Here is a 61,055-nt window from a genome sequence, read left to right on the forward strand (position 1 = left end):
GGAGAGTGAGGCTCGTCAGCATCTATGACATTAACACATATTAAATGCACTTATATATTTTATATATTAGAATATATATATATATATATATATATATATATATATATATATAATTATATATATAATTATATATATATATATATATATATATATATATATATATATATATATATATATATTATAAATATATATATATATATATATATATGTTTTTTGCATTACAATACATATATTGTTTGTATTGCTACTGTATCATTATTAGTTATTTATTTTGTATTATCATTTATCTCTAAAGGCAGAGTATCCGGCAGCCAGACATATAGGACAGACTAACATTGGGAACAAACATCTTTATGTTCTGTGCCAGTCTTAAGTTTTTGTAAAATATACAGAGCAGCACAGGAAGGCTATTATTTATCAGATTGCCATACTCTTCCTTTCGACTGAACATGTGATCTACTAAATTTAAATCTTACTTGTAATCAAAGTTGCTTTTGTGAGGTCAGAGTAAATGCAGTGTCATGGCGATGTCAGTGCAACGTTGATAGAACTACTATTTCACTTGGTAGAAAACAAAAAAAAAACGTACCTGTAAAGTTCTACCAAGGACAGACCTTAAAGTTTGTGATAAAATGTAAATATATGATTATATTTGTGTGTTAAAAGTTATCTGCATCATTAGCCTGGGGGGAGGGAAAGGCATGTATTTCTAATAACATGTGTGAAGATGTTGTAGAAGCAGCCGTGAGGAATGTTCCTCCCACCCTGGGGACCAGATGGGTAGAACATTCACCAAGGTTTTTATCTCTAAAGATAATACCAAAGAGTCGTAAAAGACAAGTGCCTTGATGTGAAGCTGACCAATGAGAAATGTGACCCGCCTCCTTTTTATGTGTGATTTTAATAAAATGACTTGTAAGAGGGAGGAACGCTGAGAGTGATTTTGGAAAGTCGTTCAGGTTGCTTACAACATCTTGACTCGGCTAAGCCTTCCTCTCCCTTGCAAGCCACGCAAAAGACTGACGTTTCTGTGTCGTTTAATATTCTAAGTTGAATTATGTTCTCTGACTGTTAAGTAATAGCATTGATTCATGTGTAATTTCTTGACAAAGTTCTACATGAATATTTAATCTTCCAGCAGATGGTTGTTTAGATGAGATTTTTTTTCTCTAACTAACGCATAATCAGTAAAAATCCTCCTACTCATAACAACACAGAGTAGGTGCATAAACTACTCCAGATGTGTCAGGAGTGTACGCAGTGCACTGAGGGTGGTGTGAGAGCATTTGAATGACTTTGGAATTCTTGTAGGACCCCAACACCCGACTCGCATGAGGTGAAAACATGGTGTTGGGAATGGGTCAAACTTAGTGTAATTTCATTTCAATATAGTGAAAAAGAAGGAAGAAAAATACAACTTTAACCTGCAGAAATATAAGCGCGCTACACTTCAACTGTAAATGAATGAGAAGCGCTCTATAATGTTGATGCTTTACAAATTCTAGATACTGAAAATCATTTTCTTGTGATCCAGAAGCTGACCTATATACATACAGTATGTGAGCCCCACTTCATGACTCATCTCACCACCCCAGCCATCAATCTGTATTTTAAAGGTGGTGGAGAATGACCAGGCCAAGATCCTTTTGAACTTCCAGATGGAATATTCACATTCTCCATTTTCTCGTTGTAATCTTCATCAAATATCTTTGATTGTTCCGGAGTAAAGATGACTTCACCTGTAACAAAACACTTGAGTTAAATGTGCATGTTTCTATTCAAACCTGCATGGACACACTTCACCATCAGTGGGTGTCATTGTTCATACTAAAGTTGTGGCAAACCCCAGAATTAGGTAAGAAAAGCTCAACAGTAATACTCATTAATAAGTCACATTGGTTTTGTTAAAGCTGTTATTAAAAATCACATTAGCTCTGTGATGTTTAAAACAACAAAGGTGAACTGCTTAATGGGGAAATTTCAATGTTGCAACACAGATTAGGCACAGAAGTATAATTATAAAAACAGATCACTTAGAAATAACTCTCATAATCTTAATAATTACTTATTTACAGCTGTTATATGGACAGAAAATATTGCATCAGGGATGTTTGACATTATGACACAGTATTGCATATGAGTATAACAGTGGTAACAGTGTTTGTTATAAAGTCTGACAGCAGCAGGAAGGAAAGACCTGTGAAACCTCCTTCACACAGCGAGGGTGGATCAGTCTGTCACTGAAGCTGCTCTCCAGAGTGGACAGAGTGTCCTGCAGGGGGTGAGACTCATGGTCCAGCATAGATGTGAGTTTAGCCAGGACCCTTCTGTCCCCCACCTCCTGCACATGCACATTCATATATCATGATGTGGGTCTCTACTCCCTGGTCACTCGTGCCCTTCACTTTAGTGCGCCCCCATTCATTATAAAAGTCCTGTTACTTTGTTCCAATGTTTGTCCAGTTAAAATGTGTTGTAAACTATTTATATTCACAGTTCAATTAGGCTCACCTCACATTCTCACGGAGCCCGCCACACCAACTGCAGGACACCACATTTATACAATACATTTATAAAGTAAAACAAGTCAGAGAAGACAAGACAAGACAGCAGATCAATCCCAGGGCCGCAGCGCCAAGGATCTTCCATTAACCTATATCACAAAGTATTATTACTACAACAGCAACCCCCTTAAGCCAATATAAGTGTGTAATTACGTGTCATACCTGTGAACGATGAGGAGCTCAACCCTCAGCATAAACCCGGTAATGCAAAAGATGTCACTGTCAGGGAAGAGAGCTAGAGGGAGCTCTTTTATAGTTAGGCAAGCACTGCTAATCATAGCTTTTGTTTTGATAGCTTAAGTTTTCATTGGTCCTGACCTCAGCTGCTGTATCAACAGTGAACACATGTTTGAAATAAGTGTTGATCTATGAAAGTGACACATTTTGGGCAAACTTGGAAATTATTTTGCAAGCTATTAAATCAAGATTTGGAGAACATGATTTCTTGTTTAGGTCCAGTATAAAAAGGTGTGTCCAAAACCTGCTATTGACTGACTTGGTCTTGTCACTGTGGGAGTTATTGTGAATGTTCAAGATATATTGTTTGACAGGAATTACACATAAAACAGTTATGCTCAAGACTTTACTTTTCTCAGGTGTAAGTTTATTATGGTATATTATTTTTTTCTTTTTTCTTTTTTTTCTTTTTCTGTTCTAATTTATGTCAAATGGTTATATCTTAGTTAACAGTTACAAAATGACTTTAGCTAATTGGGCACATTCACAATGAAGTAATGATGAACTAATAGATTACTACATAATTAATGCGTCCATTGAGTGAATAATAATAAACAAATGCTTAAATGCTGATCTCGTTTCCCAGTACGGCTCCAGTTGCTACAATGTTAACCATGAGGCCTGAGACTTTGTAGTTTTTCTTTCACTTCTTCCATCAAAAATAGGTAATTCAACATTTACAGCCTTTGGTATTACATTAGCAGTGTAAACGGTATAACTTTATATTGTATGTCTCTGTTAAACAGAAAAACATGTACAAAGCAATGCTGTGAGTCCACAAAGGTATTGCTCAACGTAGAGACTAGCATTTGTGGATTATTTAGCTAAAATTTGACCTTTGCACAGAATGAATGCACTTTATTTTTGTACATCCCACTGCTCTGTATTTTAAGAGCATTGTTCTATTGTTACAGTTTTCACCATCTATAAGTACACTGAAAACCAAACATCCTTCATGGTCTTAGATCAGGGGTGTCAAACATACGGCCGCATCCGGCCCGCCAAACGTTTTAATCCGGCCCGCCGAAAATTTCTAATTTATATTTATAAAAAAAAAAGTGTGGTTACATCCTTAACTTTCGTTTTTATCGCTAAAACTACACGTCCCACAATGCCGCTGGTGGCCGCTCCTTCCCCTGTGCTAAAAGTGGAGCTAATGTGGAGCTAACAACAAGAAAACTAACTTCTGTGATGATGCTCTGTGAGAAAAACATCCAAACCTCTACAAACCTGGACCTAGACCAGCAGTCGCAGGTAAAAACACAGGTCAGAGTGTAATAAAGTATGAACATGACTGTGTCCACACTAATGTGACTGTGAACACAAACACAATGCACTCTTTTGAGTCACTAGATGAATCATTTGTCACTGAGATCAGCTTAAACTATGAAAATAGTGAGCTCATATTGAGTTTGAGCAGAAACATGTCTGTGATATCAACATTTCATATCAGAAATCACATCAAAAGTCCATGTTCCTGTTCCTGCTGCTGCATGAATATGGACTCAGTCTTTCACCTGCTGCACATTTGTGCAACAGTCTCCACAACTATTACTAGGCTGTAAAAAAGCTATTTATTTCTTATTTTTTTTATTGTTTTATTTTGTACATAATATTTTTCCCACGATTCGACAAAAGAGTTTGGTTTGATGGAACACTGTGGCTCATGCACTTATTCTATATTTTCAAGGCCTGAGGGGAAACTTAACCTCCTTATTTAAACGCTCCGACGTGTGTTTGTATTTTGTGGTGTGTCAGTTCAGGTGTACAGATAACTACGCTTGCTCAGACCTCTGCTCTGAGGTGTAAAGTGCGCAAACGCACGTCTTACTTCTCTCAGCACTTCTCCCTCGGCAGTGAACATTGCAGTGAAGAGCCGCGTGGGGGATGGGGCGGCTACCAGCGGCATTGTGGGATATGTAGTTTTAGCGATTATTTTTTATTTTTTTTTATAAATATAAATTAGAAATGTTCGGCGGGCCGGATTAAAACATTTGGCGGGCTGGATTCTGCCCGCGGGCCATATGTTTGACACCCCTGATTTAGAGGGAAAACAAGTTAACATGCTACACTCTTTTACCTTTTATTCAAAGAAAAGTAAAGAGCTCCAGATTGTGTGTAGACTGACTTGAACCAATTGACTAACCAACAGCGATGGACCACATATGATTCAGATTCTTACATATGAATTTGCCCATAAACCTTTACACCTTTTCATTTCAACAGCAATGCCCGATTGCCCAGATGAGAGTTGTAAAGTCAGCAGGGCAAACACCACAGCGCCTCTTGCTGGTTAATCAGGCTAAGAGCAGACTTGTGGCTACTTTCACTTCCCTTTTTCACATTATTATGTTACAGTATAATTCCCTAAAAGATTAAACAATCCATCACTGGGAAGTACTCAATGTTGTTACTAAAGTAAAAGTAAGATACGGAAAGTGTACGAAGCACATGCAAGGCAAAAGTATTTCATGAAGATTTTGAGACTTGTGAACATGAGATTTACATTTATGTTGACTTAAAGACAGGACTCAAAACTTTCAGCAAAATGTCATTGTGAAATAATCCCTGAATCCACGTTTAGATACAGACACAACATGTAGTGCAGTAGAAAGTACAGACACCTGCTTTCAAATACAGTAATGTAAAAGAAAATATTATCCACAGTAAATTATAGCTATCTAAACATTTGACTTACGTACTTTTCCTTACTTACACCACTGCTCCAAACACATACGTAGATCTCTTATAAAAAGGTAAACAAGCACTGGCCCATGTGCTTCGTCACGTCGTAATCCCTATTATTGGATCATAAATCACAAATGCATCAAGAAGAAGTCTGTACTAAATCTGAATATGCCACTGTATGCAAGGGTTTATGACATGTTTATGACAACATAGATACATAGACACATCTACTGTGAAATAGCAATATATAGCAGCAATAAAGATTTAAGTTTGTTGAAATTGTATTCCATTGAGATTCTATAGCATTAGTACATTCATGATGGGAATAGGTGAATAATACACGCCCAGGCCATTTATCATTGGATTGAGTGGTGTGATCCCTCATTCGCCCAGGAGTGTTCCATTGTAGACAAATATTCTGTTGTAGTCACTGTTGTTAGAAAAACAAAACGTTTCGACTCTGAACTGAGTAGAATAAATATCTGAGTTCTCAGACTTGATCTGCAGATTGAGAATGACACTTGGATGGTTTTCTGAATCTTTTTCTACAATTATTGGATTGAATTATCATTACACGAATGAAACACCTACTTTAGCTCAGGAAAGTTGGTGCATAAACTACTCCAGATGTGTCAGGAGTGTACGCAGTGCACTGAGGGTGGTGTGAGAGCATTTGAATGACTTTGGAATTCTTGTAGGACCCCAACACCCGACTCGCATGAGGTGAAAACATGGCGTTGGGAATGGGTCAAATGTAGTGTAATTTCATTTCAATATAGTGAAAAAGAAGGAAGAAAATACAACTTTAACCTGCAGAAATATAAGCGCGCTACACTTCAACTGTAAATGAATGAGAAGCGCTCTATAATGTTGATGCTTTACAAATTCTTGATACTGAAAATCATTTTCTTGTGATCCAGAAGCTGACCTATATACATACAGTATGTGAGCCCCACTTCATGACTCATCTCACCACCCCAGCCATCAATCTGTATTTTAAAGGTGGTGGAGAATGACCAGGCCAAGATCCTTTTGAACTTCCAGATGGAATATTCACATTCTCCATTTTCTCGTTGTAATCTTCATCAAATATCTTTGATTGTTCCGGAGTAAAGATGACTTCACCTGTAACAAAACACTTGAGTTAAATGTGCATGTTTCTATTCAAACCTGCATGGACACACTTCACCATCAGTGGGTGTCATTGTTCATACTAAAGTTGTGGCAAACCCCAGAATTAGGAAAGAAAAGCTCAACAGTAATACTCATTAATAAGTCACATTGGTTTTGTTAAAGCTGTTATTAAAAATCACATTAGCTCTGTGATGTTTAAAACAACAAAGGTGAACTGCTTAATGGGGAAATTTCAATGTTGCAACACAGATTAGGCACAGAAGTATAATTATAAAAACAGATCACTTAGAAATAACTCTCATAATCTTAATAATTACTTATTCAAATCTCTCTCAGTGTCATTTCAGAAATACAAAATATGAAGTACTCATTCCACATGAAAAGGAGAAACACGTATGTTGTGAAAGCACAGGTGAACATTTCAAAACTATCACTTCTACATTAGTTTACGCCACAGTCTTTGTTTAATACTAACATGTCTATAATAATGGGGAAAAGATAGTACAACATTGGTCTATAATACAAGACATTTAAAGTAATCAGAATCAGAAAGGGTTTATTGTTATTGTCAATGAACAGAATTCACAAACTTGTCTTGGTGATTCGGTGCAACATAAAAGAATGAACAATGAATAAGTCAAAAGAGAAACAATTTAAATCTACTATGGTACAGTAAAAAAAACAATAATTCTAATTGTAGAACAAATTTAATCGGAAACAACCACTGTAATATAAAACAGTACTTAAATCTGAGTCAACAAAAGTATCACAATATTCTTACTAGAACATATTGGATTAATTTTATTATTAATTTGTTTTATAAGCATGTGTTGTAGGCCTATTATACAGCCTAAGTGCAGAGTCCCTGTGCCAGAATCCAGCTCAGCGCAGCTTTCCCATTGTAAGCTGATCGCTAATAATTGTTAAGCAACGGTTTATAGTTTGTTTTGCCACATCAAACATCATCATAATACACCATAAATATGTTGATATCATTCTAGGCAATGTGGGTGGGTCTTGAACTTGAACTTTAACTACTCAATAGATACAAATAGAAAAGGTTCCAGAGGTTGTCTTAATTTTTAAAACAATGTCCAGACTATTGCCTTTGAAACCTTTTCTATCACACTTAAAGGCGATTATAAGTGTTTTGACATTTCATTTTGAGTGGCATGGTGTATACTGCATGGCTTTATAGCGGCGTGACATGACTTGAGAAATAGGAAGAGTCCACTTTTCAAGCTCAGAGGCCGTGTTAAAAAACAGGAAACACAAGATTGATTATGTCTGCTAGTATGCTTCACTTTAATAGAGCTGACATTTACTTTCTCCAATAATTCATGGGAAGTGATGCGTAGGAACCCAGGGGACATTTTATATATTGACACATTATACAACTCTGAACGTGGTGGGCTCAAACTTGACACGATGGGAAAATATATAAGTAGCTTTTTTGCAATATTATATTTCTTCAAAGAATGCACTGAGGTTACAAATTATATCAAGACAAATGATGGCTTAAATATTTGCATTCCGTAGAAATGATCAAACTGCTACTGTAATTTAGTGTTGATATAAAGGTTTGAATGTATACTTGCGTGAAAGTAGAATTGAACCAATAAAAGAAATGTTGCTGGTAAATTAATGTCTAATTAGCAGCAGAATAAGGTTATGCAGAATAAGACATTATAACTGCAGATTAAGTATTATTAAGCAACTAATTTACTACTTACTATTATGTTAATTAGCATTTAGTTAGACGTTAATATGTGTATCCTAAAATAAAGTGTTACCATAAAAGAATATTTGAAAGCAAATGGGAATCTTTGAATGAATTAGTCATTGCTCCACACCTCCAATAACAGATATCTCTCCCATGCAGGGACGGGTTAAACTACCCATTTAGCTACCCATCACGTAGCTGGCAATATTTATTAATAATTTTATAATTGTACTTTCTAGATCAAGTTAAGGCAGGTTTAGTCATATAATACACAAAGTCATTCAAGGTGCTTTACAGAACATGAAAATATCCGCAAAATGGAAAGAATTAATGGAAGAGATAACAATGATACTATGAGAGAAACTGATGGGGAATTTGGAAATGGTATACCTAATTACTTTCGACGTCTTTTTGAACTGGCAATGTCTCTGGTAACTTGCAAAGACTAATACAAGGAAAGTCTACGTGTGAATAAAGCCTGAAAATTGCCAGTACCACTGCTCGTTTCTTTGGCATGGTTTCCCATGGTTACGCTATGAACCTAAGAGGACAGAGAGACAAATGCCAGGTTAAGTGTGAACAGAGCAAACCTGGCAATGTTCTGGGATTAAAGCGTGTGTGAACGGGTGTCAGAGAGTGTTGACATGGCAGTTTACTGGGAAGTACTGCATGTGTGAATGGGGCTGAGTAATTCTATAAAGTCCCATTCTCACATAATTCCCAGTAAATTGCCAGCGCAGAGGACAGATGGAGTTTTAATAATTGGATTCTGTTCAAATTTGAAAACGTGTGCAGAAGAAAGAAACGAAAAGAAAAATTGGAAATAGGTCTTAAACTTATAAACTAATCCAAACATATTTGTACAGATCTTTAATACAGGTATAACAGTTTTTTCCCCCCTCCAGAATAAAATTGGATATTTTGTTGTTAATGGCGAAAATTGGTACTTGATATTGGTACTAAAATGGTTTGCCGTATGGTAACCGTGTCCATAGAAATTGTAATTAATAGTGCAGCTTAAGTGTTTGCTAGTGCAAAAACAGTGTTAGCAAAGACCAGAAAGGCTAAGGGTAACACGAGTAGAGATAGCTGCAGAAGAGTTCCTGATTCTGTAAATATAATCTGCAAATCTGTCGCTGCCAAACTACACAAACACAAAGGCTGTTCTGCTCTCAGGTTGATGATTTACTCCCCTAAAGCTTAATGTGGTCATTAGTCTTTGTTGTCGGAGTGAGCGCTCTTTCCCATGACTTAGGTTCATGTACCCGTGCAGCCAAAGGTGGTTAATAGTAGCTGACTGAAAATCTATTGCGTTTTTTTATGATGTGGTGATATTAGTAAGGGTAATGGGGGTATCTCATCTTCAGGTCAGCAAATCGAAAGATAAAATAATAAAACTACTTTCGGATCACGTCATGTTGCACACACCCTCTTTCCGCTCGAGTTGCTGGTCCCTCCAGCTTTTGGCCTACTTTCAAAATGTCACATTATTAAGTAAATCTATACAGATGATGCAGCGGTTAATGCTTAACAGTGTGATTTGTCTTGCTTGATAGGCATCCCACCTGTCTGGCCAGGCCCTGTGAGACATACTGCACAGGTATTGACTAGCACAAACTCTGAGTGATAACACTGTTTCTGCAGTAATTATAATTTTTATAATGGTTAAGATTCTTGGTTGGGACAACAGAATATCTTTTGTATATTCGTCCAAAGCCATGATGAGTTAATCAGGAATAAGAAAAGAGTCAATGTAGGATTTTTGTTGTTGCAAGAATATTTTCATGAGCATTATAGGATCTCTGATGGTCTACATGTCTCTCCATGGCCCAGCACCAAAGTACTCTGAGGACCTCAGGGACCGGCCTCCTGCTGGTGCCCAGAGTCAGGACTAAACATGGACCAGCCTCCTGCTGGTGCCAGAGTCAGGACTAAACATGGACCAGCCTCCTGCTGGTGCCAGAGTCAGGACTAAACATGGGCCGGCCTCCTGCTGGTGCCAGAGTCAGGACTAAACATGGACCGGCCTCCTGCTGGTGCCAGAGTCAGGACTAAACATGAACCGGCCTCCTGCTGGTGCCAGAGTCAGGACTAAACAGGGACCGGCCTCCTGCTGGTGCCAGAGTCAGGACTAAACATGAACCGGCCTCCTGCTGGTGCCAGAGTCAGGACTAAACATGGGCCGGCCTCCTGCTGGTGCCAGAGTCAGGACTAAACATGGACCGGCCTCCTGCTGGTGCCAGAGTCAGGACTAAACAGGGACCAGCCTCCTGCTGGTGCCAGAGTCAGGACTAAACATGAACCGGCCTCCTGCTGGTGCAGAGTCAGGACTAATCATGGGCCGGCCCCCTGCTGGTGCCAGAGTCAGGACTAAACATGGACCGGCCTCCTGCTGGTGCCAGAGTCAGGACTAAACATGGACCGGCCTCCTGCTGGTGCCAGAGTCAGGACTAAACATGAACCGGCCTCCTGCTGGTGCCAGAGTCAGGACTAAACATGGGCCGGCCTCCTGCTGGTGCCAGAGTCAGGACTAAACATGGACCGGCCTCCTGCTGGTGCCAGAGTCAGGACTAAACATGGACCGGCCTCCTGCTGGTGCCAGAGTCAGGACTAAACAGGGACCAGCCTCCTGCTGGTGCCAGAGTCAGGACTAAACATGAACCGGCCTCCTGCTGGTGCCAGAGTCAGGACTAAACATGGACCGGCCTCCTGCTGGTGCCAGAGTCAGGACTAAACATGGACCGGCCTCCTGCTGGTGCCAGAGTCAGGACTAAACATGGACTGGCCTCCTGCTTGTGCCAGAGTCAGGACTAAACATGGACCGGCCTCCTGCTGGTGCCAGAGTCAGGACTAAACATGGACCGGCCTCCTGCTGGTGCCAGAGTCAGGACTAAACATGAACCGGCCTCCTGCTGGTGCCAGAGTCAGGACTAATCATGGGCCGGCCTCCTGCTGGTGCCAGAGTCAGGACTAAACATGGACCGGCCTCCTGCTGGTGCCAGAGTCAGGACTAAACATGGACCGGCCTCCTGCTGGTGCCAGAGTCAGGACTAAACATGAACCGGCCTCCTGCTGGTGCCAGAGTCAGGACTAAACATGGACCGGCCTCCTGCTGGTGCCAGAGTCAGGACTAAACATGAACCGGCCTCCTGCTGGTGCCAGAGTCAGGACTAAACAGGGACCGGCCTCCTGCTGGTGCCAGAGTCAGGACTAAACATGAACCGGCCTCCTGCTGGTGCCAGAGTCAGGACTAAACATGGACCGGCCTCCTGCTGGTGCCAGAGTCAGGACTAAACATGGACCGGCCTCCTGCTGGTGCCAGAGTCAGGACTAAACAGGGACCAGCCTCCTGCTGGTGCCAGAGTCAGGACTAAACATGAACCGGCCTCCTGCTGGTGCAGAGTCAGGACTAATCATGGGCCGGCCTCCTGCTGGTGCCAGAGTCAGGACTAAACATGGACCGGCCTCCTGCTGGTGCCAGAGTCAGGACTAAACATGAACCGGCCTCCTGCTGGTGCCAGAGTCAGGACTAAACATGAACCGGCCTCCTGCTGGTGCCAGAGTCAGGACTAAACATGGGCCGGCCTCCTGCTGGTGCCAGAGTCAGGACTAAACATGGACCGGCCTCCTGCTGGTGCCAGAGTCAGGACTAAACATGGACCGGCCTCCTGCTGGTGCCAGAGTCAGGACTAAACAGGGACCAGCCTCCTGCTGGTGCCAGAGTCAGGACTAAACATGAACCGGCCTCCTGCTGGTGCCAGAGTCAGGACTAAACATGGACCGGCCTCCTGCTGGTGCCAGAGTCAGGACTAAACATGGACCGGCCTCCTGCTGGTGCCAGAGTCAGGACTAAACATGGACTGGCCTCCTGCTTGTGCCAGAGTCAGGACTAAACATGGACCGGCCTCCTGCTGGTGCCAGAGTCAGGACTAAACAGGGACCAGCCTCCTGCTGGTGCCAGAGTCAGGACTAAACATGAACCGGCCTCCTGCTGGTGCCAGAGTCAGGACTAAACATGGGGAATCTGCGTTTCAGTTTTATGCAGCTAAAATCTGGAACAGTCTTCCTGGCTTCTACTCTGACGATGTTCAAAACTGAGCTCAAAACAATTCTGTTTAACTGTGCATATTTTCCTGTTATGTAAAGCACATAAAACTACTTTGTGTACAAATGTTTCTCTACAAATAATCTTGCCTTGCCTTAAAATAACTGCATCAATTGCAGTCTTAACCTTGAGCTGGCCTGTCACTCCATGTTAAACTATTTTTAGCGACTTGTGAAATAAATGTATTTAATTAAATTCAAATTGAATCCAAAGACTACTTCAACAGTCTGATCACATGGGCAGGTGCAGACGGGATCCAATCTCTAACTGTGATTCGGCGAGACACTTGATAATGAATCTACACTGTTCGAAAAGAAATCATTGACATGTTACTTTTCACTCATCTTATATCTATATCTTTCATCAGATGAAGGTTGAAACCCTGCCATCAATTTCCTCTGTGTAAAAGATTGTATCTAATGAGCCTATTAGGAAACTCATTTGGCAGATCTGTGGTATTATTGCAGCGGGCACATGCTTGGTGCCACTCATAAGGGAAATGAATTGATTTGCTGTGGTGGCCCAATTAGCTTCGGAACCAGAAAGTTCGGTCATTGGAAAAAGTTCAAAAGTCTTCCTCCTGCTCCTGATGTGCCTGGGGTTGGCTTTTTATTCTTTTGGAGCTTTCATCATTATGACGCCTTTACCATGACTGACCTATGGCTTCAGACAGGATGTGGGTTTGCATAATAGAACAAGGGTCTGTCAGACAAGTGGCCGTGTGTCTATTCATGTGTCCGTCAGCATGACTCAAGCTGAACTCACTTAGTTTATACCGTGCCTCTAAAGATAATGTATTCAACCAGACCTCTGAGTAAAGGCAAGGCTGACGTAATAACTAATATCTTTGAGTTACATCTTGTATGAATTGTGCTCTACAAATACATGTTGATTGAAAAGTTTGATTGAACTTCGGGCTCAATAAAATCTACTGTAAACTTTATCACAAATAAACTTTAATGTTTATTTATTTTATTTTGATGGCTCACTTTGTCCAGAACTGACTTAAGAAGGTTGAACTTATCACACAATTCCTGTAATTTCCTTATTTTCTTCCAAATAATTAAGCACATATTTTGCTCTTGTTGATGCAACCCTAGACATTTAACCAGGTAATGAAAATAAACTAAACTGACTTGTGGCCATCCGTGTCAGAATTAGGATGATAATAATAATAAGCAAACATTATGTAAAGTACCTGAGTACACTTTGAGAGTAATTAAACGTTAACAATTTGCTTACATACTATTTTATGTATAAGTTTGTATTTCTTATATATTGACGATTGGCGATATTGACAATATCTCGTATATCCTGACTATTATATTCAGACGATATTATGTCCACGCAACATAATGTGTCCAAAAGTGTCTTTAAACAGATTAGTTGATGTATAATGATCAAACAAACATGAAATGTCTGTCAAATTAATCGCAAAAGTCCAGAAATATCACCTCATACCTTTAAGTGACAGTTTACAACGTAATCTTTCATTTCATTTGTATTTTTAATCAGCTTTTTGTAGCATTTTCAATATTTATTGTCATTTATTGCCACAAATCGACAGAGCTCTGGAATTGCGAGTCAAATCCACCCCACATTTCTCTCTATAACTCTTTAACGTGTCTGACCACGTGTGATGTGCAATGTGGGATCAATAAATCAGACAGGAAGGCCCCGCCATAAAACGTCATTAGACGGGTGGATTTATGAATAGCTCAACTGCCCTGTAAACAATTGTCTCTAATCGTTAACCCATGAGAAAAAACGTAGCTCTTGCTTGAATCGCACCAGGTCACGTGCAGGCAGGTGTGTCGGGCTGAACGCTTTATAAGGGCGATGGAGGAGAGGGAGAGCATACACCCTCGGATCAGAAGCTGCAAAGAACATCCGGAACAAGAGAAAGACTCACGACAAACACCATGAAGACTACTCTGGTTGCTGTTGTTTTCCTCGTACTGGCGCTCGGCTGGACCTCTGAAGCTGTGGAAGTGGAGGTAAACCTGAATTCTGCTTACTTTAGATGGTGATTGCGATCAGGACATGAATGGTTAGTGCTTGGAGGTCGGATATCGGGATATTTGGACGGACGAATTCGCTTTTTAACTCTGGCTACGCTGACTTTTAAATTACTTGCTCTGGTGCCAAAACTCAAAACCATTTAAGACAGTGTAGCGTAAGCCCACAAACTCTCTTTACGCTTTTATTTGTTTAATTATATTCTATAACAACAATTAAAAAAAGAAAGTTAACTGCGATTGGTACACTGACTAATCCGGTTTTAGAGTCTCATTTAGCCAAGAAAAGGTTGTGAAAGGAAGAGCATCGGCTATCAAACTAAAATAGAAAGAACGCGAATTTGCAAGTATTTGTCAACCACTGTACCCCACTTTTTGTCTTCTTTTAATTCAATCTGGACATTCACTGTGTCTTCCAGGAGGGCGGCCTATCCTTCTCACTGGAGGCCGTGAGGAGACTGCAGGAGCTGACAGACAGCAACATGCTGGTCGTGAAGCAGAACCCACGCCTCAGGTCCAGCGCTATGTCTCTGTGTGCGGACCCCATGCTGCCCCAGGAGCTCCTGCCCCTGTGCAGACAGAGGGGGGCGTCTGCGTCCCTGGCCAGGCTGGGTAAGACCAAAGCATTGACAAAAACAATACCTGTGTTAGATGGTAGTAATTGTGAGTGTTGTTTACAAGATTAAAACAATGATTGTATTATATGTATTAGTGAGACGTAATGAGAAGTAATCGTTTTAATGTTAGTGGTGGAGATTGTACCCAAAAAATATATATTAAAAATGATATAAACGAGCTTTAACTTTAGAAAGCGATGTAGGGAGTGCTCTCTGGCTCACCAAGTAACAGACCAGTAAATCAGGTGCTCTTCCAATCCACGAAAGCGGGTTGACTACACGCTTCATCTGGGCAGTGGTACAGGCTTACATAGGTCACATGATCCATTCCATACTTATAATTTAACATTTTAGACACATCTTGAATATAATGCAACAATAGGACATATTACGCTTCAGAGAAATAACAGCATGCAATACTGTCGGTGTAATCCCTCATTCGTCCAGGCGTGTTCCATAGTAGAAAAAGCTTCAGTTGTAGTCATCTGGACTCAGTTTGAAAAAAAAAATAGACGTTTCGACTCTCATCCAAGAGTCATTGTCAATAACAGAATTTAGGTCGAGAACTCGATATTAATACTGTTCTGTGGTAAGACCCGCCCATTGGGAGGAGCCTTCCTGAAGTAGAAAGAGTTGTTTGTTTCAACAGAAACTCCCCCTTGTATCTACCGAGCTAGCCTATTCAGAATCTTAATGGGCTATTAGAAACCTCTTTGTCTTTGTGAGACCCTGGCTCAACCACCCTGAGTACCTGATTAGCATCTGAATGTCCTTTACCTTTCCAGGGGTTCAGAATCCCATTATAAATAACAGGAAGATGAAACCTAAGCCCTCCATTTCTGTTTAAAGAAGGTCTTTCTTTTTTAACAAAAACAGCTTCCTTGACTCCTCTTTCAAAGCATCTTTTCTCCCTGCTTAAAACCTTCACCTCACTGTCTTCAAACGAGTGATTAGAGGCTTCAAGATGGAGATGCACGGCGCTCTGAGGTCCTGAACTAGTATTTCTTCTGTGCTGATAAAGCCTCTTGTGTAGAGGCTGTTTCGTCTCACCTATGTACCGTTCTTTACAGCTTTCTTCACTGCATTGGATCGAATAAACTACATTGCTCTGTTTTTCAGTCGGCAACTTGTCCTTAGTGTGAACCAGTTTTTGTCTTAAAGTGTTTCCTGGTTTAAAATAAACAGGGACTTTGTGTTGTCTAAAAATTCTCTGCAGTTTTTCCGACAGGCCAGAGACATAAGGGATAGAAACACCCTTCCTTCTCTGTTCAGTTTCCCTTTTGTCCTGCTTCTTGGTTCTCTTCACTCTGTTGAGAGCCCAAGCGGGGTAACCACAGGCTGAGAGGGCATTTCGGACATGTTTTTCCTCTTTCTTCTTGCCCTCTGAGCTGGTGGGCACACCTTGAGCTCTGTGTTGTAAGGTTCTGATCACCCCCAGCTTGTGCTGTAGTGGGTGGTTGGAACCAAAGAGCAGATACTGGTCCGTGTGTGTAGGTTTCCTATATACTTCTATTTGGAGTTTCCCGTCCTCTCCTCTGATCGTGGAACAATCAAGAAAGGCCAAGCGATTCTCCTTAGCGTCTTCTCTTGTAAACCTAATATGTGGGTCCACAGCATTGATGTGATCAGAGAAGGTTTCCAGCTCTTGTTTCTTGATTGTTACAAAAGTATCATCGACATAGCGGAGCCACAGTTTTGGAGCTATGCCTGAGAATGAGGACAGTGCCTTCTTCTCAAAATGCTCCATGTACAGGTTGGCCACTATGGGAGAGACGGGCGAGCCCATGGCACAGCCATGAATCTGTCTGTAAAATTGTCCCCGGAATTGAAAGTAAGTGGTGTTCAGACAGATGTCCAACAGTTTACATATGTGTTCAGGTGTCAGTTTGGTCCTTTCCTGTAGGGTGGTGTCTTCCTGCAGTCTGATCCTCACTGCTGCTACTGCATCAGTGGTCGGGATGCAGGTGAACAGGGACACCACATCATATGAAACCATGAGGTCATCTGGGTCCAGTTGGAGATGTTTCACTTTATCCACAAAGTTGTGCGTGTTTTCCACATGATGTTCCGAATTCCCCACAAGCGGAGCCAATATAGTTGTTAAATGCTTGGCCACATTGTAAGTGATGGAATCTGTGCTGCACACTATGGGTCTGAGTGGAACCTCCTTTTTGTGTATTTTTGGAAGGCCATAAATGCAAGGCATGGCTTCACCAGGATACAGTCTGTAATACAGAGGCCGGTCTATCGCTTCCTCTTTTTCCAGCCTTTGTAAACAGTCTATCACTTTCTTCTTGTAGCCACTGGTCGGATCTCTTTTCAAGCGCTCGTATGTGGTCGTGTCCTCGAGGAGGGTGTGGACTTTGGCTTCGTAATCAGCTGCGTTGAGAATCACAGTGCAACGTCCCTTGTCTGCTGGGAGGATGTTGATGCTATGATCTTTTTCCAGTGCTGAAAGTGCTTTCCTCTCTTCAGCTGTGATATTTGAAGGCGGTGGTTTGGCACTCTTCAGGGTCGCTGTGACACGTAACCTCAGGTCTGTAGCCTCCGATTCAGTCATTTTGTTGTTCCTAATTGCAGTTTCAGTGGCTGTGATGTAGTCCTCTGTAGGGATGTGTTTAGAGGTGACAGAAAAGTTGAGCCCTTTAGAGAGCACCTCCTTTTCTGCCTGTGTCAGAACACGATCTGATAGGTTCTTAATCCAATTGTTTTTGCTGGTCGCTAATTTGTCTGTCTCAGTCCTAATGTCTAGCTCGACCTCACCTGCATTCTTTTTGTTCAAAAGAATGTTGAACTTCTTGATTTGGCGTTCTTTGCTCTTCCTGTGCTGTGCTTCTTGTGCTGTCTATGTAAAATCCAGCACTCTTTTGAAAGCTTCTTCAGGGAGTATGCTGGTTAATTTCTCCTGTAAAGTTCCTGTTCTGCCTTTCAATTTATCAATTCTGACGTTGTTTTCCTGGATCCTTTCACTGAGCATCTGCATAAGGCTCCTTCTCCAAACAGACAAATTAGCGACCAGCAAAAACAATTGGATTAAGAACCTATCAGATCGTGTTCTGACACAGGCAGAAAAGGAGGTGCTCTCTAAAGGGCTCAACTTTTCTGTCACCTCTAAACACATCCCTACAGAGGACTACATCACAGCCACTGAAACTGCAATTAGGAACAACAAAATGACTGAATCGGAGGCTACAGACCTGAGGTTACGTGTCACAGCGACCCTGAAGAGTGCCAAACCACCGCCTTCAAATATCACAGCTGAAGAGAGGAAAGCACTTTCAGCACTGGAAAAAGATCATAGCATCAACATCCTCCCAGCAGACAAGGGACGTTGCACTGTGATTCTCAACGCAGCTGATTACGAAGCCAAAGTCCACACCCTCCTCGAGGACACGACCACATACGAGCGCTTGAAAAGAGATCCGACCAGTGGCTACAAGAAGAAAGTGATAGACTGTTTACAAAGGCTGGAAAAAGAGGAAGCGATAGACCGGCCTCTGTATTACAGACTGTATCCTGGTGAAGCCATGCCTTGCATTTATGGCCTTCCAAAAATACACAAAAAGGAGGTTCCACTCAGACCCATAGTGTGCAGCACAGATTCCATCACCTACAATGTGGCCAAGCATTTAACAACTATATTGGCTCCGCTTGTGGGGAATTCGGAACATCATGTGGAAAACACGCACAACTTTGTGGATAAAGTGAAACATCTCCAACTGGACCCAGATGACCTCATGGTTTCATATGATGTTGTGTCCCTGTTCACCTGCATCCCGACCACTGATGCAGTAGCAGCAGTGAGGATCAGACTGCAGGAAGACATCACCCTACAGGAAAGGACCAAACTGACACCTGAACACATATGTAAACTGTTGGACATCTGTCTGAACACCACTTACTTTCAATTCCGGGGACAATTTTACAGACAGATTCATGGCTGTGCCATGGGCTCGCCCGTCTCTCCCATAGTGGCCAACCTGTACATGGAGCATTTTGAGAAGAAGGCACTGTCCTCATTCTCAGGCATAGCTCCAAAACTGTGGCTCCGCTATGTCGATGATACTTTTGTAACAATCAAGAAACAAGAGCTGGAAACCTTCTCTGATCACATCAATGCGGTGGACCCACATATTAGGTTTACAAGAGAAGACGCTAAGGAGAATCGCTTGGCCTTTCTTGATTGTTCCACGATCAGAGGAGAGGACGGGAAACTCCAAATAGAAGTATATAGGAAACCTACACACACGGACCAGTATCTGCTCTTTGGTTCCAACCACCCACTACAGCACAAGCTGGGGGTGATCAGAACCTTACAACACAGAGCTCAAGGTGTGCCCACCAGCTCAGAGGGCAAGAAGAAAGAGGAAAAACATGTCCGTAATGCCCTCTCAGCCTGTGGTTACCCTGCTTGGGCTCTCAACAGAGTGAAGAGAACCAAGAAGCAGGACAAAAGGGAAACTGAACAGAGAAGGAAGGGTGTTTCTATCCCTTATGTGTCTGGCCTGTCGGAAAAACTGCAGAGAATTTTTAGACAACACAAAGTCCCTGTTTATTTTAAACCAGGAAACACTTTAAGACAAAAACTGGTTCACACTAAGGACAAGTTGCCGACTGAAAAACAGAGCAATGTAGTTTATTCGATCCAATGCAGTGAAGAAAGCTGTAAAGAACGGTACATAGGTGAGACAAAACAGCCTCTACACAAGAGGCTCTATCAGCACAGAAGAAATACAAGTTCAGGACCACAGAGTGCCGTGCATCTCCATCTTGAAGCCTCTAATCACTCGTTTGAAGACAGTGAGGTGAAGGTTTTAAGCAGGGAGAAAAGATGCTTTGAAAGAGGAGTCAAGGAAGCTGTTTTTGTTAAAAAAGAAAGACCTTCTTTAAACAGAAATGGAGGGCTTAGGTTTCATCTTCCTGTTATTTATAATGGGATTCTGAACCCCTGGAAAGGTAAAGGACATTCAGATGCTAATCAGGTACTCAGGGTGGTTGAGCCAGGGTTTCACAAAGACAAAGAGGTTTCTAATAGCCCATTAAGATTCTGAATAGGCTAGCTCGGTAGATACAAGGGGGAGTTTCTGTTGAAACAAACAACTCTTTCTACTTCAGGAAGGCTCCTCCCAATGGGCGGGTCTTACCACAGAACAGTATTAATATCGAGTTCTCGACCTAAATTCTGTTATTGACAATGACTCTTGGATGAGAGTCGAAACGTCTATTTTTTTTTTCAAACTGAGTCCAGATGACTACAACTGAAGCTTTTTCTACTAAGCATGCAATACTGTGAAATACTGACACACACATTTAGATAGGTGGAGCCGCCTTTTAGAGAGGAACAAAAACACTTTGGACTCAGTGTAAGCAGTGTAATCTATTGTGTCATAGAAAGGGAGATAGATCAAGTTGTTTACAAAGGCTTGTGGTAGTAGTAGTAGTAGTAGTAGTAGTAGTAGTAGTAGTAGTAGTAGTAGTAGTAGTAGTAGTAGTAGTAGCTTGTGGTAGTTTGTAGATCCAATCGGCTTCCACCACTTCCACCTCTCATATCCAGATGGAGGGCTTCAATGACCAGTGCCTTGAGAAAGTTTTTATTTCTATGTCCTTTTTCTTTGTGGTAATAGTATATTTTGTTCCTAATCATTGTAATTCTCTCTACTTTAGCCATGGTTCCCTTGGACGTGTGCGAGATCTGTGCCTTCGCTGCCTGCACCGGCTGCTAAAAACATCTACAAGAAGCTAAAACATTCAAAAATGCTTTCTTTTTACCCTATAATGATGCCACACATTTCAGAACATTTCAAGTACAGCGTGATCAGTTAATTACCCATAAAATACAGTACGTTACATGAAATTCAAATGCAGTAGTTTGGCATGTCTTGCACTGTTACTTTTGTTCAACATTTATATACTGTTTCGAAAATAATAGCCTACTATTTGTTACATTTCTGTTGCCCAAGACTATATTTAATGTCTTTGTTATCTTCTTTTGTATCTTTGTATTATTCTTTAAATAAAAAGCCGTCTTTCCAATAATGTGTCATTCTCTGATCTACTTGAAGAGGACAGAGTTCACATAAGAGCCTTGTCTTCACATCCATTACAGGAAAAGTAATAGAGAAACCAAGAGTGGATGCTTTGAAAAAGATGCTTCAATAATGGCCATTCACGATTGTGTGACGCTGTACCAACCAGACATCATCAATGATGTCAAAGAGTATAGAAAGAACATACATTGTTTATTATTTTTTGAATTTTTTTATTTTAAAATACCGTATTTTCCGGACTATATAAGTGGCACCTTTTTTCATAGTTTTGCGACTTATACTCCAGAGCAACTTATATGTTATATTATTTGTTATTTTCACACTGGCTTCTGCATTTCACATGTTGATTATTTTCACACTGACAACCGCAAGAGGGCGCTCTAGGCTCTAAGCAACGCAGAAGAAGAATCTGCACTTCCTCTACCTCTGGAGTTTGCTGATTTGTTTAGAAGTGACACCGAGGGAAAATGATTCAATGGATTTAGTGATTTGGGGTAATACTGATGCTTTGGTAAACTTGTTAGCATGATCTTTATGCTATAGTTATCTGAATAACTGTTAATATGTTACGTTAACATACCAGACACTTGAACGACAGTTCGTTGTCTGTGCGTCATGTATCTGAAGGTGTTACATTAGCATACATACACCATGTTCTCTAATCTGTTATTATTTTAAATTGCATTTCAAGATTAAAGCTCTGTTCCCCCAAAATGTGACTTATACTCAAATGCGAGTATGTTTTTTTCTTCTTTGTAATGCCTTTTTTGGCTGGTGTGACTATACTCCGGAGCGATTTATAGTCCGGAAAATACGGTAGTTTGGATAAAGGTCAGGATGATCAAAAAAAGATTCCTGATCAGCAAATTATTTGTTGCAGTCCTAGTATATAGAAGCAACATCTATAGTAGATTATTCTCTGTCCATCTCTCTTTTTCTTTTTTACTCCAACAACTTATGTTATACAAACCAACCCCATAGAAAGCAACATAGTGATAACATGTACCTGTCTTTTTCTTGTAAAAGAGTATATTCCATTATTTCTCCATAAAATATATTGTGAAAGCAAAACAGAATAAAAATACAGTATAAAAATGTTTTTGAATGCGAACACAGAAGAAAGAGTCTGACGTCTCCCTGCTACATTTTTCGAGGAGGGCGGATTGTGCTATGCTTCACTCGGCCGAAAAAGTTAATTCATGTAAGTAATAATAGAAGTGATAAAAGTCAAGATTATCAACAATCGTGATTATACAACTCACAATATAATTGTAACAAGTAAAAACATGTCATAATTAGAGAAAAGACCCAAAAAGTCAGGCAACCAAATGGCTGGTTTTGTACAAGAAGTAACAAAAAAACTAGGGGATGACCCAGAACAAATTGACCCAGGTTGAAAATAAAGCAACACCATTTTTTGGAGTATGACTCGGTTATTTGTAGCTACTTAGAACTCATCTGCTCTGGGACTCCCTGCTGCACTCATACTGTAGCTGTAACATCGTGAACCTCTGACAGATTGAAATAGAAATGTGATTGTGTAGTATAACTGCAATGGTATTAGATTTTTTTGAAAATTACCAATTACTGGACAGGTGCAGTACAGGTGCATTTAGGAGCTTGATCACAGCACTAAACGTCCATTTTTTGTGTCATTCTACATAAACAATTTATTAAAAGTACACCATTATCACTACTTAAATATATAAGACACTTTATGCTGTAATCCAAAGTGTTCTGCGATATGACATGAAAAATCATATATTTAAAAGACACAAAAAACAGGATTCATACAGGTCAAAAAATAATTATGTCTATGTTAGTAAAATTTTGAATGTGCGCCAGTTTGGTAACATGCAGTAAAATACAAAAACCCACAATAGATGTCAGCCTTTATAAGGCGGGCTTTTTAGACACAAACAATCATTTCCCCCGTGCAGTGTCTCCATGTCCTTCTGTTTGATGTCCTGCACATGGCTCAGGTCCTGGACACTGGGCTGGACACTGACCGCACTCACCACAGAAGGCGAGGGAGTCTTGGACCAGTTCCACCAATAAACTTCTGCCTCTTCACCCTTCTAAACTTTGTACAAAGTCCATATTTGTAAGTCATATACGTTTTTTGTGTGCATAGGTTTTACATCAGAGCACTGCGGAGCTTGTGGAGCTGCAGTGCCTCACCGATGGGATTTATGTGTAAAATGACGTACTCCGGTGTTGGTGCAGGTGTGTTGTTGGAGCTGCTCTCATGCCATGGCCATAAGCTCTATATGTCTTAAGAGTATCCTCTCATTGTAGTCATCAGCCTGGGCTATATGGGTGTGTTAAGCTGTAGTTGTGTTTCCCCATTGTGTGGACAAATAAAGGCTATCTTATCTGTTACTCGGCTGTAAGAGGTGGAATGACTTGTCTGGATGATGGCGTGTGTGTAAAACATCGCTTTTGGCAGTGCCAAACTTTATTCTCTTAGTACACAAAACACCTGTTTGTAGTCTTTCGCTTCCACTCAGCTCCTCATGTCTAACGCTTGGATCGTGTTTGGCACTGACAAAAAGCAATATGTTTTATTCACACGCCGTCATCCATACAACTCACTCCACCTCTTACAGCCGAGTAACACAACTAAGGGGTTTATTTGGTTAAAAAAAACACAAATCTGCTTGAAGGTTGTACTGATTTTTAGTTTATTGTAAAATCGAATTTACTACGCAGGATTTTGACGAAAAATTGCTTCACGCGCTCTTATCTTTTGACTTAATACAGCTTTTTATATTTCATTTAATGCTGTTTTGCCTTGTCGGACGTACTTTATAAAAAAAAAAAATATAATAATTTATTGTGTTTATTTTGTAGAAATCAATAATCTAAGTGCGGCAGATCCGTAAACCAAGTAATAAAATAACTGTGGCCTAAGAGGAATCATTTTGGTTCACTAATAATTCATTGTAGTCACAAAAGGAATAATTGGTAGCAGTTCGATGGTACAGTAAAGTTATGTGAGAGGACAAAATGCATCCGTTTTGCACTCTTTGATGAGCTCCAAGGGATTTTTGTTTCTTAGAAAAATCGGGGCTTGACTTTTTGTATTCTAGACTGTGACATTGTGGGGTCAAAGTTCCAATTGTATTATGCTAAAGACATGATCCCCGAAATCTGGAATATCAATATTCCACTGCATTGGAAGAACATGGAAAATATAAGTGCTCTTGTTTTGTTTTAATTTTTTTTTACAAAATGTACAGTTTGATCAAATTATAATTTACTAAAGTAAAAAATACCCGGTTACATTGTATCAACTGTGACATTGATTGAATCTACACTTTATCTTTGCTGGTTTTGTGCGTCATTGATTTTTATTTCTACGCTCTCCATGACAAATGTAAGTAATGACACATGACACATTAGATGCGTAGTATGGAACCACATATCACTGGTTATGACATTTTAAAGTGTAAGGACAAATAACTATAATTTATACTGCGTTCAAAAGTCATCATGGTGCAGTACAGCTGTTTAAACATATCACACAAAATCCCCTGCTCTGCTCTTTTTATCTGTCTTCCCATGATATTCACCTATGGGAGACATCTATGATTTATGAAGAAACATCGAGGCACTGTTTGCATTACTCATAAGCTCTTTTGTCAATGAGGTCAGATGTTGTGGTGACTGTCGGTTGTAAAATACCAAATGAAGATCCACTGTTATTCTGCCGTTATCTTTCCACCTGCCATAAATCATTGCCAAGCCTGTCCCAGGACCTATAAAGAGGCAGTGCAACAAAGCAGAGACCTCAGACGAAATCTGAAGCCTGCTGAGAACTCAGAAAGAACTTGAACTTAAACCAGCAAGTACAAAATGAAACTCTTTCTCTTTGCTTTGGGACTGTGCCTCTGCAGCTACACCTTTGGAGTGTATGTACAGGTAAGAATAGCTCATCATATAGTTTCTGTTGATTTGTTCGTAAGCTATAGGGCATTCTACTTTTGCCTTGAACTACTTGACTTGAATAGTTTGTATTTTTCATACTGTCTGATTATGTTTGCACTCTGGATGCGTACAAGTTTATATCTAATATAGAGAAATATCAATATGCTTTGCTAAGTGGCTTTTCTTTGGGGAAAAGATCAAGCAGAAAAAAGGTATTGACCGTATATTTTCACTATGATTGAAAACACTTCAGAAACAGCACACTGTGAAATCGCCTGAAATAATAACAACAAAGCAAAAGACTTTGGCCTAAACAATGTCAAATAAAAGTCGGAAGCTACACAAAATCTGGACCGTACCAGAGCTGTACTAAACAAGGCTTGAGATGTTGCCTTGGTTCAGCCCAGGCCAATACAGAATAAGCACTACAGATAAAGCAGAGTAATCTGAACTGTATTAGCACCATTCGTCAAACATTTCACTTAATCTTGTCTTGATTCTTGCAGGAGGGAGACAGGAGCTTTCCACTGGAGGCGGTGAAGGTTCTGAAGGGTTTGATTGACACAGACGATTTTGAAACCAGTGTCGTATCGGTTTGCAAAAACCCTCTCCTGCCACAGATTTTCATTCCAGTTTGCCAAGAGAGGATGGCTCCCTTGATACTTTCCAGACTAGGTAAGAAACAAATAAAACACATACAAATCCCATACACTGCAGAGACACCAAACCACTTGACAATGAAATTAAAATATAGATAAGGTTTCCACTCTTCTCTCAATAGCCTTACAAAGGCTAGCGCCCCATGAATCATGAAAATTGTACAAGTGATGCGATGAAGAAGACAGAATCCGATACGAAAGAATCAACTGTTCAAAATATCTCAACGGCTGGAAGAACATTCCAGTATATTTTAGTTCAAGATTAAGCCAAGATTTCCAATGCATGTTAGGCCTATATCAATTGGTGAAAGAAGTTGCAAAACTCACATCACTGAACAAAGTACCAATAAGAATACATTGTACTATTAGCATTGCTTACCACAATGGACCTATGCAAGAATATTATATTATCACTGGTCCCATAGCCTGCAAGTGATATTCCTGCTAATATGCATATAGGCCACAGTATATGCTTGGCTACTCGTTTTAGCTTCACCAGGGCCTATTTACATTTTATATTTAACTCAACAACAAATGCTGCACCCTAAACTGATAAAGCCAATAAACATTAAACACATTCCTAAAGGACCTTTACACTCATTAGAACAGACTGTTCCCACCAGTGCTGATATGTATCTGAAATGAGCTATTATGTTTTCTATTATATTTATGTTTTCTTTCATTTCTCAGTTATGATCATCACACCTTTAGATCGCTGTGAGCTCTGTTTCACTCCCGCCTGCATCGGCTGCTTCATCTGAAGCACAGAAACCACTTTCACTTGAGCTCACACATCCACAAGTCAAGCATGGAAATGGTGGATACACCGGTCATCACCTGGCAACACAATATATTGAACTATCAAGGCTATTGATCAAGGCAGGCCACTGTCTGGATGTAATCGTAAACCTCGCTCCATGTATTGTTCTTGAGTGGAGTGTGCACTGTCAAAACACTGTTACTGTATTGTTCTGCTTGATCGCTTTTGCACTAACTGTAATTTCTTGTTTTTATTTTAATAAATGTTTAATGTTTTGATTTTAATCAAAATAATTCTTAACGCACAATAAACTTGTGCATTAAGATATATAGATATAGAGATGTATATTAATATTAAATATACATTAAATTCAGCTAAACAAAATGCAATCCAATAGACTCCTAATGAAACAGATAAAGTTTTGTGTGTCACTACCTCTTCCATGGTCACTACACTTTACGGACACAAACATTGATCATTCTTCTGTTTATTTTATGGCCATTGCTGCATTGTAATATTATATTAAATAAAATAGAAAGTATTATTACCAAAAGCATGTTTTTACAGAACATGATTTTCACATTAGTATGGTTGAGCATAAGATAAACTGCAAAGACAAAACAAATCTAATTATTACATAATATATTACTTATCACAAAATTATGAATAGAACATCCAGCTCTTTCTCAGTTTGTAAAAGTTTTTAAAATACATTTTCACCATGAAGAACTGGACGTTGCTTACTATAGGTTATAATACCTATATAGCCTATATTATATTAGGTGTGTTCGGGATAAGCAAGACGCGGGAACGAGCGCTTCAATAACTGGTTGAATGGGGACATCTGCTGGCTACTTTTTAAACCCGACCCTTTTAGGGGAGCAGATTCATAATATTTTTATTCTTTGATGATTATTAAGATTTAATTATATTTGTCCGTTGTAAGGAAATGTATTAGACAAAATGAACGAAGCTCTTGTGCAAATAAAACCAGGCAATACTGTATGTTGTTTTAAGTACAGCTGCCGGGATATGCACGTGGCTCGTTGGTCTAGGGGTATGATTCTCGCTTAGGGTGCGAGAGGTCCCGGGTTCAAATCCCGGACGAGCCCTGAGTTTCTTTTTCTCTGTGTTTCCACTTTAACTCTGTATTGTTGTTTTGTTGCCAATGAAGACACACTGTGCACACTGTTGTTGTTTTTCAGCTGTCTTTTCTCTTTTTCTCCACTAGAGGACACCGTCCACTAAACTCAACTCTCGCATGGGGAGATTCTGATGCACATGCATAGGCCACATTATGGGGAATAGTATTTATGTTATTATTTATTCAGTGATAATGTACATGTCTGCAACATGTTGAAAGGCAGAATCATGTGAACCCTGGTGAAACTCTTTTACACAGTGCACATGCCTCGTACATATAAATCAGTCCTCAGTGTAGGGCTCGGGCAGTGCAGTGTGACCTGCTCTTTTTACTGCTTAATTAAATGATACCGATCACACAGAAAAGCAACTCTCTTAGCACCACCACAGTGAAAATAGGCTGCAGCTTTCTGCTTCTATTTTACTGGATTCATGTAAGCAATATGCATGCAGGGTTAATTCTGACCGTTTTTTGTTATGTTTTTTTAACTAAGTAACAAGTCCTGCAAATTCACGAATCAGAACAGTTTACAGAATTGTTTACCTTTCCGTTCTATGGATTAATTGTCTTTTTCTTTCAAAGGTCATGTCTGCTGATGGACATACACATTTTGTGCAAAGCCAAGCACCGAGCTAAATTTGAGATTTATTATTTTTTTGGACTAAAATGGTTCATATTGACTTCTCCAACTAAAGGCCAGTTGTACCGGTAGTTGTTTTGTTTTTGTACAATCATCAAGCCTTAAATCTGCTGATCTGCTGTAAGATATCAGTGTCTGGCATTTGATCGATTTTTTTTTGTACAGTAAGTAATTTAGCACTTTATGCAACGTTATAGATATTGTTATAGCCAACAAGGACACATTGTTTATTTGTTTAATACTGTTGGCACCTTTTGTCTGATACCATGCAGCTGGGAACTCATCTAAAATTACACAAGAAAGTTCATATCAGGGTGTGCACCACTGGAAAACCAACCAGATCATCAGCAACAAGAAACTAAGAGTGTTTTGGCTTTTGCTGGGTTCCAGATGACACCACATTCCTTCATATGCCTGTAATAACAATAATACTGCGGACAAGATGTATCCTGTCAGGACATTTCGTGGAATTTTTATCCCGAATTGGTAGAAGCTAACCATAGACAAGAAACTTTTCCCATACACCTTCCTATGAAGAGATTAAGGTACATTTTGGATTAATGCTGCTCGCACTTTGGATATTTAGTCCAAATTTTGGTGGATTGATTGACCATTTTTTAGGAAAATTACATTCCCCAATTCACAAAGCATTTCCCAAAGCACCGCTTGTGGGATCCCTGCCAACTCCCTTCATATCTGCGCCACTGAAATAAATCACAAAATTGGTGATCCGGCATTTGAGGTGAACAATTACTCAAGAGGGAAATTGGGAAGTTGATGTTGGACTGGATGGTTGTTTTCTGACCTTGATCGTAGATCCAATGTAAATGTTTGTGTGGTTGTCAGGCTTTTTTTGCTTTTGTTATATTTTATTGCTCTTGTTTTTGATCAACATTAAAATATTTATATGCTTGGTGACATTTGCTGAAACGTTTTATTGCCTCATTGTATCTTTTTATATATATATATATATATATATATATATATATATATATATATATATATATATATATATATATATATATAGCATCCTGCTTCCGAAGAGTGCACACGCTTTTTTGCTCGCTCCGCTTGCTATCGCTGCTTTCCTTATTTATTTTGCTTTTTAATCAGTTTTTGTCTTCCAAACATTTTTGCTTTAGACTTTTTCAAGTAAACCAAGGATTTTAAGAACATTTTTCCAGTTTTAACGACATATCTGACGCCAGCGACATGTCCGTGAGAAGAAGGGAGAAAGACTGTGAACGCTGTCGGAAATATCAACAAGAAATTAATGAGCTGAAAACACGGATATTTGTTTTGGAATCTGAAAAAGTTCTTCACGATACAATTCCTGTGTCAACCGACGGTAAGAAGAGCACACTTTTTACAAGAAAAACTGCTACTTTCAACCTAAACCGCAGTGACTCTGTGTCATTTCCAAAACTGTCTAAAAACCAGAAAGACCAGGCTGTTTCTTGGAACAAACTTGGAGCAAAGCCTAAACGATACAAAGATAACGTGAAGTCACCTAAAATACAGCTCACCAACAGATTTTTACCACTTTCAGAGATGGAATTAAATGAAAAAAGGAAAGATGACGTGGCCAAAATACAGCAAGGAGGAACTGTGCAACAAGCCAAGGTCACGGAGATTGTTTTGGTTGGGGACGGCGCGATAAGTCACGTGACGCATGAAAAGATAAACACACATTCTTTTCCAAGCGGCACTGTTTCTGAGATAATGTCACTCCTTCCAAATATTATGGCTAAGCATGGAGGAGCTAAACAGCTGATTGTGCACGTGGGTGCAGTGGACATGCGGCGGGAACAGACTGAAGTTTTGAAAAAAGACTTCTTGAAGTTATTCGACGTGCTTGATAAAATGGAAATCAAAACATTCATAAGTGGACCTCTTCCAAACATCGACAGGAGGATAAACAAGTTTAGCCGGCTTCTTCAGCTGAACACATGGCTGTCCAAAGAGTGTTCCCCGAGAGGACTACACTATATTGAGAACTTCTATCTATTCTGGAAACGAGAGGACCTGTTTAAGAGAAATGACCCCCACCTATGCAGAGGTGGAGTGAGGGTGCTGACAGAGAACCTGCTCCACGCTCTGAGGCATTGGACTGGGCCTGGACAGGGTCCTGAGCAGATAGTTAGAGAAGAGAGGAATGAGAGAAGAATTCCTGCTCCATCAGCCAGAGACCGAGCCAATGTTTCAACATCAAAAGCACCACAACCTCAGCCTCCACCAAAGGATTCATCAGCAGCTGCTCCACCACCACCAGCAAAGGATTCAGCTCCAGCTGCTCCACATTCACCTCCACCGCCTCCAGCAAAGGAACAATCTTCAAAGGCCTTGGACCCATCTGTGACAAGCCCAACAACATCCCTGTCATCGCCCCTGCCTTCACACCAGCCCTGGGTTCCCCCTGCAACATCTACTCCCACTAAAGATTCATCATTCTCCTTCTCATCTCCACTCTCACCCATGGGCCTTCCCAGCCATTTTGAAAGTCTGATCAAATCAGGCATTAAGATGGCTCCACTCACGCCCAATATAGCAAGGGCTATGCCGACTACACCAACAAAAGCCCCACCACCCATCCCCCCTCGCCTCTCACCTGGTCCCAAACTCTCCTTGGCTACAAAAGCCCCACCACCCATCCAACCTCGCCTTTTACCTGGTATCTCCCATAGCTAGGATGCACTGGGTCTCAGCGTTGCCGGGACTTATTGTCACATTAAAAATCAAACCAACCCGGGGCCCTATGTAAAAAGAGCCCCCCCTAGTGCTATTTCTGTAGTCACATCATCACACAGATGGAAAAACAAAATGCGAGTCAGGCCCAATCTGAGAAATGTGATTCATATTCCCTGTGAAAAGATAAAGCCCAGTCTCACTGAAACTAGTCTGAAACTTGCTGTGCTAAATGTCAGATCCTTATGTAACAAATCTCTCTTAATTAATAATTTTATTTCTTCTTATAATCTTGATTTTATGTTTTTAACTGAAACATGGCTTGACAAAAACACAGGAAATGTAGTTCTGGTAGAATCTGCTCCACCCAACTTTAAGTTTGAATCTGAAACACGAGAAAACAAAAAAGGGGGTGGAGTCTGTGCTGTCTTTAGAGATGAAATAATTACCCGCAGGTTGTCTTTTGGGGTGTTTTCATCATTTGAGTATGTATCCTTTAAAATGGAGCTAAAACGGTCTCCATCCATTCTCTTCATTGTTTTATACAAGCCTCCCCAGCACTGCCAAAGTTTTATTGATGATTTTACTGAGATGCTTTCAGTCATATGCACAGACTTTGATGGTTTGGTCATTACAGGTGATTTCAATGTGCATGTTGATAATATTTGTGACAGAAACGCTAAAGAGCTTGATGCTGTCCTTGAAACCTTCAGTCTTACTCAGGTTGTGAGAGGCCCCACCCACAGCAAAGGACACACTCTAGATCTCATAATTACAACGGGGGTAAATATTTCAAATGTTAATGTGATCGATGTTGCTCTGTCTGATCATTTCTGTGTCTTCTTTGACCTGTCTGTTTCTCCCAAACCTCCGGTTGGTCCTGCAGTTGTTCAGAGGAGACACATAAGTGATGGCACAGGTGCACTGTTTATGGAAATGATAAACTTTGAAAATGTCTCATGTTCTAATGTAAATGATTTGTTGAACTCTGTTACATCTAGTGTTTTGAATGTTCTGGACACCATCGCCCCTATAAAGGCTAAAATGGTTAAAAATAAGCAGAAGGCGCCGTGGAGAAATGATGATTCGGTCAGGGCACAGAAAAAGGAGTGCCGCAGGGCCGAACGGAAATGGCGCAAGTCAAAGCTCCAGGTTCAAAAAGAGATTTACAAAGAAAAGCTAAACATGTACAACCTAATCTTATGTAGAACTAGGGAAAGATATTTTTCTGAAATAATTGGAAGCTGCAGTAAAAACTCGCGTGTCCTGTTTGCCACAGTAAACAGATTAACAAACCCTCCAGCTCAGCTGCCATTAGAACTCTTTTCCACATCCAAGTGTAATGAGTTTGCATTATTCTTTAATGACAAAGTTCAGGGCATTAAAAATGCTATAAATCCCACAATGCAAAAAATTACCCTAAAACCACCAAGACACTTAGAGCTAACTCACTTTGCACCAGTAACTGACAAAACTGTCCATGAGATCATCACCAGTCTGAGTTCATCTACATGCTGCCTTGATGTGTTACCCACCAAATTTCTAAAGTCTGTGCTGAACAGTTTGTTAGCACCACTCACTCACATAGTTAACATGTCGCTTCAATCTGGAACATTCCCAATGTCTTTGAAAACTGCGGTCATAAAGCCTCTCCTAAAGAAGAGCAGTCTTGATGCCGCAGTACTGAGTCATTACCGGCCCATCTCTAATCTGCCATTTTGGGGCAAAGTCCTTGAAAAGGTTGTTTACCAACAGCTCACAGATTTCCTCTTAATAAACAACTCATTTGATGTTTTTCAGTCAGGTTTTAGACCTCATCACAGCACTGAGACTGCTCTTGTCAAGGTGACAAATGACATCCGCCTGAACACTGACACGGGCAAAGCCTCAGTCTTAATTCTGTTAGATCTGAGTGCTGCTTTTGACACTGTCGATCATGGGATCCTCTTACAGAGACTAGAGGACTGGGTGGGCATCACTGGCACTGCCCTAAACTGGTTAAGGTCCTATCTGGAAGACAGGAAGTACTTTGTTGAAATTGGTAGCTGTGTCTCAGACCACATGACCCTGACCTGTGGAGTGCCCCAAGGGTCAGTCCTGGGTCCCCTTCTGTTCAACCTCTACATGCTGCCGTTGGGTCAGTTGATACGCAGTGAAAATGTGTCCTATCACAATTATGCAGACGACACTCAGATCTATGTTTCACTATCGGCAGGTGACTCTGGACCAGTAGATTCACTCTGTCACTGCATCCAACAGATCAGTGTGTGGATGCAAAACAACTTTCTCCAGCTGAACTCAGACAAGACTGAAATAATCGTTTTTGGCCCACAGAAACAAAGAGAAAGTGTTAGCGGTCACCTCCAGAGTCTCGCTCTAAAACCTACAAACCAAATTAGAAATCTGGGGGTAATAATGGACTCAGACTTGAACTTTAATAGCCACGTCAAATCAATAACATCAGCAGCTTTTTACCATCTAAAAAACATTGCCAAAATCAAAAATATAGTGTCAAAACCAGATTTAGAGAGACTTATCCACGCGTTTGTCTCCAGTAGATTAGACTACTGTAATGGCCTGCTCACTGGCCTCTCCAAACGAGCTGTAAAACAGCTGCAGTACATCCAGAACGCTGCTGCTCGGGTCCTGACTAGAACCAGGAAGTATGATCACATTAGTCCTGTTCTCAGGTCTCTGCACTGGCTCCTGTGGCTCAGAGAATAGACTTTAAAGCAGCTCTGCTTGTGTACAAGTCTCTCCATGGCCTAGCACCAAAGTACATCTTGGATATGTTAGTGCCATATGAACCATCTCGGACTCTGAGGACCTCAGGGACCGGCCTCCTGCGGGTGCCCAGAGTCAGGACAAAACATGGGGAATCTGCGTTTCAGTTTTATGCAGCTAAAATCTGGAACAGTCTTCCTGAAGATGTGAGACAGGCTTCAACTCTGACAATGTTCAAATCTAAGCTAAAAACAGTTTTGTTTAGCTGCGCATATGACTGAAGGGATTTTTTCTTTGCACTCTTCTCTTTTGTTTGTGATTTTATTAGTTTAGAAAATCAGTTGGATTGATAATTTTTAATTTAGTTAATTTTATTGTATTTCTGTAATTTCTTTGTGATTTGAATGCATTTTTCCTGCTGTGTGAAGCACTTTGAATTGCCTTGTGTATGAAATGTGCTCTACAAATAAACTTGCCTTGCCTTGCCTTGTATCTTAAATATTGTACTGTAAGTGCATTACTATCAAGACACTAAGCTGATGGTGATCTTAAGAGGTAGAATGGCTCTCAAACTGTAGGCCTTGTGTCTTCATTTAGGTGTGACTCTGATTTGTCAATTAATAAAACTATTGACATAACACTGTACAGCGGCAACAACTGAACCAAAGTGCTTTTCACAAATGAATATATTACATTAATATAAGACAAACCTTATCATATCAATCTATAAAACTATACCACCAGTGATGACTACAACACTGTTTGAGAGCCACAGCTTTAAAGCAAATCTATCTTTGTTATCTTATGGACAAGAAAATATAAAGGGTTGAAGGCCATTCCACCTACACCGAATAAACCTACTAAGTCTAAACGTTTGCTGTATGTTCGGTTGTGATTTAGGTTTTTTCCAGCTGCATGAGCCTAAGCAATATTTGTGAGTCATATCAAATAACAACGTCTATCCCTTCTACTACGTCTGCCCTGTTTAGTGACCTTGTGCAATATGAAGACTCCTAACAAGTCCCCTTAGATTTCTAACTGTGTTAATCAATTGCCCTCGTTAAAGGTTCACTCGTCGTCCTTTTCGCCCATAGGGTTTTTAAGTGAGAGCGTGGCCGTGTTTTGTATGCAGTGGTGCGTGCTGGTCAATAGTCGGTGGGGATGTGGGAGTGGGCTTTAAAGCAGAGGGCGGTTGTGGGAGCTATGGGACAACAAAAGAGTTTGCCTTCATTTTAAATCTCTCCACTCTCCACTACCTCAAGGTAAAGAACACATTCAGGAACAAAAGCGCTGTTCAGATTAATCAGTTTTACTTCTGCATTGAATCCCAGCAGCATAAAGACATCCACTAAATTTACTATAATCTGTGGAAAATATACAGCTTACTGTGTTTAAAATACTTTTAGTATTTTTTCTAATGCTTGCGTGATCATAGTGTGCCCTCTGGACTTTTCCTGCCAAGAGATGTTGTCAGAAGACGGTTAGTTGTCTGTCAATATTAGTTGAAGATTAGCAAGTCAAAAAGGTGCAGCATGGTTTTTTGTGTTTTTAGTTTTTGCATATTGGATGTGCTTGAGCAGTGGTGTTCAACCTGTGGAAGGGTTGATTCTCTGAAGTTTTTTGTTTTTATTGATGTCCAGGCAGGTGAGGAGCGGTCAGGCAGATGAGGAGCGTCCAGGCAGGTGAGGAGCGTCCAGGCAGATGAGGAGCGTCCAGGCAGGTGAGGAGCGTCCAGGCAGATGAGGAGCGTCCAGGCAGGTGAGGAGCGTCCAGGCAGGTGAGGAGCGGTCAGGCAGATGAGGAGCGTCCAGGCAGGTGAGGAGCGTCCAGGCAGATGGGGAGCGTCCAGGCAGATGAGGAGCGTCTAGGCAAGTGAGGAACGACCAGGCAGATGAGGAGCGTCCAGGCAAGTGAGGAACGACCAGGCAGATGAGGAGCGTGCAGGCAAGTGAGGAACGACCAGGCAGATGAGGAGCGTCCAGGCAAGTGAGGAACGACCAGGCAGATGAGGAGCGTCCAGGCAGATGAGGAGCGTCCAGGCAGATGAGGAGCGTCCACGGAGATGAGGAGCGTCCAGGCAGATGAGGAGCGCCCAGGCAAGTGAGGAACGACCAGGCAGATGAGGAGCGTCCAGGCAGATGAGGAACGACCAGGCAGATGAGGAGCGTCCAGGCAGATGAGGAGCGTCCAGGCAGATGAGGAGCGTCCAGGCAAGTGAGGAACGACCAGGCAGATGAGGAGCGTCCAGGCAAGTGAGGAACGACCAGGCAGATGAGGAGCGTCCAGGCAGATGAGGAGCGTCCAGGCAGATGAGGAGCGTCCAGGCAAGTGAGGAGCGTCCAGGCAGATGAGGAGCGTCCAGGCAGATGAGGAGCGTCCAGGCAGGTGAGGAACGACCAGGCAGATGAAGAGCGTCCAGGCAGATGAGGAGCGTCCAGGCAGATGAGGAGCGTCCAGGCAGATGAGGAGCGTCCAGGCAGGTGAGGAGCGTCCAGGCAGATGAGGAGCGTCCAGGCAGGTGAGGAGCGTCCAGGCAGATGGGGAGCGTCCAGGCAGATGAGGAGCGTCTAGGCAAGTGAGGAACGACCAGGCAGATGAGGAGCGTCCAGGCAAGTGAGGAACGACCAGGCAGATGAGGAGCGTCCAGGCAAGTGAGGAACGACCAGGCAGATGAGGAGCGTCCAGGCAGATGAGGAGCGTCCAGGCAGATGAGGTGCGTCCACGGAGATGAGGAGCGTCCAGGCAGATGAGGAGCGTCCAGGCAGATGAGGAACGACCAGGCAGATGAGGAGCGTCCAGGCAGATGAGGAGCGTCCAGGCAGATGAGGAGCGTCCAGGCAAGTGAGGAACGACCAGGCAGATGAGGAGCGTCCAGGCAAGTGAGGAACGACCAGGCAGATGAGGAGCGTCCAGGCAGATGAGGAGCGTCCAGGCAGATGAGGAGCGTCCAGGCAAGTGAGGAGCGTCCAGGCAGATGAGGAGCGTCCAGGCAGGTGAGGAACGACCAGGCAGATGAATGAGGAGCGTCCAGGCAGATGAGGAGCGTCCAGGCAGATGAGGAGCGTCCAGGCAGATGAGGAACGACCAGGCAGATGAGGAACGACCAGGCAGGTGAGGAACGACCAGGCAGGTGAGGAACGACCAGGCAGATGAGGAGCGTCCAGACAGCGCATCCTGCATACAAGGTGGATGAAGTGTCTTGCCCAAGAACACAACCAGAGTCTGCACTAACGTGGCCATGTGGCATCTGGCATTCCAGTGGGCTCCCATCCAAATACTAACCAAGTCCATTGCTACAGACTTAGGTTATTTTTTAAGACAATTAGCAGATGTTTTTACCTTGACATTTTTTGGCTGCTTAACTGCGAGCCATGTTCAGAACCGGCGTTGGTGTCCCTCATCAGCTGATGACCTGTAGCTCGTCCAGGTTGACAACGCCTCCTGTCGCCTTCTCTGATCCAATGACCAAAGCTCCATCCCAGTCCATAATGTGGTTATTCCTTTCGGGATGGGCAAGGCACCAACATCTCCTAAATCGATGTCTTTAAAAAGAACCTACATTTGTGGATATATCAAGACGAATGTTGTTGGAGTTGGCCCATCCCTACTTATTTTCCAAGATCTGATGAGAATTGGCATTGCAGAGCCGCTGCTAGCCATTTGGGTGCCATAAGCAAAAATGCTCAGTGGTGCCCCCAGGCTCCGAACTCACTTTGAACGTGTAAAGAATACGTAGGTGAAACACATTTTGTTCACCGATACATTTGCAATTATTTTTTCTCTTCCAAGCAGACTTCCTTTTTTTGTTTTACTGTAAATTGGAAGACCAAATATTTTTTTCAACAATCTGTACGTAATTCTGGTATGGCTTGTCTCATCACATAAAGCTAGACTTGATTTATGGATTCAGTTCACAGGAGTCTACGAACCTCTTGTCCTTTTGGCGTCCCATGGGTGGGACAGGCACATGTGTGCCACCACGTACTCATGTGTCACCACGCTCCCCAGTCGCACAGCCTGACGATCTACACATCAAATTAAACCTTATATTCATTCCTTTTTGAATATGTAATCCATTTTCACGTGCAACAATCACAGCCTGAACACACACGGCCTTTGTACAGAAAAGCACAAAGTAAACGTTTCAACTTTCCTTTATACCTTGAAGGCTCTGTACATGTCAAACTTTAATATTTCCCCACAAGATTGGTCTCAATCCGTTCGTAATGGTACAAACAAATGAAATCCAGTAAAACAATTAGGTCCAATGCGTATGTTAGATCCATGAAGGCCTCCCTGTTGCAGAAAAAAAAGTTTTTGTCAACTCCATTTTTCCTTTGCCCATATCAAAGAGAATAGAATTTTCACCGCAATGTCCTTGCTACAGAGGTTAACAGGAAGTGTTAGCTTTTGATTGACCCCAAGATTAGCTAATCAGGATGTTTTTTGGCTGTTCACGGCCCAGTAAAGCCAATGAAGTGTCACATAGAGATGCAAATTACGCACAAGTCCCACCTGTTAGATTACATACTGTGTTTAACGCTACAGACAAACAGCCAATGGGTAGGCAAGCACGGGGATGATGTTGTTGTTGTTGTTATTGTTGTTGTTGTTGTTGTTGTTGTTTTATGGCAGTTGGCATCCAAGTTTTGCATTGCCGGGATGTGTAATATGTATGGGTTTTTTTCCTAAAAGTTCCACTTCAGAGCCGTGCATCATAAAGAGATGGTTCTGTGCACAAAACGTGCTCAAATAACACTTGTTTTGTCTATTTTTATTGTGATTTATTTATTTTTTATGGAATATGAATTTCAATAACATAATATAGTGTATATGTGTAAAGAAATCGATTTCCCTAGTTGTAAGCTTTCAATAGAGCCCTCATTGATGTATGTAGGCTGAAGAAGTCAAAAGTTATCAAACGTTTTCTAAATGTGTCCAATTTGGATAGATTTGGACAAGGGAATGGTCCTTTTATCCAACGCCTGGTTAAAGTATTACAAAAAGTGTGGTGAAATACTTGTTTCTACAGATAATGATCTCACATTTGAAACTCAAGTGGGCAACTAGTTTTTGTAATGATATAGTGTATTTCAGGCCTCACATGTTCCAAGATGTATAACTTTTGTTCAGTCAGACTTAGAGTAGTTCTGACTGTTGAGGGTAAAAATAGAGAATGTTACCTTTACACAGAGACAAGTATGGTTTTAATTTGGAGAGGTGTCTTTAGAGACAGTTGGACAAAAATCCGCCTGAGGATAAATTAGTACAATTACTCGTTTCTAAACAGCCAAGACAAAATGACTGATGGTTTATACCAACAGATATAGCACAAGAAAAAAAAATCTCTGCTCTCAAGACAGACCTGGTAGAAATTGAAACAGGTTTTCTTTGATCCTTTGAATGAACAAAACGGACAAAGACAACAAAAGGAGAAATCTCACTTAGTAAATATATTTTCTGTAAGGTCACTCAACCAGTTTTACCTGCTTGTTGTGCTTCTCTAAACCGAAACGGTTTGGATTTAGATTGTTTCCTTTTACTTTTTTCCCATGGAGTGAATTTTTTCCCCAAGAAGAATGCAAGGCAAAGTATGCGTCTAATTAGCTGTTTAACTTGTGAGCCCAGTAACAATTTTCTGGCTGTGAGCTGTGAGTCTGGCTGTGGGAAATTGTTGGCCATTTCCGCCTCAACGTATGACGAGAAACTGAAGGCCAAGAGGTTTTTTATTGTTCTTATGTCAATCCAACGGAAACTTGTTAACTTAGAATGTGTCTTTAAATGTAATATCTGAGTTTTAAGCATCAGGCAGTTGTGAAGTGGCTGTACAATTAACTACAAACGTACTTATCTCTAAAACAGCATTAATGGAACACCACTAAAAATCTTAACATGTTGAAAGAAAAAGAAAGACAAATAAATACTTTTACTGATAGAAATATGCACCAGCCAATCAAAGAAACACATGGAGTTGTCGAAGTTTAGTCTATAACAGACTGCGAGAGGCGAGGATCGTTCTCAAGTTCTTTATTTGATGAAAACAGGGGAAAACGGGCAAAACAGTAGCATGTTGGTCGTCTTGCAGCTGAGATCCAACTCTCCACAAGATTTAGCTGTGTTTTATATCGCTGTTGCGATAAAACGGCCTGATGTTCGCTATGACGTCCGCTTTAAGATTGTTTGGACTAGTCCACAGATAATCAGAAAATACACAGAAAGTGACCCATGCAGTAAGATCGTCGTGGCGCATGATAAATCGGACACAGACATGACAATAATTGATCAATATCCACAGAGTCAACACAAACATGACTATATACAAGGTCAATTTTCGGCCAAAAATGACACAGAGAACTGAAAACATTGCAGACCTGTTTATATGGAGTTAAGAAGTACAAAAGGCTGTTGATCTGAATGATACACAAGCGACGAGTGTGCATGTTTATGTGTCACAGAAATTAACTTTAGTGCACGGCTCTGTCTGAGTTTGGCTTGAGACACAGGCTCCGGTCTACAGGGGTGCGAAAGGGTGTTAAATAATGACACTTAATGGACGAGTATCATCTTTGCACCCCTTTGAAACTCAGATGCACCTGGCCTGTTGAGACATCGGGGCGAAGTAATGACCAGACCGACATATCTTCTGAATTATAAATGACAGAGATGATCAGTCTGGATTCCGGGTCTCCAAAATAGCTATAAGGACTCGTTTTTTGCATTTATTTGATTAAGCGCCAGAGTTTAATGACTTATGCCTTTAAAAGAGCACCATTTCAGACGATGGGTTGTTAGGTGACGCATTAGTTGTATATGAAGCGGTAAAAGTACTACTTGTGATGGGGAAATTGTACTGTACTGTCCACCTCCAGCTCGGTCCTTGTTGGCATTTTGTTGCTGTTGCATCATCGGAGGTTATAATACCGCCTAGAAAGGAAACAATGGGCTAACCTGAATGGACAATACTTCCACAATGTGTTGAGTTTTTATGTCTCCTGATGTCATACTGGTAAATAAACGTCTCCTGGGTTCAATATTTTCTTCCGAGTCTCTTGGGCAGCAACAGAGCAATCCGTATAGAAGTAACAGTACAAGATTGAAAGTCTGAACTGTTTCTTGTCTAACTGCGGTAAGATTTCGATGGGAATACCGACAACCCATCTAGATGTGGAGTGGGCTGTTTCTTCCACCCCTGGAGTCTACTCACTGACCCAGAGAGTGCAGGATCTGGGCTTTGAAAAGGAGAGAATTAGCATTTGCTCCAGCGCTCCTTTTCTTCACCGGCCCAGCAGCTGTCAGCATGGCCTGCTTTCTCAGTTTGATCTGTCCCTCAATCCCGGTGCACTTAAGAAATACATAAACTTTTTCACTCCATGCCCCAAATCACATCACATCTCAAAATAAATCCTTGCTGCACTATCCGATTGAGTGATTGATATAAGAAGATGTCGCTCAAAGTACCAATGGCCCAATCAAGCGCAGCAGACCGAGTGACAGTGAACAGAAAAGCTGAGGTGAACATTGCTCACTGAAACGATAACTCACGACTGACACATATCAGAGGCTTTGAGGGCCATTCAAGAGGCTTATCCATTCTTCAGGCTGAGACATTGATCATATAAGTGCATGTTTTCAGTTGGTTTTGTAGTTTGAGGAGCCGCGATGAGCTCTGAGGATCCGCAAACTGTTCTCTGAGTTTGTATCGATTTAATGTTTGCTGTCAAATGCGAAACATCTAAGTCTGGGATCATAAAAACTGATGAGGTTTGTTTCAGAATTCACATGTTTCGACATTCTTCAACTGTCAAATACTATTATCTGCAATTTGCTCTTCCCTATAGAGCTCATTCACCGAGGTCAGCAAAGTACGTGATCGCATACGGTGCCGCCCCCTTGTCCGTCCAGAGTTGCGTTCCTTTGCACCGATAGAGCGCGGAAAGTGATCTCAAACGTAAATTACGAAGGCCCCAGTGCTTTCAGAGTCCACAAACTCCTTGGCGGAGGATGGGCTACACAGAGGTCGATATTTAGATCAATCTACTCGGATCCATATTTGATGCCTAAATCACCGACTCTTTTGGATATCTCGTACCCGGGACATTATACAAGCCCACTGATCCTATGGTTCACAAGTCCCAATTTTGAACAAAGGGTCTACGCCTAAATAAAACTGAGCTCCAGCGCAGGCATCAGTCACCTGCACGGGGCTGAACAGCTGTCAGCTCCCTGTGCCGCGCACGTGAGTGAGTGACAACCGATAGAACTTCAGATCAACAAAGGGTTTACTCTACTGCCTAAATAGCCTGGGGAAGCCTGGAGGAGCCTGGAGGAGCCTGGAGGAGCCTGGGGGAGCCTGGAGGAGCCTGGGGGAGCCTGGGGGAGCCTGGAGGAGCCTGGGGGAGCCTGGAGGAGCCTGGAGGAGCCTGGGGGAGCCTGGAGGAGCCTGGGGGAGCCTGGGGGAGCCTGGAGGAGCCTGGGGGAGCCTGGAGGAGCCTGGAGGAGCCTGGGGGAGCCTGGAGGAGCCTGGGGGAGCCTGGAGGAGCCTGGAGGAGCCTGGGGGAGCCTGGGGGAGCCTGGAGGAGCGTGGGGGAGCCTGGGGGAGCCTGGGGGAGCCTGGAGGAGCCTGGAGGAGCCTGGGGGAGCCTGGGGGAGCCTGGAGGAGCCTGGGGGAGCCTGGAGGAGCCTGGAGGAGCCTGGGGGAGCCTGGGGGAGCCTGGAGGAGCCTGGGGGAGTCTGGAGGAGCCTGGGGGAGCCTGGAGGAGCCTGGGGGAGCCTGGGGGAGCCTGGAGGAGCCTGGGGGAGCCTGGGGGAGCCTGGAGGAGCCTGGGGGAGCCTGGAGGAGCCTGGGGGAGCCTGGGGGAGCCTGGAGGAGCCTGGGGGAGCCTGGAGGAGCCTGGAGGAGCCTGGGGGAGCCTGGGGGAGCCTGGGGGAGCCTGGGGGAGCCTGGAGGAGCCTGGGGGAGTCTGGAGGAGCCTGGGGGAGCCTGGAGGAGCCTGGGGGAGTCTGGAGGAGCCTGGAGGAGCCTGGGGGAGCCTGGAGGAGCCTGGGGGAGCCTGGAGGAGCCTGGAGGAGCCTGGAGGAGCCTGGAGGAGCCTGGGGGAGCCTGGAGGAGCCTGGGGGAGCCTGGGGGAGCCTGGAGGAGCCTGGGGGAGTCTGGAGGAGCCTGGGGGAGCCTGGAGGAGCCTGGGGGAGTCTGGAGGAGCCTGGAGGAGCCTGGGGGAGCCTGGAGGAGCCTGGGGGAGCCTGGAGGAGCCTGGAGGAGCCTGGGGGAGCCTGGGGGAGCCTGGGGGAGCCTGGAGGAGCCTGGGGGAGCCTGGGGGAGCCTGGAGGAGCCTGGGGGAGCCTGGAGGAGCGTGGAGGAGCGTGGGGGGCGGTCGTGTGACGTCACCTCTATAGTGAATGACCTCTATAGGTGTGAGAAAACCGTTTTTTGTCCAAATATCTTACATAATATTACCCTGTGGACATGTTCCTTTCCTTTAGCATCAGTCCATCCCACAATAATCATTTTCATTGAAGATTTTTGTGTCAGGGAGAAATCGATATCGAGTTATTTTCAGCAATAGAAAACCAGATGAACAGTCTTTGTATTTGTATGATCTCAGAGGCATACATTCTCTCATTGGTCTTGTTCAAACATGTTATGAGCATGTTATGAAAAGCATTCTTGAAGTCTGACATATTTCTACAGGGTAAATTCTACAATAACTGATGAAACTTCTTAATACCACTGAACTGTCTCTATAATTCAAAAGCATACCAGTATATCATATTAAAAACACATAGTTGCAACAAATTAATACAAACTGAAACATAAATTGTTAATTAGTATAAATAAAGAGTAAAATAAGCTACTTATTTAAACTTATTTGAATGTCCACAGCTGTATAAAGAAAAAAAGAAAAAAATGTCCTTACCTATGCAAAAAAAAGGTAGACATGGTAAATATTGAGCCCAACTATCATTCATTGAACGGAAAGTCAGCAATAATTATCCTGACATGGCCAACTTCTTGCATTTACTGTGGATGTCCCCTGGACCCTCGATGAGTAATGGTTTGGATCACATTCACAAAGAAGTGGTTGGGGTTGTTCATCAACGTGCCATGGAAAAAAGGAGAAAATTGATGACTTTTAAGTTAAAGTGGTCATTTATTCCAAAGCCGTACACCTTTATCTCTGGTCAAAATTACCTCGCATTAATACTGAGCTGCCATAAAAAATGTTCAAGTAGAGGTTAGAGATGGATCAAAAATAGCGGTTATACTTCTCATATTGAATGATGGGAACCAAGTAAAGTATGGAATGTAATAGTCAGTGGCAGATGGAATTTAGACTGAATTTAGATTTGAAATAGTATCAAATAAAATGTCTTTCATTTTTATTTGTTTATTTCCATTTTCTCAAGGCAGGAACTAGAACTCCAAACCTTAAATACTTGTAAACCATAAAGAAAATATGGTTGCTTTGATACTTTCCACCACTAAATACAGTAGTTGCTATGTACAGAAATGTTTTTGTATAATGCACTAATTGACTGTTGTAATAGTCACACATATACATTAAAGGCATAGAAAATAAGTGTTATTGTTGCGCAGTACGTCAAGGCTAATGACATGAGCTCATGGTAGACATGACTTACCTGAGCAAATTGACCGTCTGGGAAAGCCACCCCAAGCATTTCAATACATCACACTTTTCAGCTACACTTTTGATTGATGACAGAAAGAGAAGTTGTAGTTTCCCATTAACAAAAAAGTTTCCATGCCATGACTAGTTTGTAAGCTATAAAATGGCCTTTTTGCGGCTTCATCACATTTTCATAATAAAAAGAGAAGTGAAGAATGTGCAAATGGTACAAGCAAAAAATCATGTACAGCGTGAAATTGCATGTAGGCCGATAACCATCACCATCTATCTCAAGTGCAAAATGGGGACAAAATAAGATTATAGGGCACTGAGAGGGGAATCTTTATCAATGCATTGAGAAACCAATCTGCCCAGAGGCCTCTGGTGGATGTGCTGATTACAATACTTATTTTAAAACTTAATGTTTCATTTTTAAAGAACAAAGAACAAAAAAAGATACAGACATGAAAAATCAAACAAAACACGACCAGAGGAAGAAAAACAGACATAAATCAAATCAATAAAAACTGAACACTGAACAGTTTACCCAAGAACTACACTAGTTTTCATGCATCAAACACCAGTCCTCCCATGTTTTTGCAGGAAATACTTCCTTGCCAAGAAAGGATTGGCCTTCCATATGTTCTCATTCCAGAAGCTTTTAAACAAAGAATGAATGACAACACAGAGATACAGACATTTTAGCATACTCTTTGCTCAGATAACAAGTGAATCTTTTAAATACTCAATGCTTAGCCTACAAGTCAAATTTGAATATCATGAAAAATGCCAAGTCAAACCTGGTTATAGTATAAAATTGTTAGACAGAGAGTGAAATATTCCATTTGCAGACAATAAAACCCAAAATTCTGTGTTCAATTCAGCAAAAGGGATGACCGCAGCCTTGAGAGGATTGTCAAACATCCATTCAAGAATGTGGAAGAGCTTCACACGGAGTGAACTGAGGCTGGAGTCAGCACATCAAGAGCAAAAACACACAGACAAATCCTAGACATGGGATACAAATGTCGCATTCCTCGTGTCAAGCCACTTCTGAACAACAGGCAAAGTCACAAGCGTTTTACACGGGCTGTGGAGAAAAAGACCCGGACTATTGTTCAGTGGGCCAAAGTCCTCTTTTCAGACGGAAGTCAATTTTGCATATCATTTGGAAAGAAAGGTCCAAGAGTCTGGAGGAAGAGTGGAGAGGCACATAATCCAGTGTGAAGTTTCCACAGTCTGTGACGATTTAGGCGTCCATGTCATCTGCTGGTGCTGGTCCACTATGTTTTCTGAAATTTTATTTATTTCATACTTCCTTCTGCAGAAAAGCTATATGGAGATCCTGAGGGTGTTTTTGCAGCAGGACTTGGCCAACATGGCCAAAGGTACCAAAAGGTACTGTGCTTGATTGGCATGCAAACTCTCCTGACCTGAACCCCATAGAGAATCTGAGGTGTATTGTCAAGAGGACGACACCAGACCTAACACTGCAGATGACCTGAAGGCCGTTATTACACCTGAGCATTGCCACAGGTTGAGTGCCATGCCACGTGGAGGCAGTAAGTATGCATAGAAATCAACATACTTTTCAGAAGACATTTTTGTATTTTTTTCAATTGATTGTATGAAGTATACAGAATGTTTGGTTTTATTGTCTGTAATCCACACTTATCAAACTTACTTTAACCAATTAAAGTCTTGAAATATTTCACTCTGTGTATTATATCCAGGTTTTACTCTAATTTACTTGTTTATCTTCACAGTGAAATTCAGTGAATTTGTTTTCCATGGAGAACATGTAGTCCAGGCCCACCAGACACGCACAAAACAAATGCACAATTTTCTCTCAATTTAATGTCAACAATTCCACAGGTTTTTGACTTGTTACAATTGTCTTAATTCTTTACCAAGTTCTGTTGACCATTGTGGACCAATGCAACAATATGTGTGGCTAAAACGTTGTCTTGCTAACACTTTACCTCCAGTATTTGGCATTAAAAATAATTATAATATTGTTCCTATTTTTTAGATCAAATGAGGTAGATTCTGTTAACTAAACAATGTATAATCAAACATATCTGATGCCAACATTATCTTCACTTCAGTGTTGCTTACACAGTTAGGGTGACCAGACTTTCAAACTTTCAAAACTGGGACACACATGGGTTGGGATGGAGGGTAGTAATGAAACTGTAAAACGTGCACATACTTAATTACATGTTTATGCCCTTGGTCCATTCAGGGCTCATTCACACCTCTTTCACGGCCGATTGTGAGTCAATGTATGTCAGTGTCTTGTAATCTGAGAGACTTTTGTGTTCTGGTTATTCTAAAGCCAGATTTTCTCTATTTTGGCTAAAGAAGCAACAATATATTCTCCTCTTTACTGTTGGTGGGGCTCACAGTGGTCAAAAACCAAGACAACTGCGACATGTCTTGTATAAAACTGGGACAAATCAATGGTTTTGGACACATCTGCTGGGACGTGGGACGCAGGACTCCAAACTGGGACTGTCCCGGGTAAATAGGGACGTCTGGTCACTCTATACATAGTGCAGTAACTACACAAGTTCTTCATTTATTGATTATTTTAAATAGTTAGCAAATGATCCCAATGCGTGACACAATATGCTTTGTTAAAAGGGGGATTAAAAATATCTTGTAGCAATGAGGGTCAGCAGATCAGTCGGCCAATTGTGAGGAGAGATACAACACTGGCAAATGTGGAGTGCAAATGTCCAGCCTTATTTTTCCCCGAACAGTGGTCTCTGTTTTGCCCGATGCAGGCGGCGTATGCCATGACGTGAGGGATGTAGTTCTGCTCATTGACGCCGTGGAGCAAGTGAGCCAGAGGACCTTTCGCAAACACTGCCACGTCCTCCCCTCCGTGCGTCTCCATATTCAAGGGGACCGCCGATTGAGCCTGGTAGTTATTATCCTCTGAAACACACAGCGATATGGACTTCAGTATGTAAAAAATACCTGAGACAGTTGATGCACTACAGTACCGGTAAATGCACGACGGAGATGTTGTTACTCGGCCAGGAATGATCCAAAAAATTAAACTGATCAAATAACTGACGCCACCAGACTGGGTTTATTTTGGTGAAGTTCATCTCGTCTCCAGTTACAATAAATATACTTATCTTATTTCTTTGTGGTGGGCTGTATTTAAAAGGGAAATACATCTCACGAGTCACTAACAAGTTAAAACAAATAAGTTGCAGGGATGTCTGAAAAAGTACGAAAAATCTGATCAATACTAAAACTGGTATTAAAAATTAAGATACTCATTTGAACTGGTATCGATACTGAAAGTCACATAAACATGAACAAATTGAACGTTTCCTGAACAGCTTTGGATGAACTTGAGCTTTATCAGGTCTTGTATAAGCCACAATGGTAACTTGAAGAAAGTACTATTATTGTGAATTGAAAAGTATCATCTATTACGATGCTTTTTGTATGAAAATGGGTATGGAGGATCGAGCTTATTCCTGATCAAAATAGATTTAAATTGAAGTATCATGAACACACCAATTCTTCTCAAAGCAGTAGCAGCTACAGTTAGCAGAAAGCGTTATCATAATGCACATGTACATATACACGAGCATGTGGCAAAGAAGATTATAAGTTATTGTATTGAGTTAAAATGGTGTGGTTTTGTGACCAATAGGATGCAGCATTTACCCCAGAATGGACCACTTGCCAGATAAGAATCCGACCTGTATCTTTGTTCTGTTTTCATGTACCGGTATTTACTTTTCATTACAAGTTTTTACAATAAAAATCAACTCAAAACATTGAACTGAAATATTCTCTTATTCTGTGAGGTAGAGTGACTTACGGTAGTCAATAGTGGAGACATTTTCTCTTGCACCATTCACAATTTTAAAACCCGGTCCATTCCCGTACAAGATAGCGGTGAAAGGCTTCTGATCGATGTCGCTGACCATGGGAGCCAGACCTGAAATGAAGAAAGATTAGTTTGGTTTCTTATCAACCAGCCACACAACCTCCGCTCGTACACCAGAGTAATTACACACCAAAGATTGTGTTTCCTCGCGTAGTGTAGCCTCCAAAGTTAAAGACGTGAGAGTGGTCTGCGGTGACGACGGTCATTGTGTCGTGGACGCTGGTCAGAAGATCAGCTCTGCCGATTGCGCGGTCCATTTCCACTGCCTCGTGTAGGGCTTGTTTAGCTTTGCCCTCATGATGCCCATGGTCAATACGCCCTCCTGATTGGAAATTAATCAATGTTGTATTGATTGGCAAATGTTTTATCAGAGGTTGTTTTATTTTTCAAACCAAATCCTGTGCTTTTATCTTAGGTTGTTTTGGTCCAGTAATGTTTCTTGTACACGATGCTACTCAAATTATGGCAGTCAAAATCAAAAGAAACAGTAAAATAGTGTACAGTATTAATAATCAGTGATGGGAAGACTCTGAGTACTTGGAATACTTTTTGCTTCACTGTTTGTTCCGCTGCTATAAGAGAACCTTCATCACGGACTGGGGAAGGAAAAGGAAAAATTGCACTATAAGAGCCGTGTCTCCTATTTTTCTCACTAATTCAGTCTAAATGTCATGATCAAATACCAAAAGTTTTCTGAATACCACCAATAGAAAGCGTAACTGTACTGGAATACACAAAATATATATTCTGAGATTGTATTTTTGGTACATGTATTCAGTTCCCAACACAGTCAGTACTGAAGTAGCTATATAAAGTTTTACACACCTTCCACAAGCAGGTAAAATCCATTTGGGTTTTTCCTTAGGATTTTGATTGCCACATCCACCATTTCTGTGAGTGAAGGATCGGTCTCCGTGTTCCTCTCCAAATCATACATCAAATCCCCAGGTTCAAAGAGACCTGACATTGAAGGCGCCACAGTTCAGTATATTATAATGAGCTGGAAAAAGCCTGAAGCCAATCCAAAAACACACTGTTCCTCATTTACACTTCAATGATATTTCTAAAATTAAGCTTGCAATGTACACGCACCGAGTAGGTATTCCACGTTGGTAGGGTTTAGTGATAAGAGTTGATTTTTGTTCCACACGTAATGGCCTTTCTAAAGAATGAGAGGAAAGCAGAATTTTGTACTCTTTGAACTCCAAAAAATGTAAATCCATTTGTCAAGAAAGAAAAAAAGTCAGGGATGAAACCTTGTTCTGCGTTTGGTCGATCCACTGCTGCACCAGGTTTCTGCTGTCTTTCCGTGTGCCACTGTGCTTTGCAACATTGGGGTATTCAATATCTGACTGGTTTTTGGGGAACATATATTTTCGTCCTCCGCCCATGATGACCTAGAGTGGAAGATTTTACATTTACACCAAAAGGCCACAATGTTATGACATATGCGGATTTGAAACTACTGACAGTGTTTTCTGCTCTGACGCATTAGCCATGTCCAAATTAAATCATTAACATATGCATAAAGACAAATTATTCTAGTTATTCTAGCTACAAGCAGCTGCCATGATCCAGCTAAAATGGATGTCACCTTTTCGACAGAATGATGATATGACGTATGGCGTATTTCTCTTCACTTACATCAATGTTAGGAATGTTTTCAAACAACTGTCTGGCAATATCCTTGCAACCGGCCTGCAGGGCTTCAGATGGCATCTCATTGTCCGAGTACCAGTCTCTGTCCACACTGTGAGCATACGAAGCACTGGGGGTGGCATGGTTGACGCGAGTGGTTGTCACAATTCCCACCGACTTTCCTGTAATGGACACATTTTATTGATCAGGCTAGAAAGTAGACAATATGTCAACCAGTAACTTAAAACTCAATATATATTGGCATTGGCATTTTAACGTGTACATTAGTACATGGTGAAGGTTTATGTCATAGCTGTCCTCATTATTTAATGGATTTATCTCAGAAGCAAACAGGACACAATTTAACTTCCTCCACATTACTGTGGGAACGAACAGCCCCCATGTTCCAGTCTTATCTTTATCAAAGTGAGACAGTAAAACCTATACAGTGAATGTGACACTCGCACACCAAAATCAAAGACTCGATTTATTCTGGCACAGAAGCCTATGGTGCCCCTTTGCACAAATAAAATAAAACATTTAGTCTTACACCAGTATTTAGAGCTGCTGTTTGAGTATATAGCAATAATAACATAATCTTACCAAACACCCAGCAACACCAAAACCCTCAACCATTTTTATTTCACTAGATCAGCAGCACAGCTTTCTGCCTGTGCTGTTCCCTGTGGAATGATTGGATTTCCTATTATCTATGATCTCTGAAAACACCCTCCCTCCCTCCCACACACACGCAGGCACACAAATAACACATCTGACCCTGCCCTCCTTCATGTATCACCTTTAAATAATTAGACTACATGTAAAAAAAAAAAAAAAAAAAAACTGAAAATGCAAGCTTTCTTCAGACAACTATTACCGTAACATAATGGGAAAATGGATCAAGATCACCCAAGTATACACTCTGCTCCCTCGTCGCGTTAGTGCAACATACATTTCTTCTCACACATTTATAAAAATTCACCTTACATACAGCTGGAAAATTATGATTTATTGCTCCATGGTGGAATAAATGAAGGGTAAAATGGCCGGGTGATGGCGCTGGGTGCTGTTCTACCTGCATCCTTGGCCCATTTGAGGATGGATGTGACCTCATTGCCCTCTGTTGTATTGCACTGGGAGCGGACTGCGGCGGCGCTCACTCCGACAGTTCCCTCGTTGGCTTTGACTCCACACAGATACGCCGTGGCTGTCCCCGCACTGTCAGGAACCTGTGCATTGGTGTTATACGTCTGCCAAAACACATCAGCACTTTTAGTCAATATACAAAAAATACTCGTGGTGACATTTTTTCATTAGAGTTCCCAAGAAAGGTCATTACAAAGATGACAGACATTATTATGAACTAGGATTATTTATTTCATACAGGTAAATGGGGTCAGTTTAGGTTCTGCCATTTAGTTTGAACGGTCTATTTAGCAGAGACTATCTGTGTGGTAAATGCTGACTATTTTTGTCAATATGAAACAGAACTTATTTTTAACAGCAAACACAACACACTTGTCATTTTCATCGTCATCATCGGAATACACCACAGGGGACTCATGGCGGTTGCTGACAGCTCACCTGACGACCAGACGCAAATTGTACACATATTCCAACACATCAGATCTGGAAATCCATCCCCCCAAGGAGGTCAGTCGGTGGTATCATTCACATTCCTCTTCACCAAATGAATCATTTATAACCTTATCAGTGGGAACCCAGAGGGAAACATCCTCCATTGTCCATGTCAGTATGAATGTGACTTTGTGAGCGCAAATGTGGGGTCAAAGCAGGTAAATTGTCCCATGTGTCTCAAAAATAAATACATAAAAATAACCAGGTCAAACCTTAGCCAAAGATAGAAAGGGGAACTTGTCCATTTCCAGCACAGTCTCCTCTCCACTCTGTCCACTGAGCTGGCCCTTTAGGATCCGAGCCGCGGTCACAGTAGGAATACCCATGCCTAGGCACAAAAACAGGTCTTCTGTTATGACTGTACAACCACAATAACATAACAATATAGTATGTCAGAACTGTATTAAAACAAGCTTTAAATAACTGCATATACAACATTTGCATACAGTATAACAGACTTTATAACTATAAACACAACTAAACAGAGACATTATTTCAGGAGATGTAATAACAATTTTTAAAATGTGTCGTTCCCCCTTGTTTGCATTGCGTGCCATGTCTGCGCTCCACTTGGAAAGGAAATTTGGGTCATTGTATTATTTAGCCCCAGGGTGCTGCCTAATAAAATGCTAGATAACCTCCATGTCTTCAGTGCGTGTTAAGCAGAAATGTGGGTTACGGAAAGAAAAACAGTTTGATGGGGCAGCTAGAGTCTTTTCCAAACATAACGTGGCATAAGTGTCATATTCCTGTTAAAAATTAACAAATGAGCCAATTACTTCTCAAACTGTGTGAACTTCAGAGTTGCCAAAGCACAGAACAGGGCAGTGCTCTGGTGTAGGATCCAAAAAGAGAGCAGAGGCCCAATGGAGGATCAAAGTTATTGTGTGACCAGTGAGCTGCTCCAACATAAACATGAGCTTGGCACGGTTTATTCACACAGTTTCTGCGTACGAAACAGAAATAAAGCTGCACAAAATGATCTAATCATCTGAGTATCTAAACATTTTTAGGTAAAGCTGATTGACAGATAGTGTAACCACAAGTATTACTGCACTATTGCACTTTTTACTGCAATACACACATTACAACTAGAAATATCACAATATCACATTTTAGTGAGATATGATCCTTCATTGTTCAGTTTTATTAACATTCCTCAAGTATGCTTAATGAATTAAATGTATTGTACATTATTGCATTGACTGAAGTGCCTTGATTTTGCTCTAAAAATCGTCATGATGTTATATAGTTTTTAATGTTAATCTTTTACAAAATGTCAATGTCAACGGATTTTTAAAAATCAATTTCTAGCTCTGCCTTAAATACTTCATACACACACTGGACTAGCGTTAATGGCTTGTACTTTGTTTCAATATAATAATAATGCTGTTTTACTATTAGCAATTCAGAGTACATCTGGGTCAGCTCAAAAGGCGTTAAGCTCACCATCTCCGAGGAACAAGATAAGATTCTTTGCTTGTTTTTTGTTGAGGTCTTGCAGTGTCAGAGCGTTCTTCAGAGTCTTTTGAGCCCACGTATTCCAAAACTTCGGATCCTTTTCTCGCTCTGTGCATCAGAATATAACACAAAAACGCGTTTAGGCATTAAACTTATTTGTTTTTTGTTTTTTATGTTCATGTTTTGTAACTGAGCCAAAAGTAAAAGTGCGTTTGAACTTCAGTCTCTCTATAAAACGTTGCTGTAGTGTGTGGATGTTACACAGAATCCCATGTGGTCAAATGGACTGTGGGTGTCTTTCCAAGGGAGTGTGCCAGGGTGGTTTTAACAGCAGCTTGTAATGGCTCCGTAATGATTGTTAAACATACTGTAACATATGGTATCTGCTCAGTCGTCTGCTCAATCAGCCAAGCCTATAATTGCTGCCAGTGAAGGCTTACAATTTACTGTTTTGCCATGTACTCAGCAGCCTCACTAAATGGAGCATGAGGTAAATCCTCTTGGTTAGTAAAAGCTGATTGACTTTCAGACTCAGTCAAGTCAATCTCAAAGATATCAAAACAGACTTAACATATTAGTCATGACAAAACATTGGTGGACCACTATCATTCATTTTCACACAACACTATTTGTATTTTTAGAATTTATTTAAATCTAACCTTCATTGTGGAAATTTGAATTGCTTTCTTTAAAAAGTGCATTTGAGTACAATGAGCTAGCAATGAGCAATAATACTAGTTGAAATTATAATCTAGTTTCAGCATGGATTAGTATCTGTCTAGATACTTTGGACAGCTCTATCTTATACATGTGAATGTGCAGAGTATGCTTTCTTACCTGGAAACAGTGGTTTCCCCAGACTCCCGGAGATGAGCGCGGAGCAGATTATGAGCAGGACTGCAACCTTCATGGTGTTGTCTCTGTGAGAATGTGTCTTAAATGCCCATAACATGGCACTCAGAGAAGATGATGAGGCCTGTATGTCGTCAAGGAGTTGCTGGAATAAACAAAGAACACCGGATTGTCACTATGTCAATTGTGACATTTTTTTGTGTTTAAACAGTGACAGTCGTCTTAAAGTGTGTATGCACGGTTTTTACAATTTTCAAATTTTGACTTTATTTTGTTTTATTCTCGTGTAGTTTTACACCAGTTGATATTTGTGGAGAAAATTTTGAAAAATCTGTAGAAAATAAAAAGATGATCTTATAAATTGTGACATTAGATGAGTTTTTGCCCAGTGGTTGCTGGGTAATTTCTTTGTGCGATGTCAATTACAATCAGTAAGTGAAATTATAAAACTAACTAAATGTGCTGTGATAAGACTTTTATCATTTGTAGCAAAATTCGAAATATATTTATCTTAACTCCTTAACTCCTAGTTCAGTGAGTCGTCCGATCTGTCATAGGCACTTTAAGCAGGTTTGAAATGAAAGGCCATTTCCTGATTCACATTATACAGCACAGCATGTAGACGAGCAGCCGAAAGTCCTGTTCATCTCTAGAACATACGGAGTGAATCCCATCCAAAAACTAAAACTAGACAAATCAATAAACAAATCAATATATGATGAAAATAAATTGTTCTGCTCTGACAAGAGGGGAAAGGGACAAATCAAAATGTGAGAATAAGACTTTTTTTTTTTTTTTTTTGCCAGGAAGAAGACTATCACAATAATCCTGTTGGTGGCCTGATTAAAATAAAACATAGCAAGACAATCTATTAAGAGTCAAAGCTAAACCAAAACAGCCACTACTGGTTGAAGGTATCCAGAAGTCTTTAAGCACATCTGTCTTCCAAAGCAACCACAAATAGTCCAGTGGGGTAGTTCAATTATATTTATTTGGCTCACCTTTGCCACAATTACGACGGAGTATAAGGGCCAACCAAAAAAAAATAAAAATGCGCTGCACTACGAGAATAACGAGAAAAAAGTCATTAAATAATGAGAAAAAAGTAATTAATTAATGAGAAAAAAGCTCCTTAATTAATGAGAAAAAAGCTCCTTAATTAATGAGAAAAAAGTCGTAGTTTAGGGGCCGATTCAAAGTGACGTGAGCACTTTCAGCACCACGGTCAGGACGCAAAAGAACGGGCTTGGATGAGCTGACAGTTTAGAACTGCATAAAAGCCTGAAATAGATGTTAAAGTGTTTCACCGTGGGCTCAAACAGCTGAGGACTACGACAAAGTCTGAGGAATAAAGTCTGGCGGTAATGCAACACTTGGATGCCAACCGCCTTAAAACAACAACAACAACAACAACAACAACAACAGCAGCCGTGCTCCGTGCCACAGCCGCCCGGAGACAGGTGGAGCAGCCTCGGTCTTATATTCACACGTTCTCTGCTCCTCTAAGTTGATTGTCCACTATTCTCACGTGCTCATTGTGTGCACTTAAGTTTTATGCCCGGATTCTAAACTTTTGTGATCCCTTGGACAAACTCAGTAAAACACACAGAACCCAAAACATCCGTCTGCACTTCCACTCAGCTCCTCCTGACGCCCGGATCGTGTTTGGCCCTGCCAAAAAGCGATATGTTTTACGCACACACATCATCCATACATCATCCATACATCATCCATACATCATCCATACATCATCCATACATCATCCATACATCATCCATACATCATCCATACATCATCCATACAACATCCATACATCATCCATACATCATCCATACATCATGGCATGAGCTCCAACACACGCAAGCACCAACACCGGATTACGTCATTTTACAGGTCCAGGACCTGACATGGGGACACTGCACCGGGGAAATGATTGTTTGTGATGTCTAAAAGACCTGCATCATAAAGATAAGATAAGATAAGATATTCCTTTATTGTCCCACATGGGGAAATTTCATTGGTGCAACGCAGGTAGATACAGAGGTAGATACAGAAGAACAGATCACTTATAGGAAGTCTGAAAAACACTTTCAGTAGAAGATCTCCTATAAATAAAAACTCCCATAGACAAATAAATAAATACATAAATACCATTGCATGTGATCACGACAGTAAAAATCGACATCTATTGTGGGCTTTTGTATTCTCTTTTAACCAAGCGCCATTTACGTCCTGGTGGTGGCGTGTTTGTAGAATGAAGACTCCACAGATGCATTTGACTCAGTGCAGATCGGCTTCAGAGCTTTAAACACAGTCCATACAAAACAGAGCTGTCACTGGACTGCACCATTATGCAACACTGGGGGGGAGCCCGTAACATGGTGCTGAAAGTGAACCGCGTATCTGCCTTTATTCTCTTTAAATTTTTCTCGTTATTTAACGAGAATAAAGTCAGTAATTAATGACATTATTCTCGTTAATTAATTACATTATTCTCATTAATTAACGAGAAAAAAATCATTAATTAATTACTTTATTCTCGTAGTGCCCCGCATTCTTTTTTGGGGGGTTGGCCCTTATACTCCGTCGTACACAATAACACATGGAACTACATTAATCAAATATAATATGCTGTTGCCAATTTCCTGCCCTCTTTATACCTGGGGTTTCCACACCCAACAACTACCCCACAGTGAGTGCCCCATAGAGGCTGGAGGTGCACTTATGAAGCGCAGTCCAAATGGCTGCTACACCGGCCCCTTAATAGTTTGGTCGGCACTAGATCATAAGTTCATAACGAATAAGTGACAAATTCCAGTTATGAAGTGACGAATTCCAATATGGCGGCGACGGAAGTCAACAACCAGGATTTCGATTTAATTTGAACAATGATCCCCTGTTTTTATTGTTATAAAATCACCATTCATTGAGAAAAGTGAGGAGGCTCTTGGTGACACGAGCTGATTTGCTAACATTTGTGATTTGTCTAGGGTCTTAATGAATAATCTAAAATGGTAGATTATCAAGGCACAATTTAAAATCGTTACTAATGAGAACTGAAGTTACATATACTTACATAAACAATGAAAAAGGCCTGAGAACTGAAGTTACATTATATATATATATATATATATATATATATATACATACATAAGGACTGCCATTAAATTAAATGCAACAGAATCACATTACATTTCAGACAAATAAACAGCATCTACATCTTCATCAATAAGAATAGGAGTTGCTTTTGGAGCTTTATATGTTTTCTTCATTTGAAATATGCACAGTCGTGACTGTGAGTCTTCGTTGTTGTTGTTTGCGTCCGCCATCAAATCTGACTTACTTTCAGTTCAAGTTTTCCGTTGTTTAGAAGTGTGAAGTTCTTCCGTCAGACTTCCGTCGCCGGCATACTGGAATTCATCACTTCCGTGAGTTATGAACTTATGATCTAGTGCCGACCTTAATAGTTTGGGCCAGGAGCATAAACAAGTAGCACAACATGAAAGGGGCCAATAACTGACCAAGTACCATTTACAGTCTTGTATTTTTTACATATTGTTCACATTTCGCAAACATAACAACACAAAACCCTTTGTTCTATCATGGTTTCCACAATGTTTGACCAGGTTTTAATGTTCAATCAGACAAGTTGGATGGCTGACAATCGTAAATGAGAAATTCATCTTCTACAACTCCACAGACAATCATATTCCTCTGCCCTTTATGCATGAGGCTTCCACACCCAACAGTGCCCCATAGAGGCTGGCGGTGCACTTCTGCAGGGCGGTTCAAATGGCTCCTACACTACAATTATTCTAAATAGAGTTTTTGGCATAACATTGTTGCTACAGGCACTGTGTGTTCTTCAAGCTGCGTAAATGTACACACATAAAATATATGTAACAAGCTCCTGGGAGTTTTACAACCATTTATGAAACGAGCAGAAATGGACGTTCCAATATAAAAGTTTATAGTGTAATGATTCATGTGAGAAGAAACATCCCAATGCTATTATTCATCATTAAGACCATGACCAACAACAACATATTGAGTCTAACATCCTCTATTTTGTCCCTAACATTATGAACTTTCTGAATAAAACTAACAGCCAGATAATGCTGAACCGTTTTGGGATTTTGCAGAGATAAAATGACTTGGCGACTGAGCCAAGTGGAAAATGGAAAAGCCTCAGCATTTTCAGTCACAGTCAGGTTTATGGGATGTGAAACTATACTGCACCCACATTTTATTGTGCAACTCAAGAACAGTTTTGTGCATAGAAATGTGTATTTTTCCATCATTTGAAATACAAATTAATACATTGTTTATTTTTGCTTTAAAGAGTAAAAGCGTCAGTCTGGAATTAGTTAATCATTGAAAATACTTAATGGTTGACTTGATTTTGTCATTTTGAACATTGTGAAGACAGCGTTTAAAATTGTTAAAAGTTGTAATATAACTCAAGGGGTATAATGCAGGCTGGTGAGGGCGGGGCAGTGCGGCAGGGGGTCTACAGGAGGATCAAAGAGGAGATTTATAGATGTCGTAAAAGAGGACTTGAATGCAGTTGGTGTGGAAGACGAGGATACAGAGAGGAAACTGTTAAATGGAGCGACAGAGGATTTGTGGTGACCCGTGAAGGTAACAGCCAAAAGCAAAAGAAGAAAAAGTGCCTTGGCTTTACCAACCTTTTAAATCTGTATCGTTCAGCCTGTCTTTGCAGCAAAAAGAAGAAAAAAAACACAAGCTTGATTCACTCGAGTTGAGATTGAGGTCTTGCTGTGAATGTAAGTAGTCACAAGAGGAGACAGGATGGGTTCAAGTCAGGCGAGCTTTTAATGATGTTTTTTATATCTTAAGTTCAAGAGCAGGACCACACCCCTTTCACGCCCCTTCCTGCTTCCTCCTATTTATCTCCTAGATGGGGGTATCGAGGCCCGGGAGCCTTCAGCCAGAGGCCCCAAAACTGCATCCATTTCTGAACATTTGTGTTGTTCATGTTTCTCGTATGTCAATAAACACTTTATATTGTAGCTGGGGGGGGGTAATTATCCACACTCTCGTCTATTCTTCACCACTTATACTCAAGGTCATTTTAATTGGATTGAGCCGCACAGCACTGAGAGGTTTAATGGCCATAACAAAGCCGATTAATAATGGAGGGTTGATAAAACCTGGCTATAGCTAAGAACACGCGGAGGAAGAATCTAAAACTCTGTACAACCATTTACCTACTTAATCTAAATGTTTTATGTAAAGGTGGTAAGTTCTCACGCATCAATCTACACAAATTGAAAGAAATTAACATGAATGAAAATGAACGAAACACTAAGCAATTTGAGACCTTTCGAAGGCACTGATCCTGTTTTACAAGAATACCAAGTAACCAAATCAAAATAAAAGTCAATCTGCTTTCGGGACCGCAAGTCAATTCAACAATATTATTTCAAAAGTTTTTTTTTTACCCTTGGTGTGCTCAGTTTGAGTTCAGAAACGACCCGGTCCACTCAAAGGTAGTGCGGCTGCCAGTCTGCATGTAAAGTAGCAGAGGAGCAACAGCACAGCCCCCAGCAGGAGACCACCCAGAGCTGTGGTCAGCAACACGCTGGAGCCAACTTCTATCATGGCACAGCTCCGAGGCCACCAAAACAATATAGTACAGCTCGTATCAGTCCCTAGAGCAATGTGGCATCAGGAGGAGCCGCTCCAAGGCATAATGGATTAGGATTTTGGAGATATGCGCGTGCCAAATTAAACACTTCCATGTAATAACAACAACAACAACAACCACTATTAACCTTGCAATTCTCATGAACATCTTGCACAAAGCATGAGTTTAGACCAGTGTTCTTCTCAATTGTACTCAGGGGCTGTTGCTTGCTTTTTCACATTACAATTTTTAAGGCAAGAAGTAGGCTGTAAACAAAACAAAAAAGCTGACACAGGCTTTTACTTCAAATGTCATTGAATAGTGAAAATAAAATAGAAATCCTCATTATGTTCAAGGCTGATTCCAGATGGCAAGTTTCATTGCATTCCCAGCGCACCACGTGGGATAAGGGAATAAGCATCAATATGCATGAAAAACTTCAATAAGCTACGTTTAAAATGCAGAGGAAAGGCAACCATGTGTTTAATGTTATAACAAAGGTAAAACATTTGATTACAGTCCAAAGAGGTGATGTTGATGCGGGCTTTGTGCGTGATAACAGAAGTTTATTGTAGTTGGTCTTACCTCACGCGGCGGTCCAAACGCGCTGCGCTCTCATCCGAACAGTCCCGTTCACGCGACGCTTCTCCTTGACTTGTGCGTCCTTGTGGCTCCACTCGTCTTTTTATAAGGCCACCGGTTTTCTGCTCTGGCTCCCAGCTCTAAGAATAGCGGTCTGTATCATGAGAGAGAGAGAGAAGGGGGGAAAAGCCTGGCAAATAATGGTGCTCTGGGAAATGGAAACGGCCCGAGTGCTCCCCCTGTTGGCGAACGCACAATGCTCTATTATTATGTTGTAATATCGCATGTTTTGTTCTGTTCTGTTATGTAACCTACAATGTTTGTTTTAGTGAATAATGTGTATATGGATGTATCACAGGGAAAGCTATTTGAGTGTGTGCGTGATGTCACGCAGGCACTATATGTTCATCTTCTGTGTATTGTGAGTGATGTCACAATTTTTTATTATTATTATATTTTCCATGATTTTCCATTTAGCCCGTTTCAACTCCTTAACGATTTAACCGATTTCAACAAGTTATACCTCATTACGATCGCAGAATTTTCAAAAGTATTAGTTGTTGTTGTTGTTGTTGTTTTATGGCGGTTGGCATCCGAGTGTTGCATTACCGCCAGACTTTATTCCTCAGACTTTTGTACTTTTCCCCATTTAAATGTATTTGGGCATTATGAGTGTCTGCGGAATTCTTTACGCTTTATTCTTTAGGCTTTTGTTACGGAGCCAGTCGAGCGAGAGAGAGGGAGAGAGAGAGAGAGAGAGAGAGAGAGAGAGAGAGAGAGAGGGAGGGAGAGAGAGAGGGAGAGTGTGGGAGAGAGAGAGAGAGAGAGAGAGAGAGAGAGAGAGTGGGAGAGAGAGAGAGAGAGAGAGGGAGAGAGAGAGGGAGAGTGTGGGAGAGAGAGAGAGAGAGATAGAGAGTGTGGGAGAGAGAGAGAGAGAGAGAGAGAGAGGGAGAGAGAGAGGGAGAGTGTGGGAGAGAGAGAGAGAGAGAGAGGGAGAGAGAGAGGGAGAGAGAGA

The 61,055-nt window shown here is 41.3% G+C and overlaps 2 protein-coding genes and 1 non-coding gene across 4 annotated transcripts; 2 read left to right on the plus strand and 1 right to left on the minus strand.

Moving 5' to 3' along the window:
* The first annotated feature begins 14,293 nt into the window (after positions 1 to 14,293).
* Positions 14,294 to 20,930, plus strand: LOC140366203 (guanylin). Its single transcript, XM_072452874.1, has 3 exons — positions 14,294 to 14,448; positions 14,889 to 15,081; positions 20,751 to 20,930. Exons 1-3 carry the CDS (start codon positions 14,374 to 14,376, stop codon positions 20,807 to 20,809), a joined length of 327 nt encoding a protein of 108 aa, XP_072308975.1. The 5' UTR covers positions 14,294 to 14,373; the 3' UTR covers positions 20,810 to 20,930.
* A 6,592-nt stretch (positions 20,931 to 27,522) lies between these two features.
* Positions 27,523 to 27,594, plus strand: trnap-agg (transfer RNA proline (anticodon AGG)). The gene has a single exon. It is a non-coding gene; the product is annotated as a tRNA-Pro (tRNA).
* A 19,325-nt stretch (positions 27,595 to 46,919) lies between these two features.
* Positions 46,920 to 60,203, minus strand: alpl (alkaline phosphatase, biomineralization associated). Of its 2 annotated transcripts, none has more exons than XM_072452187.1 (12): positions 60,044 to 60,203; positions 53,794 to 53,953; positions 52,945 to 53,064; positions 51,708 to 51,823; positions 50,933 to 51,107; positions 49,864 to 50,039; positions 49,476 to 49,616; positions 49,312 to 49,381; positions 49,045 to 49,179; positions 48,350 to 48,541; positions 48,151 to 48,270; positions 46,920 to 47,243 (listed from the first exon to the last, which is right to left on the minus strand). In XM_072452187.1, the coding sequence occupies exons 2-12, from the start codon at positions 53,906 to 53,908 to the stop codon at positions 46,978 to 46,980; spliced, it is 1,626 nt and encodes a 541-aa protein (XP_072308288.1). In that variant the 5' UTR covers positions 53,909 to 53,953; positions 60,044 to 60,203; the 3' UTR covers positions 46,920 to 46,977. The 2 variants fall into 2 exon arrangements, with proteins under 2 accessions (XP_072308288.1, XP_072308289.1); XM_072452188.1 differs by lacking the exon at positions 60,044 to 60,203 and adding an exon at positions 59,274 to 59,421.
* Between the last annotated feature and the right edge of the window lie 852 nt (positions 60,204 to 61,055).

The sequence above is a fragment of the Eucyclogobius newberryi genome, unplaced genomic scaffold (assembly GCF_026437365.1).
Source record: "Eucyclogobius newberryi isolate DKJ021-1_F unplaced genomic scaffold, fEucNew1.0.hap1 SCAF_19, whole genome shotgun sequence".
Taxonomy (NCBI): Eukaryota; Metazoa; Chordata; class Actinopteri; order Gobiiformes; family Gobiidae; genus Eucyclogobius; species Eucyclogobius newberryi.

Bases quoted from the DNA above. Each gene is read 5' to 3' on its own strand.
- LOC140366203 (XM_072452874.1), top strand. From the start codon at position 14,374: ATGAAGACTACTCTGGTTGCTGTTGTTTTCCTCGTACTGGCGCTCGGC. The intron at 14,449-14,888 runs GTAAACCTGAAT...TGTGTCTTCCAG, and splicing joins CTGAAGCTGTGGAAGTGGAG to GAGGGCGGCCTATCCTTCTC. The intron at 15,082-20,750 runs GTAAGACCAAAG...TCTCTACTTTAG, and splicing joins TGCGTCCCTGGCCAGGCTGG to CCATGGTTCCCTTGGACGTG.
- alpl (XM_072452187.1), bottom strand. From the start codon at position 53,908: ATGTTATGGGCATTTAAGACACATTCTCACAGAGACAACACCATGAAG. The intron at 50,040-50,932 runs GTAGAACAGCAC...TGTCCATTACAG, and splicing joins CAAATGGGCCAAGGATGCAG to GAAAGTCGGTGGGAATTGTG. The intron at 49,382-49,475 runs GTTTCATCCCTG...CTCATTCTTTAG, and splicing joins TCGACCAAACGCAGAACAAG to AAAGGCCATTACGTGTGGAA.